Source organism: Schistocerca gregaria, chromosome 4 (assembly GCF_023897955.1).
Source record: "Schistocerca gregaria isolate iqSchGreg1 chromosome 4, iqSchGreg1.2, whole genome shotgun sequence".
NCBI classification, from domain to species: domain Eukaryota; kingdom Metazoa; phylum Arthropoda; class Insecta; order Orthoptera; family Acrididae; genus Schistocerca; species Schistocerca gregaria.
In genome coordinates, this window is record NC_064923.1 from 829136 (window position 1) to 901224 (window position 72089).

Below are 72089 nucleotides of genomic sequence, written 5' to 3' on the forward strand. Positions count from 1 at the left end.
AAGACCAGTAGTAGTTTCCGATACACATCTGGAGGCTTTCTGTACTCTGTGGACGATCAGAGTGTTGATGAAACACAGAAATTGCATCGGGATTGAATAGAACAGTCACCATGTGCACTTTCCTCCATGGGAGTAATGTCTCAAATACTCTACGTTTTGATCGTTCCCTGGAAGACCAGTAGTAGTTTCCGATGAACATCTGGAGGCATTTTGTAATTTGTGGACTATCAGAGTGTTGATGAAACACAGTAACTGCATCGGGATTGAATAATACAGTCACCATGCGCACTTTCCTCCATGGGAGTAATGTCTCAAACAGTCTACGCTTTGATCGTTCCGTGGAAGACTAGTAGTAGTTTCCGATGCACATCTGGAGGCTTTCTGTACTCTGTGGACTGTCAGAGTGTTGATGAAACACAGAAATTGCATCGGGATTGAATACAACAGTCTCCATGCGCAGTTTCCTCCATGGGAGTTATGTCTCAAATAGTCTACGCTTTGATCTTTCAATGGAAGACCAGTGGTAGATTCCGATGCACATCTGGAGGCATTCTGAAGTCTGTGGACTATCAGAGTCTTGATGAAACACAGAAATTGCATCGGGATTGAATACAACATTCACGATGCGCACATTCCTCCATGGGAGTAATGTCTCAAAAAGTTTACGTTTTGATCGTTCCCTGGAAGACCAGTAGTAGTTTCCGATGCACATCTGGAGGCATTAGGTAATCTGCGGACTATCAGAGTGTTGATGAAACACAGAAATTGAATCGGGATTGAATTCAACAATCACCATGTGCAGTTTCCTCCATGGGAGTAATGTCCCAAACTGTCTTCGCTTTGATCGTTCCCTGGTAGACCAGTAGTAGTTTCCGATGCACATCTGGAGGCTTTCTGTAATTTGTGGACTATCAGAGTGTTGATGAAACACAGAAATTGCATCGGGATTGAATAGAACAGTCACCATGTGCTCTTTCCTCCATGGGAGTAATGTCTCAAATACTCTACGTTTTGATCGTTCCCTGGAAGACCAGTAGTAGTTTCCGATGAACATCTGGAGGCATTCTGTAATTTGTGGACTATCAGAGTGTTGATGAAACACAGTAACTGCATCGGGATTGAATACAACAGTCACCATGCGCACTTTTCTCCATGGGAGTAATGTCTCAAACAGTCTACGTTTTGATCGTTCCCTGGAAGACCAGTAGTAGTTTCCGATGCACATCTCGAGGCATTCTGTAATCTGTGGACTATTAGAGTGTTGATGAAACACAGAAATTGCATTGGGATTGAATACAACAGTCACCATGCGCACATACCTCCATGGGAGTAATGTCTCAAACAGTCTACGCTTTGATCGTTCCCTGGAAGACCAGTAGTAGTTTCCGATGAACATCTGGAGGCATTCTGTAATTTGTGGACTATCAGAGTGTTGATGAAACACAAAAATTGCATCGGGACTGAATACAACAGTCACCATGCGCACTTTCATTAATGGGAGTAACGTCGCTAACAGTCTTTGCTTTCAATGTTCCCTGGAAGACCAGTAGTAGTTTCCGATGCACATCTGTAGGCTTTCTGTAATCTGATGACGATCAGTGTGTTGATGAAACACAGAAATTGCATCGGGATTGAATAGAACAGTCACCATGTGCACTTTCCTCCATGGGAGTAATGTCTCAAATACTCTACGTTTTGATCGTTCCCTGGAAGACCAGTAGTAGTTTCCGATGAACATCTGGAGGCATTCTGTAATTTGTGGACTATGAGAGTGTTGATGAAACACAGTAACTGCATCGGGATTGAATACAACAATCACCATGCGCACTTTCCTCCATGGGAGTAATGTCTCAAACAGTCTACGCTTTGATCGTTCCCTGGAAGACCAGTAGTAGTTTCCGATGCACATCTGGAGGCTTTCTGTACTCTGTGGACTGTCAGAGTGTTGCTGAAACACAGAAATTGCATCGGGATTGAATACAACAGTCTCCATGCGCAGTTTAATCCATGGGAGTTATGTCTCAAAGAGTCTACGATTTGATCTTTCCCTGGAAGACCAGTAGTAGCTTCCGATGCACATCTGGAGGCATTCTGTAGTCTGTGGACTATCAGAGTGTTGATGAAACACAGAAATTGCATCGCGATTGTATACAACATTCACGATGCGCACTTTCCTCCATGGGAGTAATGTCACAAAGAGTTTACGTTTTGATCGTTCCCTGGAAGACCAGTAGTAGTTTGCGATGCATATCTGGAGGCATTAGGTTATCTGCGGACTATCAGCGTGTTGATGAAACACAGAAATTGAATCGGGATTGAATACAACAATCACCATGTGCACTTTCCTCCATGGGAGTAATGTCCCAAACAGTCTACGCTTTGATTGTTCCCTTAATGACCAGTAGTAGTTTCCGATGCACATCTGGAGGCATTCTGTAATCTGAGGACTATCAGAGTGTTGATGAAACACAGAAATTGCACCGGGATTGAATACAACAGTCACCAACCGCACTTTCCACCATGGGAGTAATCTCTGAAAGAGTCTACGCTTTGATCGTTCCCTGGAAGACCAGTAGCAGTTTCCGTGCACATATGGAGGCATTCTGTAATCTGTGGAGTATCAGAGTGTTGATGAAACACAGAAATTGCATCGTAATTGAATACAACAGTCACCATGCGCACTTTCCTCCATGGGAGTAATTCTCAAACAGTCTACGCTTTGATCGTTCCCTGGAAGACCAGTAGTAGTTTCCGATGCACATCTGGTGGCATTCTGTAATCTGTGGACTATCAGAGTGTTGATGAAACACAGAAATTGCATCGGGATTGAATACGACAGTCGTCATCCGCACTTTCCTCCATGTGAGTAATGTCTGAAAGAGTCTACGCTTTGATCGTTCCCTGGAAGACCAGTAGTAGTTTCCGATGCACATCTCGTTGCATTCTGTAATCTGTGGACTATCAAGAGTGTTAAAGAAACACAGAAAATGCATGGATTGAATACAACAGTCACCATGCGCACTTTCCTCCATGGGAGTAATGTCTCAAGGAGTTTACGCATTGATCGTTCCCGGGAAGATCAGTAGTAGTTTCCGATGCACTTCTGGAGGCATTCTGTAATCTGTGGACTATCAGAGTGTTGATGAAACACAGAAATTGCACCGGGATTGAATACAACGGTCACCATGCGCACTTTCCTCCATGGGAGTAATATCTCAAACAGTCAACGCTTTGATCGTTTCCTCTAAGACCAGTAGTAGTTTCCGATGCACATCTGGAGGCATTCCGTAATCTGTGGAGTATCAGAGTGTTGATGAAACACAGAAATTGCATCGGGATTGAATACAACAGTCACCATTGCGCACTTTCCTTCATGGGAGTAATTCTCAAACCGGCTACGCTTTGATCGTTCCCTGGAAAACCAGTAGTAGATTCCGATGCACATCTGGAGGCATTCTGTAATTTGTGGACTATCAGAGTGTTGATGAAACACTGTAATTGCATCGGGATTGAATACAACAGCCACCATGCGCTCTTTCCTCCATGGGAGTAATGTCTCAAACAGTCTACGCTTTGATCGTTCCCTGGAAGACCAGTAGTAGTTTACGATGCACATCTGGAGGCATTCTGTAGTCTGTGGACTATCAGAGTGTTGATGAAACACAGAAATTGCATCGGGATTGAATACAACAGTCACCATCCGCACTTTCCTCCATGGGAGTAATGTCTGAAAGAGTCTACGCTTTGATCGCTCCTTGGAAGACCAGTAGTAGTTTCCGATGCACATCTGGAGGCTTTCTGTACGCTGTGGACTGTCAGAGTGTTGATGAAACACAGAAATTGCATCGGGATTGAATACAACAGTCTCCATGCGCAGTTTCCTCCATGGGAGTTATGTCTCAAAGAGTCTACGCTTTGATCTTTCTCTGGAAGACCAGTAGTAGTTTCCAATTCACATCTGGAGGCATTCTGTAGTCTGTGGACTATCAGAGTGTTGATGAAACACAGAAATTGCATCGGGATTGAATACTACAGTCACCATCCGCACTTTCCTCCATGGGAGTAATGTCTGAAAGAGTCTACGCTTTGATCGCTCCCTGGAAGACCAGTAGTAGTTTCCGATGCACATCTGGAGGCATTCTGTAATCTGTGGACTATCAGAGTGTTGATGAAACACAGAAATTGCATCGGGATTGAATACAACAGTCACCATGCGCACTTTCCTCCATGGGAGTAATTTCTCAAACAGTCTACGCTTTGATCGTTCCCTGGAAGACCAGTAGTAGTTTGCGATGCATATCTGGAGGCATTAGGTAATCTGTGGACTATCAGAGTGTTGATGAAACACAGAAATTGCATCGGGATTGAATACAACAATCACCATCCGCACTTTCCTCCATGGGAGTAATGTCCCAAACAGTCTACGCTTTGATCGTTCCCTGGAAGACCAGTAGTAGTTTCCAATGAACATCTGGAAGCATTCTGTAATCTGATGACTTTCAGAGTGTTGATGAAACACAGAAATTGCATCGGGATTGAATACATCAGTCACCAAGCGCACATTCCTCCATGGGAGTAATTCTCAAACAGTCTATGTTTTGATCGTTCCCTGTAAGACCAGTAGTAGTTTCCGATGCACATCTGGATGCTTTCTGTAATTTGTGGACTATCAGAGTGTTGATGAAACATAGAAATTGCATCGGGATTGAATAGAACAGTCACCATGTGCACTTTCCTCCATGGGAGTAATGTCTCAAATACTCTACGTTTTGATCGGTTCCTGGAAGACCAGTAGTAGTTTCCGATGCACATCTCGAGGCATTCTGTAATCTGTGGACTATTAGAGTGTTGATGAAACACAGAAATTGCATTGGGATTGAATACAACAGTCACCATGCGCACTTTCCTCCATGGGAGTACTGTCTTAAACAGTCTACGTTTTGATCATTCCCTGGAAGACCAGTAGTAGTTTCCGATGCACATCTCGAGGCATTATGTAATCTGTGGACTATTAGAGTGTTGATGAAACACAGAAATTGCATTGGGATTGAATACAACAGTCACCATGCGCACATTCCTCCATGGGAGTAATGTCTCAAACAGTCTACGTTTTGATCGTTCCCTGGAAGACCAGTAGTAGTTTCCTATGAACAACTGGAGGCATTCTGTAATTTGTGGACTATCAGAGTTTTGATAAAACACAGAAATTGCATCGGGATTAAATACAATGGTAACCATGCCCACTTTCCTCCATGTGAGTAATGTCGTTAACAGTCTACGCTTTCATCGTTCCCTGGAAGACCAGTAGTAGTTTCCGATGCACATCTGGAGGCTTTCTGTACTCTGTGGACGATCAGAGTGTTGATGAAACACAGAAATTGCATCGGGATTGAATTGAACAGTCACCATGTGCACTTTCCTCCATGGGAGTAATGTCTCAAATACTCTACGTTTTGATCGTTCCCTTGAAGACCAGTAGTAGTTTCCGATGAACATCTGGAGGCATTCTGTAATTTGTGGACTATCAGAGTGTTGATGAAACACAGTAACTGCATCGGGATTGAATACAGGAGTCACCATGCGCACTTTCCTCCATGGAAGTAATGTCTCAAACAGTCTACGCTTTGATCGTTCCCTGGAAGACCAGTAGTAGTTTTCGATGCACATCTGGAGGCTTTCTGTACTCTGTATACTGTCAGAGTGTTGATGAAACACAGAAATTGCATTGGGATTGAATACAACAGTCTCCATGCGCAGTTTCCTCCATGGGAGTTACGTATCAAAGAGTCTACGCTTTGATATTTCCCTGGAAGACCAGTAGTAGCTTCCGATGCACATCTGGAGGCATTTTGTAGCCTGTGGACTATCAGAGTGTTGATGAAACACAGAAATTGCATCGGCATTGAATACAACATTCACGATGCGCACTTTCCTCCATGGGAGTAATGTCTCAAAGAGTTTACGTTTTGATTGTTCCCTGGAAGACCAGTAGTAGTTTCCGATGCACATCTGGAGTCATTAGGTAATCTGCGGACTCTCAGAGTGTTGATGAAACACAGAAATTGAATCGGGATTGAATAAAACAATCACCATGTGCCCTTTCCTCCATAGGAGTAATGTCCCAAACAGCCTACGCTTTGATCGTTCCCTGGAAGACCAGTAGTAGTTTCCGATGCACGAGGCTCTCTGTACTCTGTGGACTGTCAGAGTGTTGATGAAACACAGAAATTGCATCGGGATTGAATACAACAGTCTCCATGCACAGTTTCCTCCATGGGAGTTATGTCTCAAAGAGTCTACGCTTTGATCTTTCCCTGGAAGACCAGTAGTAGGTTCCGATGCGCATCTGGAGGCATTTTGTAGTCTGTGGACTATCAGAGTGTTGATGAAACACAGAAATTGCATCGAGATTGAATACAACAGTCACCATGGGCACGTTCCTCCATGGGAGTAACGTCTGAAAGAGTCTACGCTTTGATCGTTCCCTAGAAAACCAGTAGTAGTTTCCGATGCACATCTGGAGGCATTCTGTAATCTGTGGAGTAACAGAGTGTTGATGAAACACAGAAATTGCATCGGGATTGAATACAACAGTCACCATGCGCACTTTCCTCCATGGGAGTAATTCTCAAACAGTCTACGCTTTGATCGTTCCCTGGAAGACCAGTAGTAGTTTCCGATGCACATCTGGTGGCATTCTGTAATCTGTGGACTATCAGAGTGTTGATGAAACACAGAAATTGCATCGGGATTGAATACGACAGTCACCATCCGCACTTTCCTCCATGGGAGTAATGTCTGAAAGAGTCTACGCTTTGATCGTTCCCTGGAAAACCAGTAGTAGTTTCCGATGCACATCTCGTGGCATTCTGTAATCTGTGGACTATCAGAGTGTTAATGAAACACAGAAAATGCATGGATTGAATACAACAGTCACCATGCGCACTTTCCTCCATGGGAGTAATGTCTCAAGGAGTTTACGCTTTGATCGTTCCCTGGAAGAACAGTAGTAGTTTCCGATGCACTTCTGGAGGCATTCTGTAATATGTGGACTATCAGAGTGTTGATGAAACACAGAAATTGCATCGGGATTGAATACAACAGTCACCATGGGCACTTTCCTCCATGAGAGTAATCTCTCTAACAGTCTACGCTTTGATCGATCCCTGGAAGACCAGTAGTAGTTTCCGATGCACATCTGGAGGCTTTCTGTAATCTGAGGACTATCAGAGAGTTGATTACACACAGAAATTGCATCGGGATTGAATAAAATTGTCACCATGCGCACTTTCCTCCAAGGGAGGTATGTCTCAAACAGTCTACGCTTTGATCGTTCCGTGGAAGACCAGTAGTAGTTTCCGATGCACATCTGGAGGCATTCTGTAATCTGATGACTATCAGAGTGTTGATGAAACACTGAAATTGCATCGGGATTGAATACAACAGTCACCAAGCGCACATTCCTCCATGGGAGTAATTCTCAAACAGACTATGCTTTGATCGTTCCCTGTAAGACCAGTAGTAGTTTTCGATGCACATCTGGAGGCTTTCTGTAATTTGTGGACTATCAGAGTGTTGATGAAACACAGTAACTGCATCGGGATTGAATACAACAGTCTCCATGCGCAGTTTGCTCCATGGGAGTTATGTCTCAAAGAGTCTATGCTTTGATCTTTCAATGGAAGACCAGTAGTAGATTCCGATGCACATCTGGAGGCATTCTGAAGTCTGTGGACTAGCAGAGTCTTGATGAAACACAGAAATTGCATCGGGATTGAATACAACAGTCACCATGCGCACATTCCTCCATGAGGGTAATGTCTCTAACAGTCTACGCTTTGATCGTTCCCTGGAAGACCAGTAGTAGTTTCCGATGCACATCTGGAGGCATTCTGTAATCTGATGACTATCACAGTGTTGATGAAACACACAAATTGCATCGGGATTGAATACAACAGTCACCAAGAGCACATTCCTCCGTGGGAGTAATTCTCAAACAGTCTATGCTTTGATCGTTCCCTGTAAGACCAGTAGTAGTTTCCGATGCAGATCTGGAGGCTTTCTGTTATTTGTGGACTATCAGAGAGTTGATGAAACACAGCAACTGCATCGGGATTGAATACAACAGTCTCCATGCGCAGTTTCCTCCATGGGAGTAATGTCTCAAACAGTCAGCGTTTGGATCGTTCCCTGGAAGACCAGTAGTAGTTTCCGATGCACATCTCGAGGCATTCTGTAATCTGTGGACTATTAGAGTGTTGATGAAACACAGAAATTGCATTGGGATTGAATACAACAGTCACCATGCGCACATTCCTCCATGGGAGTAATGTCTCAAACAGTCTACGCTTTGATCGTTCCCTGGAAGACCAGTAGTAGTTTCCGATGAACATCTGGAGGCATTCTGTAATTTGTGGACTATCAGAGTGTTGATGAAACACAAAAATTGCATCGGGATTGAATACAACAGTCACCATGCACACTTTCATCCATGGGAATAATGTCGCTAACAGTCTACGCTTTCGATGTTACCTGGAAGACCAGTAGTAGTTTCCGATGCACATCTGTAGGCTTTCTGTACTCTGTGGACGATCAGAGTGTTGGTGAAACACAGAAATTGCATCGGGATTGAAAAGAACAGTCACCATGTGCATTTTCCTCCATGGGAGTAATGTCTCAAATACTCTACGTTTTTATCGTTCCCTGGAAGACCAGTAGTAGTTTCCGATGAAGATCTGGAGGCATTCTGTACTTTGTGGACTATGAGAGTGTTGATGAAACACAGTAACTGCATCGGGATTGAATACAACATTGACCATGCGCACTTTCCTCCATGGGAGTAATGTCTCAAACAGTCTACGTTTTGATCGTTCCCTGGAAGACCAGTAGTAGTTTCCGTTGCACATCTGGAGGCTTTCTGTACTCTGTGGACTGTCAGAGTGTTGCTGAAACACAGAAATTGCATCGGGATTGAATACAACAGTCTCCATGCGCAGTTTCATCCATGGGGGTTATGTCTCAAAGAGTCTACGATTTGATCTTTCCCTGGAAGACCAGTAGTAGCTTCCGATGCACATCTGGAGGCATTCTGTAGTCTGTGGACTATCAGAGTGTTGATGAAACTCAGAAATTGCATCGGGATTGAATACAACATTCACGATGCGCACTTTCCTCCATGGGAGTAATGTCACAAAGAGTTTACGTTTTGATCGTTCCCTGGAAGACCAGTAGTAGTTTGCGATGCACATCTGGAGGCATTCTGTAATCTGAGGACTATCAGAGTGTTGATGAAACACAGAAATTGCATCGGGATTGAATACAACAGTCACCATTTGCACTTTCCTCCATGGGAGTAATTCTCAAACAGTCTACGCTTTGATCGTTCCCTGGAAGACCAGTAGTAGTTTCCGATGCACATCTGGGGGCATTCTGTAATCTGTGGACTATCAGAGTGTTGATGAAACACAGAAATTGCATCGGGATTGAATACGACAGTCACCATCCGCACTTTCCTCCATGGGAGTTATGTCTGAAAGAGTCTACGCTTTGATCGTTCCCTGGAAGACCAGTAGTAGTTTCCGATGCACATCTCGTTGCATTCTGTAATCTGTGGACTATCAAGAGTGTTAATGAAACACAGAAAATGCATGGATTGAAAACAACAGTCACCTTGCGCACTTTCCTCCATGGGAGTAATGTCTCAAGTAGTTTACGTTTTGATCGTTCCCTGGAAGAACAGTAGTAGTTTCCGATGTACTTCTGGAGGCATTCTGTAATCTGTGGAGTATCAGAGTGTTGATGAAACACAGAAATTGCATCGGGATTGAATACAACAGTCACCATTGCGCACTTTCCTTCATGGGAGTAATTCTCAAACCGGCTACGCTTTGATCGTTCCCAGGAAGACCAGTAGTAGTTTCCGATGCACATCTGGAGGCATTCTGTAATTTGTGGACTATCAGAGTGTTGATGAAACACAGTAATTGCATCGGGATTGAATACAACAGTCACCATGCGCACTTTCCTCCATGGGAGTAATGTCTCAAACAGTCTACGCTTTGATCGTTCCCTGGAAGACCAGTAGTAGTTTCCGATGCACATCTGGAGGCTTTCTGTAATCTGTGGACTGTCAGAGTGTTGATGAAACACAGAAATTGCATCGGGATTGTATACAACAGTATCCATGCGCAGTTTCCTCCATGGGAGTTATGTCTCAAAAAGTCTACGCTTTGATCTTTCCCTGGAAGACCAGTAGTAGCTTCCGATGCACATCTGGAGGCATTCTGTAGTCTGTGGACTATCAGAGTGTTGATGGAACACAGAAATTGCATCGGGATTGAATACAACAGTCACCAAGCGCACATTCCTCCATGGGAGTAATTCTCAAACAGACTATGCTTTGATCGTTCCCTGTAAGACCAGTAGTAGTTTTCGATGCACATCTGGAGGCTTTCTGTAATTTGTGGATTATCAGAGTGTTGATGAAACACAGTAACTGCATCGGGATTGAATACAACAGTCTCCATGCGCAGTTTCCTCCATGGGAGTTATGTCTCAAAGAGTCTATGCTTTGATCTTTCAATGGAAGACCACTAGTAGATTCCGATGCACATCTGGAGGCATTCTGAAGTCTGTGGACTAGCAGAGTCTTGATGAAACACAGAAATTGCATCGGGATTGAATACAACAGTCACCATGCGCACATTCCTCCATGAGAGTAATGTCTCTAACAGTCTACGCTTTGATCGTTCCCTGGAAGACCAGTAGTAGTTTCCGATGCACATCTGGAGGCATTCTGTAATCTGATGACTATCACAGTGTTGATGAAACACACAAATTGCATCGGGATTGAATACAACAGTCACCAAGAGCACATTCCTCCGTGGGAGTAATTCTCAAACAGTCTATGCTTTGATCGTTCCCTGTAAGACCAGTAGTAGTTTCCGATGCAGATCTGGAGGCTTTCTGTTATTTGTGGACTATCAGAGAGTTGATGAAACACAGCAACTGCATCGGGATTGAATACAACAGTCTCCATGCGCAGTTTCCTCCATGGGAGTAATGTCTCAAACAGTCTACGTTTGGATCGTTCCCTGGAAGACCAGTAGTAGTTTCCGATGCACATCTCGAGGCATTCTGTAATCTGTGGACTATTAGAGTGTTGATGAAACACAGAAATTGCATTGGGATTGAATACAACAGTCACCATGCGCACATTCCTCCATGGGAGTAATGTCTCAAACAGTCTACGCTTTGATCGTTCCCTGGAAGACCAGTAGTAGTTTCCGATGAACATCTGGAGGCATTCTGTAATTTGTGGACTATCAGAGTGTTGATGAAACACAAAAATTGCATCGGGATTGAATACAACAGTCACCATGCACACTTTCATCCATGGGAATAATGTCGCTAACAGTCTACGCTTTCAATGTTCCCTGGAAGACCAGTAGTAGTTTCCGATGCACATCTGTAGGCTTTCTGTACTCTGTGGACGATCAGAGTGTTGATGAAACACAGAATTTGCATCGGGATTGAAAAGAACAGTCACCATGTGCATTTTCCTTCATGGGAGTAATGTCTCAAATACTCTACGTTTTGATCGTTCCCTGGAAGACCAGTAGTAGTTTCCGATGAACATCTGGAGGCATTCTGTACTTTGTGGACTATGAGAGTGTTGATGAAACACAGTAACTGCATCGGGATTGAATACAACATTGACCAGGCGCACTTCCCTCCATGGGAGTAATGTCTCAAACAGTCTACGTTTTGATCGTTCCCTGGAAGACCAGTAGTAGTTTCCGATGCACATCTGGAGGCTTTCTGTACTCTGTGGACTGTCAGAGTGTTGCTGAAACACAGAAATTGCATCGGGATTGAATACAACAGTCTCCATGCGCAGTTTCATCCATGGGGGTTATGTCTCAAAGAGTCTACGATTTGATCTTTCCCTGGAAGACCAGTAGTAGCTTCCGATGCACATCTGGAGGCATTCTGTAGTCTGTGAACTATCAGAGTGTTGATGAAACTCAGAAATTGCATCGGGATTGAATACAACATTCACGATGCGCACTTTCCTCCATTTGAGTAATGTCACAAAGAGTTTACGTTTTGATCGTTCCCTGGAAGACCAGTAGTAGTTTGCGATGCACATCTGGAGGCATTCTGTAATCTGAGGACTATCAGAGTGTTGATGAAACACAGAAATTGCATCGGGATTGAATACAACAGTCACCATTTGCACTTTCCTCCATGGGAGTTATGTCTCAAAGAGTCTACGATTTGATCGTTCCCTGGAAGACCAGTAGTAGTTTCCGATGCACATCTGGAGGCATTCTGTAATCTGTGGAGTATCAGATTGTTGATGAAACACAGAAATTGCATCGGGATTGAATACAACAGTCACCATGCGCACTTTCCTCCATGGGAGTAATTCTCAAACAGTCTACGCTTTGATCGTTCCCTGGAAGACCAGTAGTAGTTTCCGATGCACATCTGGGGGCATTCTGTAATCTGTGGACTATCAGAGTGTTGATGAAACACAGAAATTGCATCAGGATTGAATACGACAGTCACCATCCGCACTTTCCTCCATGGGAGTAATGTCTGAAAGAGTCTACGCTTTGATCGTACCCTGGAAGACCAGTAGTAGTTTCCGATGCACATCTCGTTGCATTCTGTAATCTGTGGACTATCAAGAGTGTTAATGAAACACAGAAAATGCATGGATTGAATACAACAGTCACCATGCGCACTTTCCTCCATGGGAGTAATGTCTCAAGGAGTTTACGTTTTGATCGTTCCCTGGAAGAACAGAAGTAGTTTCCGATGTACTTCTGGAGGCATTCTGTAATCTGTGGACTATCAGAGTGTTGATGAAACACAGAAATTGCACCGGGATTGAATACAACAGTCACCATGCGCACTTTCCTCCATGGGAGTAATATCTCAAACAGTCTACGCTTTGAACGTTTCCTCTAAGACCAGTAGTAGTTTCCGATGCACATCTGGAGGAATTCTGTAATCTGTGGAGTATCAGAGTGTTGATGAAACACAGAAATTGCATCGGGATTGAATACAACAGTCACCATTGCGCACTTTCCTTCATGGGAGTAATTCTCAAACCGGCTACGCTTTGATCGTTCCCAGGAAGACCAGTAGTAGTTTCCGATGCACATCTGGAGGCATTCTGTAATTTGTGGACTATCAGAGTGTTGATGAAACACAGTAATTGCATCGGGATTGAATACAACAGTCACCATGCGCACTTCCTCCATGGGAGTAATGTCTCAAACAGTCTACGCTTTGATCGTTCCCTGGAAGACCAGTAGTAGTTTCCGATGCACATCTGGAGGCTTTCTGTAATCTGTGGACTGTCAGAGTGTTGATGAAACACAGAAATTGCATCGGGATTGTATACAACAGTATCCATGCGCAGTTTCCGCCATGGGAGTTATGTCTCAAAAAGTCTACGCTTTGATCTTTCCCTGGAAGACCAGTAGTAGCTTCCGATGCACATCTGGAGGCATTCTGTAGTCTGTGGACTATCAGAGTGTTGATGGAACACAGAAATTGCATCGGGATCGAATACAACAGTCACGATGCGCACTTTCCTCCATGGGAGTAATGTCTCAAAGAGTTTACGTTTTGATCGTTCCCTGGAAGACCAGTAGTAGTTTCCCATGCACATCTGGAGGCATTAGGTAATCTGTGGACTATCAGAGTGTTGATGAAACACAGAAATTGAATCGGGATTGAATACAACAATCACCATGTGCACTTTCCTCCATGGGACTAATGTCCCAAACAGTCTACGCTTTGATCGTTCCCTGGAAGACCAGTAGTAGTTTACAATGCACATCTGGAGGCATTCTGTAGTCTGTGGAGTATCAGAGTGTTGATGAAACACAGAAATTACATCGGGATTGAATACAACAGTCACCATCCGCACTTTCCTCCATGGGAGTAATGTCTGAAAGAGTCTACGCTTTGATCGTTCCCTGGAAGACCAGTAGTAGTTTCCGATGCACATCTGGAGGCATTCTGTAATCTGTGGACTATCAGAGTGTTGATGAAACACAGAAATTGCATCGGGATAGAATACAACAGTCACCATGCACACTTTCCTCCATGGGAGTAATTCTCAAACAGTCTACGCTTTGATCGTTCCCTGGAAGACCGGTAGTAGTTTCCGATGCACATCTGGAGGCTTTCTGTACGCTGTGGACTGTCAGAGTGTTGATGAAACACAGAAATTGCATCGGGATTGAATACAACAGTCTCCATGCGCAGTTTCCTCCATGGGAGTTATGTCTCAAAGAGTCTACGCTTTGATCTTTCTCTGGAAGACCAGTAGTAGTTTCCAATGCACATCTGGAGGCATTCTGTAGTCTGTGGACTATCAGAGTGTTGATGAAACACAGAAATTGCATCGGGATTGAATACAACAGTCACCATCCGCACTTTCCTCCATGGGAGAAATGTCTGAAAGAGTCTACGCTTTGATCGCTCCCTGGAAGACCAGTAGTAGTTTCCGATGCACATCTGGAGGCATTCTGTAATCTGTGGACTATCAGAGTGTTGATGAAACACAGAAATTGCATCGGGATTCAATACAACAGTCACCATGCGCACTTTCCTCCATGGGAGTAATTCTCAAACAGTCTACGCTTTGATCGTTCCCTGGAAGACCAGTAGTAGTTTCCGATGCACATCTGGTGACATTCTGTAATCTGTGGACTATCAGAGTGTTGATGAAACACAGAAATTGCATCGGGATTGAATACAACAGTCACCATGCGCACTTTCCTCCATCAGAGTAATGTCTCTAACAGTCTACGCTTTGATCGTTCCCTGGAAGACCAGTAGTAGTTCCGATGCACATCTAGAGGCTTTCTGTACTCTGTGGACTGTCAGAGTGTTGCTGAAACACAGAAACTGCATCGGGATTGAATACAACAGTCTCCATGCGCAGTTTCCTCCATGGGGGTTATGTCTCAAAGAGTCTACGATTTGATCTTTCCCTGGAAGACCAGTAGTAGCTTCCGATGCACATCAGGAGGCATTCTGTAGTCTGTGGACTATCAGAGTGTTGATGAAACTCAGAAATTGCATCGGGATTGAATACAACATTCACGATGCGCACTTTCCTCCATGGGAGTAATGTCAAAAAGAGTTTACGTTTTGATCGTTCCCTGGAAGACCAGTAGTAGTTTGCGATGCATATCTGGAGGCATTAGGTAATCTGCGGACTATCAGCGTGTTGATGAAACACAGAAATTGAATCGGGATTGATTACAACAATCACCATGTGCACTTTCCTCCATGGGAGTAATGTCCCAAACAGTCTACGCTTTGATTGTTCCCTGGATGACCAGTAGTAGTTTCCGATGCACATCTGGAGGCATTCCGTAATCTGAGGACTATCAGAGTGTTGATGAAACACAGAAATTGCATCGGGATTGAATACAACAGTCACCATGCGCACTTTCCTCCATCAGAGTAATGTCTCTAACAGTCTACGCTTTGATCGTTCCCTGGAAGACCAGTAGTAGTTTCCGATGCACATCTAGAGGCTTTCTGTACTCTGTGGACTGTCAGAGTGTTGATGAAACAGAGAAATTGCATCGGGATTGAATACAACAGTCTCCATGCGCAGTTTCCTCCATGGGAGTTTTGTCTCAAAGAGTCTACGCTTTGATCGTTCCCTGGAAGACCAGTAGTAGTTTCCGATGCACATCTGGAGGCATTCTTTAATCTGTGGAGTATCAGAGTGTTGATGAAACACAGAAATTGCATCGGGATTGAATACAACAGTCACCATGCGCACTTTCCTCCATGGGAGTAATTCTCAAACAGTCTACGCTTTGATCGTTCCCTGGAAGACCAGTAGTTGTTTCCGATGCACATCTGGTGGCATTCTGTAATCTGTGGACTATCAGAGTGTTGATGAAACACAGAAATTGCATCGGGATTGAATACGACAGTCAACATCCGCACTTTCCTCCATGGGAGTAATGTCTGAAAGAGTCTACGCTTTGATAGTTCCCTGGAAGACCAGTAGTAGTTTCGGATGCACATCTCGTTGCATTCTGTAATCTGTGGACTATCAAGAGTGTTAATGAAACACAGAAAATGCATGGATTGAATACAACAGTCACCATGCGCACTTTCCTCCATGGGAGTAATGTCTCAAGGAGTTTACGTTTTGATCGTTCCCTGGAAGAACAGTAGTAGTTTCCGATGCACTTCTGGAGGCATTCTGTAATCTGTGGACTATCAGAGTGTTGATGAAACACAGAAATTGCACCGGGATTGAATACAACAGTCACCATGCGCACATTCCTCCATGGGAGTAATATCTCAAACAGTCTACGCTTTGAACGTTTCCTCTAAGACCAGTAGTAGTTTCCGATGCACATCTGGAGGAATTCTGTAATCTGTGGAGAATCAGAGTGTTGATGAAACACAGAAATTGCATCGGGATTGAATACAACAGTCACCATTGCGCACTTTCCTTCATGGGAGTAATTCTCAAACCGGCTACGCTTTGATCGTTCCCTGGAAGACCAGTAGTAGTTTCCGATGTACATCTGGAGGCATTCTGTAATTTGTGGACTATCAGAGTATTGATGAAACACAGTAATTGCATCGGGATTGAATACAACAGTCACCATGCGCACTTTCCTCCATGGGAGTAATGTCTCAAACAGTCTACGCTTTGATCGTTCCCTGGAAGACCAGTAGTGGTTTCCGATGCACATCCGGAGGCTTTCTGTAATCTGTGGAATGTCAGAGTGTTGATGAAACACAGAAATTGCATCGGGATTGTATACAACAGTCTCCATGCGCAGTTTCCTCCATGGGAGTTATGTCTCAAAAAGTCTACGCTTTGATCTTTCCCTGGAAGACCAGTAGTAGCTTCCGATGCACATCTGGGGGCATTCTTTAGTCTGTGGACTATCAGAGTGTTGATGGAACACAGAAATTGCATCGGGATCGAATACAACAGTCACGATGAGCACTTTCCTCCATGGGAGTAATGTCTCAAAGAGTTTACGTTTTGATCGTTCCCTGGAAGACCAGTAGTAGTTTCCCATGCACATCTGGAGGCATTAGGTAATCTGTGGACTATCAGAGTGTTGATGAAACACAGAAATTGAATCGGGATTGAATACAACAATCACCATGTGCACTTTCCTCCATGGGACTAATGTCCCAAACAGTCTACTCTTTGATCGTTCCCTGGAAGACCAGTAGTAGTTTACGATGCACATCTGGAGGCATTCTGTAGTCTGTGGAGTATCAGAGTGTTGATGAAACACAGAAATTACATCGGGATTGAATACAACAGTCACCATCCGCACTTTCCTCCATGGGAGTAATGTCTGAAAGAGTCTACGCTTTGATCGTTCCCTGGAAGACCAGTAGTAGTTTCCGATGTACATCTGGAGGCATTCTGTAATTTGTGGACTATCAGAGTGTTGATGAAACACAGAAATTGCATCGGGATTGAATACAACAATCTCCATGCGCAGTTTCCTCCATGGGAGTTATGTCTCAAAGAGTCTACGCTTTGATCGTTCCCTGGAAGACCAGTAGTAGTTTCCGATGCACACCTGGAGGCATTCTGTAATCTGTGGACTATCAGAGTGTTGATGAAACACAGAAATTGCCTCGGGATTGAATACAACAGTAACCATGCGCACTTTCCTCCATGGAAGTAATTCTCAAACAGTCTATTCTTTGATCGTTCCCTGTAAGACCAGTAGCAGTTTCCGATGCACATCTGGAGGCTTTCTGTACTCTGTGGACTGTCAGAGTGTTGATGAAACACAGAAATTGCATCGGGATTGTATACAACAGTCTCCATGCGCAGTTTCCTCCATGGGAGTTATGTCTCAAAGAGTCTACGCTTTGATCTTTCCCTGGAAGACCATTAGTAGGTTCCGATGCACATATGGAGTCATTTTGTAGTCTGTGTACTATGCGAGTGTTGATGAAACACAGAAATTGCATCGGGATTGAATACAACAGTCACCAACCGCACTTTCCTCCATGGGACTAATGTCTGAAAGTGTCTACGCTTTGATAGTTCCCTGGAAGACCAGTAGTAGTTTCCGATGCACATCTGGTGGCATTCTGTAATCTGTGGACTATCAGAGTGTTGATGAAACACAGAAATTGCATCGGGATTGAATACGACAGTCACCATGCTCACTTTCCTCCATGGGAGGTATGTCTCAAACAGTCCACGCTTTGATCGTTCCCTGGAAGACCAGTAGTAGTTTCCGATGCACATCTCGTGGCATTCTGTAATCTGTGGACTATCAAGAGTGTTAATGAAACACAGAAAATGCATGGATTGAATACAACAGTCACCATGCGCACTTTCCTCCATGGGAGTAATGTCTCAAAGAGTTTACGTTTTGATCGTTCCCTGGAAGACCAGTAGTAGTTTCCCATGCACATCTGGAGGCATTAGGTAATCTGTGGACTATCAGAGTGTTGATGAAACACAGAAATTGAATCGGGATTGAATACAACAATCACCATGTGCACTTTCCTCCATGGGACTAATGTCCCAAACAGTCTACGCTTTGATCGTTCCCTGGAAGACCAGTAGTAGTTTACAATGCACATCTGGAGGCATTCTGTAGTCTGTGGAGTATCAGAGTGTTGATGAAACACAGAAATTACATCGGGATTGAATACAACAGTCACCATCCGCACTTTCCTCCATGGGAGTAATGTCTGAAAGAGTCTACGCTTTGATCGTTCCCTGGAAGACCAGTAGTAGTTTCCGATGCACATCTGGAGGCATTCTGTAATCTGTGGACTATCAGAGTGTTGATGAAACACAGAAATTGCATCGGGATAGAATACAACAGTCACCATGCACACTTTCCTCCATGGGAGTAATTCTCAAACAGTCTACGCTTTGATCGTTCCCTGGAAGACCGGTAGTAGTTTCCGATGCACATCTGGAGGCTTTCTGTACGCTGTGGACTGTCAGAGTGTTGATGAAACACAGAAATTGCATCGGGATTGAATACAACAGTCTCCATGCGCAGTTTCCTCCATGGGAGTTATGTCTCAAAGAGTCTACGCTTTGATCTTTCTCTGGAAGACCAGTAGTAGTTTCCAATGCACATCTGGAGGCATTCTGTAGTCTGTGGACTATCAGAGTGTTGATGAAACACAGAAATTGCATCGGGATTGAATACAACAGTCACCATCCGCACTTTCCTCCATGGGAGAAATGTCTGAAAGAGTCTACGCTTTGATCGCTCCCTGGAAGACCAGTAGTAGTTTCCGATGCACATCTGGAGGCATTCTGTAATCTGTGGACTATCAGAGTGTTGATGAAACACAGAAATTGCATCGGGATTCAATACAACAGTCACCATGCGCACTTTCCTCCATGGGAGTAATTCTCAAACAGTCTACGCTTTGATCGTTCCCTGGAAGACCAGTAGTAGTTTCCGATGCACATCTGGTGACATTCTGTAATCTGTGGACTATCAGAGTGTTGATGAAACACAGAAATTGCATCGGGATTGAATACAACAGTCACCATGCGCACTTTCCGCCATCAGAGTAATGTCTCTAACAGTCTACGCTTTGATCGTTCCCTGGAAGACCAGTAGTAGTTCCGATGCACATCTAGAGGCTTTCTGTACTCTGTGGACTGTCAGAGTGTTGCTGAAACACAGAAACTGCATCGGGATTGAATACAACAGTCTCCATGCGCAGTTTCCTCCATGGGGGTTATGTCTCAAAGAGTCTACGATTTGATCTTTCCCTGGAAGACCAGTAGTAGCTTCCGATGCACATCAGGAGGCATTCTGTAGTCTGTGGACTATCAGAGTGTTGATGAAACTCAGAAATTGCATCGGGATTGAATACAACATTCACGATGCGCACTTTCCTCCATGGGAGTAATGTCAAAAAGAGTTTACGTTTTGATCGTTCCCTGGAAGACCAGTAGTAGTTTGCGATGCATATCTGGAGGCATTAGGTAATCTGCGGACTATCAGCGTGTTGATGAAACACAGAAATTGAATCGGGATTGATTACAACAATCACCATGTGCACTTTCCTCCATGGGAGTAATGTCCCAAACAGTCTACGCTTTGATTGTTCCCTGGATGACCAGTAGTAGTTTCCGATGCACATCTGGAGGCATTCCGTAATCTGAGGACTATCAGAGTGTTGATGAAACACAGAAATTGCATCGGGATTGAATACAACAGTCACCATGCGCACTTTCCTCCATCAGAGTAATGTCTCTAACAGTCTACGCTTTGATCGTTCCCTGGAAGACCAGTAGTAGTTTCCGATGCACATCTAGAGGCTTTCTGTACTCTGTGGACTGTCAGAGTGTTGATGAAACAGAGAAATTGCATCGGGATTGAATACAACAGTCTCCATGCGCAGTTTCCTCCATGGGAGTTTTGTCTCAAAGAGTCTACGCTTTGATCGTTCCCTGGAAGACCAGTAGTAGTTTCCGATGCACATCTGGAGGCATTCTTTAATCTGTGGAGTATCAGAGTGTTGATGAAACACAGAAATTGCATCGGGATTGAATACAACAGTCACCATGCGCACTTTCCTCCATGGGAGTAATTCTCAAACAGTCTACGCTTTGATCGTTCCCTGGAAGACCAGTAGTAGTTTCCGATGCACATCTGGTGGCATTCTGTAATCTGTGGACTATCAGAGTGTTGATGAAACACAGAAATTGCATCGGGATTGAATACGACAGTCAACATCCGCACTTTCCTCCATGGGAGTAATGTCTGAAAGAGTCTACGCTTTGATAGTTCCCTGGAAGACCAGTAGTAGTTTCGGATGCACATCTCGTTGCATTCTGTAATCTGTGGACTATCAAGAGTGTTAATGAAACACAGAAAATGCATGGATTGAATACAACAGTCACCATGCGCACTTTCCTCCATGGGAGTAATGTCTCAAGGAGTTTACGTTTTGATCGTTCCCTGGAAGAACAGTAGTAGTTTCCGATGCACTTCTGGAGGCATTCTGTAATCTGTGGACTATCAGAGTGTTGATGAAACACAGAAATTGCACCGGGATTGAATACAACAGTCACCATGCGCACATTCCTCCATGGGAGTAATATCTCAAACAGTCTACGCTTTGAACGTTTCCTCTAAGACCAGTAGTAGTTTCCGATGCACATCTGGAGGAATTCTGTAATCTGTGGAGAATCAGAGTGTTGATGAAACACAGAAATTGCATCGGGATTGAATACAACAGTCACCATTGCGCACTTTCCTTCATGGGAGTAATTCTCAAACCGGCTACGCTTTGATCGTTCCCTGGAAGACCAGTAGTAGTTTCCGATGTACATCTGGAGGCATTCTGTAATTTGTGGACTATCAGAGTATTGATGAAACACAGTAATTGCATCGGGATTGAATACAACAGTCACCATGCGCACTTTCCTCCATGGGAGTAATGTCTCAAACAGTCTACGCTTTGATCGTTCCCTGGAAGACCAGTAGTGGTTTCCGATGCACATCCGGAGGCTTTCTGTAATCTGTGGAATGTCAGAGTGTTGATGAAACACAGAAATTGCATCGGGATTGTATACAACAGTCTCCATGCGCAGTTTCCTCCATGGGAGTTATGTCTCAAAAAGTCTACGCTTTGATCTTTCCCTGGAAGACCAGTAGTAGCTTCCGATGCACATCTGGGGGCATTCTTTAGTCTGTGGACTATCAGAGTGTTGATGGAACACAGAAATTGCATCGGGATCGAATACAACAGTCACGATGAGCACTTTCCTCCATGGGAGTAATGTCTCAAAGAGTTTACGTTTTGATCGTTCCCTGGAAGACCAGTAGTAGTTTCCCATGCACATCTGGAGGCATTAGGTAATCTGTGGACTATCAGAGTGTTGATGAAACACAGAAATTGAATCGGGATTGAATACAACAATCACCATGTGCACTTTCCTCCATGGGACTAATGTCCCAAACAGTCTACTCTTTGATCGTTCCCTGGAAGACCAGTAGTAGTTTACGATGCACATCTGGAGGCATTCTGTAGTCTGTGGAGTATCAGAGTGTTGATGAAACACAGAAATTACATCGGGATTGAATACAACAGTCACCATCCGCACTTTCCTCCATGGGAGTAATGTCTGAAAGAGTCTACGCTTTGATCGTTCCCTGGAAGACCAGTAGTAGTTTCCGATGTACATCTGGAGGCATTCTGTAATTTGTGGACTATCAGAGTGTTGATGAAACACAGAAATTGCATCGGGATTGAATACAACAATCTCCATGCGCAGTTTCCTCCATGGGAGTTATGTCTCAAAGAGTCTATGCTTTGATCTTTCTCTGGAAGACCAGTAGTAGTTTCCAATGCACATCTGGAGGCATTCTGTAGTCTGTGGACTATCAGAGTGTTGATGAAACACAGAAATTGCATCGGGATTGAATACAACAGTCACCATCCGCACTTTCCTCCATGGGAGTAATGTCTGAAAGAGTCTACGCTTTGATCTCTCCCTGGAAGACCAGTAGTAGTTTCTGATGCACATCTGGAGGCATTCTGTAATCTGTGGACTATCAGAGTCTTGATGAAACACAGAAATTGCATCGGGATTGAATACAACAGTCACCATGCGCACTTTCCTCCATGGGAGTAATTCTCAAACAGTCTACGCTTTGATCGTTCCCTGGAAGACCAGTAGTAGTTTCCGATGCACATCTGGTGGCATTCTGTAATCTGTGGACTATCCGAGTGATGATGAAACACAGAAATTGCATCGGGATTGAATACGCCAGGCACCATGCGCACTTTCCTCCATAGGAGTAATGTCTGAAAGAGTCTACGCTTTGATCGTTCCCTGGAAGACCAGTAGTAGTTTCCGATGAACATCTGGAGGCATTCTGTAATCTGTGGGGTATCAGAGTGTTCATGAAACACAGAAATTGCATCGGGATTGAATACAACAGTCACCATGCGCACTTTCGTCCATGGGAGTAATGTCTCAAACAGTCTACGCTTTGATCGTTCCCTGGAAGACCAGTAGTAGTTTCCGATGCACACCTGGAGGCATTCTGTAATCTGTGGACTATCAGAGTGTTGATGAAACACAGAAATTGCCTCGGGATTGAATACAACAGTAACCATGCGCACTTTCCTCCATGGAAGTAATTCTCAAACAGTCTATTCTTTGATCGTTCCCTGTAAGACCAGTAGCAGTTTCCGATGCACATCTGGAGGCTTTCTGTACTCTGTGGACTGTCAGAGTGTTGATGAAACACAGAAATTGCATCGGGATTGTATACAACAGTCTCCATGCGCAGTTTCCTCCATGGGAGTTATGTCTCAAAGAGTCTACGCTTTGATCTTTCCCTGGAAGACCATTAGTAGGTTCCGATGCACATATGGAGTCATTTTGTAGTCTGTGTACTATGCGAGTGTTGATGAAACACAGAAATTGCATCGGGATTGAATACAACAGTCACCAACCGCACTTTCCTCCATGGGACTAATGTCTGAAAGTGTCTACGCTTTGATAGTTCCCTGGAAGACCAGTAGTAGTTTCCGATGCACATCTGGTGGCATTCTGTAATCTGTGGACTATCAGAGTGTTGATGAAACACAGAAATTGCATCGGGATTGAATACGACAGTCACCATGCTCACTTTCCTCCATGGGAGGTATGTCTCAAACAGTCCACGCTTTGATCGTTCCCTGGAAGACCAGTAGTAGTTTCCGATGCACATCTCGTGGCATTCTGTAATCTGTGGACTATCAAGAGTGTTAATGAAACACAGAAAATGCATGGATTGAATACAACAGTCACCATGCGCACTTTCCTCCATGGGAGTAATGTCTCAAGGAGTTTACGTTTTGATCGTTCCCTGGAAGAACAGTAGTAGTTTCTGATGCACTTCTCGAGGCATTCTGTAATCTGTGGACTATCAGAGTGTTGATGAAACACAGAAATTGCACCGGGATTGAATACAACTGTCACCATGCGCACTTTCCTCCATGGGAGTAATATCTCAAACAGTCTACGCTTTGATCGTTCCCTCTAAGACCAGTAGTAGTTTCCGATGCACATCTGAAGGCATTCTGTAATTTGTGGACTATCAGAGTGTTGATGAAACACAGTAATTGCATCGGGATTGAATACAACAGTCACCATGCGCACTTTCCTCCATGGGAGTAATGTCTCAAACAGTCTACGCTTTGATCGTTCCCTGGAAGACCAGTAGTAGTTTCCGATGCACATCTGGAGGCTTTCTGTACTCTGTGGACTGTCAGAGTGTTGATGAAACACAGAAATTGCATCGGGATTGTATACAACAGTCTCCATGCGCAGTTTCCTCCATGGGAGTTATGTCTCAAAAAGTCTACGCTTTGATCTTTCCCTGGAAGACCAGTAGTAGCTTCCGATGCACATCTGGAGGCATTCTGTAGTCTGTGGACTATCAGAGTGTTGATGGAACACAGAAATTGCATCGGGATCGAATACAACATTCACGATGCGCACTTTCCTCCATGGGAGTAATGTCTCAAAGAGTTTATGTTTTGATCGTTCCCTGGAAGACCAGTAGTAGTTTCCCATGCACATCTGGAGGCATTAGGTAATCTGTGGACTATCAGAGTGTTGATGTAACACAGAAATTGAATCGGGATTGAATACAACAATCACCATGTGCACTTTCCTCCATGGGAGTAATGTCCCAAACAGTCTACGCTTTGATTGTTCCCTGGATGACCAGTAGTAGTTTCCGATGCACATCTGGAGGCATTCTGTAATCTGAGGACTATCAGAGTGTTGATGAAACACAGAAATTGCATCGGGATTGAATACAACAGTCACCATGCGCACTTTCCTCCATCAGGGTAATGTCTCTAACAGTCTACGCTTTGATCGTTCCCTGGAAGACCAGTAGTAGTTTCCGATGCACATGTAGAGGCTTTCTGTACTCTGTGGTCTGTCAGAGTGTCGATGAAACACAGAAATTGCATCGGGATTGAATACAACAGTCTCCATGCGCAGTTTCCTCCATGGGAGTTATGTCTCAAAGAGTCTACGCTTTGATCGTTCCCTGGAAGACCAGTAGTAGTTTCCGATGCACATCTGGAGGCATTCTGTAATCTGTGGAGTATCAGAGTGTTGATGAAACACAGAAATTGAATCGGGATTGAATACAACAGTCACCATGCGCACTTTCCTCCATGGGAGTAATTCTCAAACAGTCTCTGCTTTGATCGTTCCCTGGAAGACCAGTAGTAGTTTCCGATGCACATCTGGTGGCATTCTGTAATCTGTGGACTATCAGAGTGTTGATGAAACACAGAAATTGCATCGGGATTGAATACGACAGTCACCAGCCGCACTTTCCTCCATGGGAGTAATGTCTGAAAGAGTCTACGCTTTGATCGTTCCCTGGAAGACCAGTAGTAGTTTCCGATGCACATCTGGAGGCTTTCTGTAATCTGTGGACTGTCAGAGTGTTGATGAAACACAGAAATTGCATCGGGATTGTATACAACAGTCTCCATGCGCAGTTTCCTCCATGGGAGTTATGTCTCAAAAAGTCTACGCTTTGATCTTTCCTTGGAAGACCAGTAGTAGTTTCCGATGCACATCGGTGACATTCTGTAATCTGTGGACTATCAGAGTGTTGATGAAACACAGAAATTGCATCGGGATTGAATACAACAGTCACCATGCGCACTTTCCTCCATGGGAGTAATTCTCAAACAGTCTACGATTTGATCGTTCCCTGGAAGACCAGTAGTAGTTTCCGATGCACATCTGGAGGCTTTCTGTACGCTGTGGACTGTCAGAGTGTTGATGAAACACAGGAATTGCATCGGGATTGAATACAACAGTCTCCATGCGAACTTTCTTCCACGGGAGGTATGTCTCAAAAAATCTACGCTTTGATCGTTCCCTGGAAGACCAGTAGTGGTTTCCGATGCACACCTGGAGGCATTCTGTAATCTGTGGACTATCAGAGTGTTGATGAAACACAGAAATTGCCTCGGGATTGAATACAACAGTCACCATGCGCACTTTCCTCCATGGAAGTAATTCTCAAACAGTCTATTCTTTGATCGTTCCCTGTAAGACCAGTAGCAGTTTCCGATGCACATCTGGTGGCCTTCTGTAATCTGTGGACTATCAGAGTGTTAAAGAAACACAGAAATTTCATAAGGATTGAATACAACAGTCACCATCCGCACTTTTCTCCACGGGAGGTATGTCTCGAACAGTCTACGCTTTGATCGTTCCCTGGAAGACCAGTAGTAGTTTCCGATGCACATCTGGAGGCATTCTGTACACTGTGGACTGTCAGAGTGTTGATGAAACACAGAAATTGCATCGGGATTGTATACAACAGTCTCCATGCGCAGTTTCCTCCATGGGAGTTATGTCTCAAAGAGTCTACGCTTTGATCTTTCCCTGGAAGACCAGTAGTAGGTTCCGATGCACATATGGAGTCATTTTGTAGTCTGTGTACTATCAGATTGTTGATGAAACACAGTAATTTCATCGGGATTGAATACAACAGTCACCAACCGCACTTTCCTCCATGGGAGTAATGTCTGAAAGAGTCTACGCTTTGATAGTTCCCTGGAAGACCAGTAGTAGTTTCCGATGCACATCTGGTGGCATTCTGTAATCTGTGGACTATCAGAGTGTTGATGAAACACAGAAATTGCACCAGGATTGAATACGACAGTCACCATGCTCACTTTCCTCCATGGGAGGTATGTCTCAAACAGTCCACGCTTTTATCGTTCCCTGGAAGAACAGTAGTAGTTTCCGATGCACATCTCGTGGCATTCTGTAATCTGTTTGCTATCAAGAGTGTTAATGAAACACAGAAAATGCATGGATTGAATACAACAGTCACCATGCGCACTTTCCTCCATGGGAGTAATGTCTCAAACAGTCTACGCTTTGATCGTTCCCTGGAAGACCAGTAGTAGTTTCCGATGCACATCTGGAGGCTTTCTGTACTCTGTGGACTGTCAGAGTGTTGATGAAACACAGAAATTGCATCGGGATTGTATACAACAGTCTCCATGCGCAGTTTCCTCCATGGGAGTTATGTCTCAAAAAGTCTACGTTTGATCTTTCCCTGGAAGACCAGTAGTAGCTTCCGATGCACATCTGGAGGCATTCTGTAGTCTGTGGACTATCAGAGTGTTGATGGAACACAGAAATTGCACCGGTATCGAATACAACAGTCACGATGCGCACTTTCCTCCATGGGAGTAATGTCTCAAAGAGTTTACGTTTTGATCGTTCCCTGGAAGACCAGTAGTAGTTTCCCATGCACATCTGGAGGCATTAGGAAATCTGTGGACTATCAGAGTGTTGATGAAACACAGAAATTGAATCGGGATTGAATACAACAATCACCATGTGCACTTTCCTCCATGGGAGTAATGTCCCAAACAGTCTACGCTTTGATCGTTCCCTGGAAGACCAGTAGTAGTTTACGATGCACATCTGGAGGCATTCTGTAGTCTGTGGAGTATCAGAGTGTTGGTGAAACACAGAAATTTCACCGGGATTGAATACAACAGTCACCATCCGCACTTTTCTCCATGGGAGTAATGTCTGAAAGAGTCTACGCTTTGATCGTTCCCTGGAAGACCAGTAGTAGTTTCCGATGCACATCTGGAGGCATTCTGTAATCTGTGGACTATCAGAGTGTTGATGAAACACAGAAATTGCATCGGAATTGAATACAACAGTCACCATGCGCACTTTCCTCCATGGGAGTAATTCTCAAACAGTCTACGCTTTGATCGTTCCCTGGAAGACCAGTAGTAGTTTCCGATGCACATCTGGAGGCTTTCTGTACGCTGTGGACTGTCAGAGTGTTGATGAAAAACTGAAATTGCATCGGGATTGAATACAACAGTCTCCATGCGCAGTTTCCTCCATGGGAGTTATGTCTCAAAGAGTCTACGCTTTGATCTTTCTCTGGAAGACCAGTAGTAGTTTCCAATGCACATCTGGAGGCATTCTGTAGTCTGTGGACTATCAGAGTGTTGATGAAACACAGAAATTGCATCGGGATTGAATACAACAGTCACCATCCGCACTTTGCTCCATGGGAGTAATGTCTGAAAGAGTCTACGCTTTGATCGCTCCCTGGAAGACCAGTAGTAGTTTCCGATGCACATCTGGAGGCATTCTGTAATCTGTGGACTATCAGAGTGTTGATGAAACACAGAAATTGCATCGGAATTGAATACAACAGTCACCATGCGCACTTTCCTCCATGGGAGTAATTCTCAAACAGTCTACGCTTTGATCGTTCCCTGGAAGACCAGTAGTAGTTTCCGATGCACATCTGGAGGCTTTCTGTACGCTGTGGACTGTCAGAGTGTTGATGAAAAACTGAAATTGCATCGGGATTGAATACAACAGTCTCCATGCGCAGTTTCCTCCATGGGAGTTATGTCTCAAAGAGTCTACGCTTTGATCGTTCCCTGGAAGACCAGTAGTAGTTTCCGATGCACATCTGGTGACATTCTGTAATCTGTGGACTACCAGAGTGTTGATGAAACACAGAAATTGCATCGGGATTGAATACAACAGTCACCATGCGCACTTTCTTCCACGGGATGTATGTCTCAAACAATCTACGCTTTGATCGTTCCCTGGAAGACCAGTAGTAGTTTCCGATGCACATCTGGTGGCATTCTGTAATCTGTGGACTGTCAGAGTGTTGATGAAACACAGAAATTGCATCGGGATTGAATACGCCAGTCACCATGCGCACTTTCCTCCATGGGAGTAATGTCTGAAAGAGTCTACGCTTTGATCGTTCCCTGGAAGACCAGTAGTAGTTTCCGATGCACTTCTGGAGGCATTCTGTAATCTGTGGGGTATCAGAGTGTTGATAAAACACAGAAATTGCATCGGGATTGAATACAACAGTCACCATGCGCACTTTCCTCCATGGGAGTAATGTCTCAAACAGTCCACGCTTTGATCGTTCCCTGGAAGACCAGTAGTAGTTTCCGATGCACACCTGGAGGCATTCTGTAATCTGTGGACTATTAGAGTGTTGATGAAACACAGAAATTGCATTGGGATTGAATACAACAGTCACCATGCGCAAATTCCTCCATGGGAGTAATGTCTCAAACAGTCTACGCTATGATCGTTCCCTGGAAGACCAGTAGTAGTTTCCGATGAACATCTGGAGGCATTCTGTAATTTGTGGACTATCAGAGTGTTGATGAAACACAAAAATTGCATCGGGATTGAATACAACAGTCACCATGCGCACTTTCATCCATGGGAGTAATGTCGCTAACAGTCTACGCTTTCAATGTTCCCTGGAAGACCAGTAGTAGTTTCCGATGCACATCTGTAGGCTTTCTGTACTCTTTGGACGATCAGAGTGTTGATGAAACACAGAAATTGCATCGGGATTGAATAGAACAGTCACCATGTGCACTTTCCTCCATGGGAGTAATGTCTCAAATACTCTACGTTTTGATCGTTCCCTGGAAGACCAGTAGTAGTTTCCGATGAACATCTGGAGGCATTCTGTAATTTGTGGACTATGAGAGTGTTGATGAAACACAGTAACTGTATCGGGATTGTATACAACAATCACCATGCGCACTTTCCTCCATGGGAGTAATGTCTCAAACAGTCTACGCTTTGATCGTTTCCTGGAAGACCAGTAGTAGTTTCCGATGCACATCTGGTGGCATTCTGTAATCTGTGGACTATCAGAGTGTTGATGAAACACAGAAATTGCATCGGGATTGAATACAACTTTCACGATGCGCACTTTCCTCCATGGGAGTAATGTCACAAAGAGTTTACGTTTTGATCGTTCCCTGGAAGACCAGTAGTAGTTTGCGATGCATATCTGGAAGCATTAGGTAATCTGCGAACTATAAGCGTGTTGATGAAACACAGAAATTGAATCGGGATTGAATAGAACAATCACCATGTGCACTTTCCTCTATGGGAGTAATGTCCCAAACAGTCTACGCTTTGATTGTTCCCTAGATGACCAGTAGTAGTTTCCGATGCACATCTGGAGGCTTTCTGTAATCTGAGGACTATCAGAGTGTTGATGAAACACAGAAATTGCATCGGGATTGAATACAACAGTCACCATGCGCACTTTCCTCCATCAGAGTAATGTCTCTAACAGTCTACGCTTTGATCGTTCCCTGGAAGACAAGTAGTAGTTTCCGATGCACATCTAGAGGCTTTCTGTACTCTGTGGACCGTCAGAGTGTTGATGAAACACAGAAATTGCATCGGGATTGAATACAACAGTCTCCATGCGCAGTTTCCTCCATGGGAGTTATGTCTCAAAGAGTCTACGCTTTGATCGTTCCCTGGAAGACCAGTAGTAGTTTCCGATGCACATCTGGAGGCATTCTGTAATCTGTGGAGTATCAGAGTGTTGATGAAACACAGAAATTGCATCGGGATTGAATACAACAGTCAACATGCGCACTTTCCTCCATGGGAGTAATTCTCAAACAGTCTACGCTTTGATCGTTCCCTGGAAGACCAGTAGTAGTTTCCGATGCACATCTGGTGGCATTCTGTAATCTGTGGACTATCAGAGTGTTGATGAAACACAGAAATTGCATCGGGATTGAATACGACAGTCACCATCCGCACTTTCCTCCATGGGAGTAATGTCTGAAAGAGTCTACGCTTTGATCGTTCCCTGGAAGACCAGTAGTAGTTTCCGATGCACATCTCGTTGAATTCTGTAATCTGTGGACTATCAAGAGTGTTAATGAAACACAGAAAATGCATTAATTGAATACAACAGTCACCATGCGCACTTTCCTCCATGGGAGTAATATCTCAAACAGTCTACGCTTTGAACGTTTCCTCTAAGACCAGTAGTAGTTTCCGATGCACATCTGGAGGAATTCTGTAATCTGTGGAGTATCAGAGTGTTGATGAAACACAGAAATTGCATCGGTATTGAATACAACAGTCACCATTGCGCACTTCCCATCATGGGAGTAATTCTCAAATCGGCTACGCTTTGATCGTTCCCTGGAAGACCAGTAGTAGTTTCCGATGCACATCTGGAGGCATTCTGTATTTTGTGGACTATCAGAGTGTTGATGAAACACAGTAATTGCATCGGGATTGAATACAACAGTCACCATGCGCACTTTCCTCCATGGGAGAAATGTCTCAAACAATCTACGCTTTGATCGTTCCCTGGAAGACCAGTAGTAGTTTCCGATGCACATCTGGAGGCTTTCTGTAATCTGTGGACTGTCAGAGTGTTGATGAAACACAGAAAGTGCATCGGGATTGTATACAACAGTCTCCATGCGCAGTTTCCTCCATGGGAGTTATGTCTCAAAAAGTCTACGCTTTGATCTTTCCCTGGAAGACCAGTAGTAGCTTCCGATGCACATCTGGAGGCATTCTGTAGTCTGTGGACTATCAGAGTGTTGATGGAACACAGAAATTGCATCGGGATCGAATACAACAGTCACGATGCGCACTTTCCTCCATGGGAGTAATGTCTCAAAGAGTTTACGTTTTGATCATTCCCTGGAAGACCAGTAGTAGTTTCCCATGCACATCTGGAGGCATTAGGTAATCTGTGGACTATCAGAGTGTTGATGAAACACAGAAATTGAATCGGGATTGAATACAACAATCACCATGTGCACTTTCCTCCATGGGAGTAATGTCCCAAACAGTCTACGCTTTGATCGTTCCCTGGAAGACCAGTAGTAGTTTACGATGCACATCTGGAGGCATTCTGTAATCTGTGGAGTATCAGAGTGTTGATGAAACACAGAAATTACGTCGGGATTGAATACAACAGTCACCATCCGCACTTTCCTCCATGGGAGTAATGTCTGAAAGAGTCTACGCTTTGATCGTTCCCTGGAAGACCAGTAGTAGTTTCCGATGCACATCTGGAGGCATTCTGTAATCTGTGGACTATCAGAGTGTTGATGAAACACAGAAATTGCATCGGGATTGAATACAACAGTCACCATGCGCACTTTCCTCCATGGGAGTAATTCTCAAACAGTCTACGCTTTGATCGTTCCCTGGAAGACCAGTAGTAGTTTCCGATGCACATCTGGAGGCTTCCTGAACGCTGTGTACTGTCAGAGTGTTGATGAAACACAGAAATTGCATCGGGATTGATTACAACAGTCTCCATGCGCAGTTTCCTCCATGGGAGTTATGTCTCAAAGAGAATACGCTTTGATCTTTCTCTGGAAGACCAGTAGTAATTTCCAATGCACATCTGGAGGCATTCTGTAGTCTGTGGACTATCAGAGTGTTGATGAAACACAGAAATTGCATCGGGATTGAATACAACAGTCACCATCCGCACTTTCCTCCATGGGAGTAATGTCTGAAAGAGTCTACGCTTTTATCGCTAACTGGAAGACCAGTAGTAGTTTCCGATGCACATCTGGAGGCATTCTGTAATCTGTGGACTATCAGAGTGTTGATGAAACACAGAAATTGCATCGGGATTGAATACAACAGTCACCATGCGCACTTTCCTCCATGGGAGTAATTCTCAAACAGTCTACGCTTTGATCGTTCCCTGGAAGACCAGTAGTAGTTTCCGATGCACATCTGGTGACATTCTGTAATCTGTGGACTATCAGAGTGTTGATGAAACACAGAAATTGCATCGGGATTGAATACAACAGTCACCATGCGCACTTTCTTCCACGGGAGGTATGTCTCAAACAATCTACGCTTTGATCGTTCCCTGGAAGACCAGTAGTAGTTTCCGATGCACATCTGGTGGCATTCTGTAATCTGTGGACTATCAGAGTGTTGATGAAACACAGAAATTGCATCGGGATTGAATACGCCAGTCACCATGCCCACTTTCCTCCATGGGAGTAATGTCTGAAAGAGTCTACGCTTTGATCGTTCCCTGGAAGACCAGTAGTAGTTTCCGATGCACATCTGGAGGCATTCTGTAATCTGTGGAGTATCAGAGTGTTGATGAAACACAGAAATTGCATCGGGATTGAATACAACAGTCACCATGCGCACTTTCCTCCATGGGAGTAATTCTCAAACAGTCTACGCTTTGATCGTTCCCTGGAAGACCAGTAGTAGTTTCCGATGCACATCTGGTGGCATTCTGTAATCTGTGGACTATCAGAGTGTTGATGAAACACAGAAATTGCATCGGGATTGAATACGACAGTCACCATCCGCACTTTCCTCCATGGGAGTAATGTCTGAAAGAGTCTACGCTTTGATCGTTCCCTGGAAGACCAGTAGTAGTTTCCGATGCACATCTCGTTGCATTCTGTAATCTGTGGACTATCAAGAGTGTTAATGAAACACAGAAAATGCATGGATTGAATACAACAGTCACGATGCGCACTTTCCTCCATGGGAGTAATGTCTCTAGGAGTTTACGTTTTGATCGTTCCCTGGAAGAACAGTAGTAGTTTCCGAAGCACTTCTGGAGGCATTCTGTAATCTGTGGACTATCAGAGTGTTGATGAAACACAGAAATTGCACCGGGATTGAATACAACAGTCACCATGCGTACTTTCCTCCATGGGAGTAATATCTCAAACAGTCTACGCTTTGAACGTTTCCTCTAAGACCAGTAGTAGTTTCCGATGCACATCTGGAGGAATTCTGTAATCTGTGGAGTATCAGAGTGTTCATGAAACACAGAAATTGCATCGGTATTGAATACAACAGTCACCACTGCGCACTTCCCTTCATGGGAGTAATTCTCAAACCGGCTACGCTTTGATCGTTCCCTGGAAGACCAGTAGTAGTTTCCGATGCACATCTGGAGGCATTCTGTATTTTGTGGACTATCAGAGTGTTGATGAAACACAGTAATTGCATCGGGATTGAATACAACAGTCACCATGCGCACTTTCCTCCATGGGAGAAATGTCTCAAACAATCTACGCTTTGATCGTTCCCTGGAAGACCAGTAGTAGTTTCCGATGCACATCTGGAGGCTTTCTGTAATCTGTGGACTGTCAGAGTGTTGATGAAACACAGAAATTGCATCGGGATTGTATACAACAGTCTCCATGCGCAGTTTCCTCCATGGGAGTTATGTCTCAAAAAGTCTACGCTTTGATCTTTCCCTGGAAGACCAGTAGTAGCTTCCGATGCACATCTGGAGGCATTCTGTAGTCTGTGGACTATCAGAGTGTTGATGGAACACAGAAATTGCATCGGGATCGAATACAACAGTCACGATGCGCACTTTCCTCCATGGGAGTAATGTCTCAAAGAGTTTACCTTTTGATCATTCCCTGGAAGACCAGTAGTAGTTTCCCATCCACATCTGGAGGCATTAGGTAATCTGTGGACTATCAGAGTGTTGATGAAACACAGAAATTGAATCGGGATTGAATACAACAATCACCATGTGCACTTTCCTCCATGGGAGTAATGTCCCAAACAGTCTACGCTTTGATCGTTCCCTGGAAGACCAGTAGTAGTTTACGATGCACATCTGGAGGCATTCTGTAGTCTGTTTAGTATCAGAGTGTTGATGAAACACAGAAATTACGTCGGGATTGAATACAACAGTCACCATCCGCACTTTCCTCCATGGGAGTAATGTCTGAAAGAGTCTACGCTTTGATCGTTCCCTGGAAGACCAGTAGTAGTTTCCGATGCACATCTGGAGGCATTCTGTAATCTGTGGTCTATCAGAGTGTTGATGAAACACAGAAATTGCATCGGGATTGATTACAACAGTCTCCATGCGCAGTTTCCTCCATGGGAGTTATGTCTTAAAGAGAATACGCTTTGATCTTTCTCTGGAAGACCAGTAGTAGTTTCCAATGCACATCTGGAGGCATTCTGTAGTCTGTGGACTATCAGAGTGTTGATGAAACACAGAAATTGCATCGGGATTGAATACAACAGTCACCATCCGCACTTTCCTCCATGGGAGTAATGTCTGAAAGAGTCTACGCTTTGATCGCTAACTGGAAGACCAGTAGTAGTATCCGATGCACATCTGGAGGCATTCTGTAATCTGTGGACTATCAGAGTGTTGATGAAACACAGAAATTGCATCGGGATTGAATACAACAGTCACCATGCGCACTTTCCTCCATGGGAGTAATTCTCAAACAGTCTACGCTTTGATCGTTCCCTGGAAGACCAGTAGTAGTTTCCGATGCACATCTGGTGACATTCTGTAACCTGTGGACTATCAGAGTGTTGATGAAACACAGAAATTGCATCGGGATTGAATACAACAGTCACCATGCGCACTTTCTTCCACGGGAGGTATGTCTCAAACAATCTACGCTTTGATCGTTCCCTGGAAGACCAGTAGTAGTTTCCGATGCACATCTGGTGGCATTCTGTAATCTGTGGACTATCAGAGTGTTGATGAAACACAGAAATTGCATCGGGATTGAATACGCCAGTCACCATGCGCACTTTCCTTCATGGGAGTAATGTCTGAAAGAGTCTACGCTTTGATCGTTCCCTGGAAGACCAGTAGTAGTTTCCGATGCACATCTGGAGGCATTCAGTAATCTGTAGGGTATCAGAGTGTTGATGAAACACAGAAATTGCATCGGGATTGAATACAACAGTCACCATGCGCACTTTCCTCCATGGGAGCAACGTCTCAAACAGTCTACGCTTTGATCGTTCCCTGGAAGACCAGTAGTAGTTTCCCATGCACACCTGGAGGCATTCTGTAATCTGTGGACTATCAGAGTGTTGATGAAACACAGAAATTGCCTCGGGATTGAATACAACAGTCACCATGCGCACTTTCCTCCATGGAAGTAATTCTCAAACAGTCTATTCTTTGATCGTTCCCTGTAAGACCAGTAGCAGTTTCCGATGCACATCTGGTGGCCTTCTGTAATCTGTGGACTATTAGAGTGTTAAGGAAACACAGAAATTTCATAAGGATTGAATACAACAGTCACCATGCGCAATTTTCTCCACGGGAGGTATGTCTCGAACAGTCTACGCTTTGATCGTTCCCTGGAAGACCAGTAGTAGTTTCCGATGCACATCTGGAGGCTTTCTGTACTCTGTGGACTGTCAGAGTGTTGATGAAACACAGAAATTGCATCGGGATTGTATACAACAGTCTCCATGCGCAGTTTCCTCCATGGGAGTTATGTCTCAAAGAGTCTACGCTTTGATCTTTCCCTGGAAGACCAGTAGTATGTTCCGATGCACATATGGAGTCATTTCGTAGTCTGTGTACTATCAGAGTGTTGATGAAACACAGAAATTGCATCGGGATTGAATACAACAGTCACCAACCACACTTTCCTCCATGGGAGTAATGTCTGAAAGAGTCTACGCTTTGATAGTTCCCTGGAAGACCAGTAGTAGTTTCCGATGCACATCTGGAGGCTTTCTGTACTCTGTGGACTGTCAGAGTGTTGATGAAACACAGAAATTGCATCGGGATTGAATACAACAGTCACCATGCGCACTTTCCTCCATGGGAGCAACGTCTCAAACAGTCTACGCTTTGATCGTTCCCTGGAAGACCAGTAGTAGTTTCCCATGCACACCTGGAGGCATTCTGTAATCTGTGGACTATCAGAGTGTTGATGAAACACAGAAATTGCATCGGGATTGAATACGACAGTCACCATGCTCACTTTCCTCCATGGGAGGTATGTCTCAAACAGTCCACGCTTTGATCGTTCCCTGGAAGACCAGTAGTAGTTTCCGATGCACATCTCGTGGCATTCTGTAATCTGTGGACTATCAAGAGTGTTAATGAAACACAGAAAATGCATGGATTGAATACAACAGTCACCATGCGCACTTTCCTCCATGGGAGTAATGTCTCAAGGAGTTTACGTTTTGATCGTTCCCTGGAAGACCAGTAGTAGTTTCCGGTGCACATCTGGAGGCTTTCTGTACTCTGTGGACTGTCAGAGTGTTGATGAAACACAGAAATTGCATCGGGATTGTATACAACAGTCTCCATGCGCAGTTTCCTCCATGGGAGTTATGTCTCAAAAAGTCTACGCTTTGATCTTCCCCTGGAAGACCAGTAGCAGCTTCCGATGCACATCTGGAGGCATTCTGTAGTCTGTGGACTATCAGAGTGTTGATGGAACACAGAAATTGCATCGGGATCGAATACAACAGTCACGATGCGCACATTCCTCCATGGGAGTAATGTCTCAAAGAGTTTACGTTTTGATCATTCCCTGGAAGACCAGTAGTAGTTTCCCATGCACATCTGGAGGCATTAGGTAATCTGTGGACTATCAGAGTGTTGATGAAACACAGAAATTGAATCGGGATTGAATACAACAATCACCATGTGTACTTTCCTCCATGGGAGTAATGTCCCAAACAGTCTACGATTTGATCGTTCCCTGGAAGACCAGTAGTAGTTTCCGATGCACATCTGGTGACATTCTGTAATCTGTGGACTATCAGAGTGTTGATGAAACACAGAAATTGCATCGGGATTGTATACAACAGTCACCATCCGCACTTTCCTCCATGGGAGTAATGTCTGAAAGAGTCTACGCTTTGATCGCTAACTGGAAGGCCAGTAGTAGTTTCAAATGCACATCTGGAGGCATTCTGTAATCTGTGGACTATCAGAGTGTTGATGAAACACAGAAATTGCATCGGGATTGAATACAACAGTCACCATGCGCACTTTCCTCCATGGGAGTAATTCTCAAACAGTCTACGCTTTGATCGTTCCCTGGAAGACCAGTAGTAGTTTCCGATGCACATCTGGTGACATTCTGTAATCTGTGGACTATCAGAGTGTTGATGAAACACAGAAATTGCATCGGGATTGAATACAACAGTCACCATGCGCACTTTCTTCCACGGGAGGTATGTCTCAAACAATCTACGCTTTGATCGTTCCCTGGAAGACCAGTAGTAGTTTCCGATGCACATCTGGTGGCATTCTGTAATCTGTGGACTATCAGAGTGTTGATGAAACACAGAAATTGCATCGGGATTGAATACGCCAGTCACAATGCGCACTTTCCTCCATGGGAGTAATGTCTGAAAGAGTCTACGCTTTGATCGTTCCCTGGAAGACCAGTAGTAGTTTCCGATGCACATCTGGAGGCATTCAGTAATCTGTGGGGTATCAGAGTGTTGATGAAACACAGAAATTGCATCGGGATTGAATACAACAGTCACCATGCGCACTTTCCTCCATGGGAGCAACGTCTCAAACAGTCTACGCTTTGATCGTTCCCTGGAAGACCAGTAGTAGTTTCCCATGCACACCTGGAGGCATTCTGTAATCTGTGGACTATCAGAGTGTTGATGAAACACAGAAATTGCCTCGGGATTGAATACAACAGTCACCATGCGCACTTTCCTCCATGGAAGTAATTCTCAAACAGTCTATTCTTTGATCGTTCCCTGTAAGACCAGTAGCAGTTTCCGATGCACATCTGGTGGCCTTCTGTAATCTGTGGACTATTAGAGTGTTAAAGAAACACAGAAATTTCATAAGGATTGAATACAACAGTCACCATGCGCACTTTTCTCCACTGGAGGTATGTCTCGAACAGTCTACGCTTTGATCGTTCCCTGGAAGACCAGTAGTAGTTTCCGATGCACATCTGGAGGCTTTCTGTACTCTGTGGACTGTCAGAGTGTTGATGAAACACAGAAATTGCATCGGGATTGTATACAACAGTCTCCATGCGCAGTTTCCTCCATGGGAGTTATGTCTCAAAGAGTCTACGCTTTGATCTTTCCCTGGAAGACCAGTAGTATGTTCCGATGCACATATGGAGTCATTTCGTAGTCTGTGTACTATCAGAGTGTTGATGAAACACAGAAATTGCATCGGGATTGAATACAACAGTCACCAACCACACTTTCCTCCATGGGAGTAATGTCTGAAAGAGTCTACGCTTTGATAGTTCCCTGGAAGACCAGTAGTAGTTTCCGATGCACATCTGATGGCATTCTGTAATCTGTGGACTATCAGAGTGTTGATGAAACACAGAAATTGCATCGGGATTGAATACGACAGTCACCATGCTCACTTTCCTATATGGGAGGTATGTCTCAAACAGTCCACGCTTTGATCCTTCCCTGGAAGACCAGTAGTAGTTTCCGATGCACATCTCGTGGCATTCTGTAATCTGTGGACTATCAAGAGTGTTAATGAAACACAGAAAATGCATGTATTGAATACAACAGTCACCATGCGCACTTTCCTCCATGGGAGTAATGTCTCAAGGAGTTTACGTTTTGATCGTTCCCTGGAAGACCAGTAGTAGTTTCCGATGCACATCTGGAGGCTTTCTGTACTCTGTGGACTGTCAGAGTGTTGATGAAACACAGAAATTGCATCGGGATTGTATACAACAGTCTCCATGCGCAGTTTCCTCCATGGGAGTTATGTCTCAAAAAGTCTACGCTTTGATCTTTCCCTGGAAGACCAGTAGTAGCTTCCGATGCACATCTGGAGGCATTCTGTAGTCTGTGGACTATCAGAGTGTTGATGGAACACAGAAATTGCATCGGGATCGAATACAACAGTCACGATGCGCACATTCCTCCATGGGAGTAATGTCTCAAAGAGTTTACGTTTTGATCGTTCCCTGGAAGACCAGTAGTATTTTCCCATGCACATCTGGAGGCATTAGGTAATCTGTGGACTATCAGAGTGTTGATGAAACACAGAAATTGAATCGGGATTGAATACAACAATCACCATGTGCACTTTCCTCCATGGGAGTAATGTCCCAAACAGTCTACGATTTGATCGTTCCCTGGAAGACCAGTAGTAGTTTCCGATGCACATCTGGTGACATTCTGTAATCTGTGGACTATCAGAGTGTTGATGAAACACAGAAATTGCATCGGGATTGAATACAACAGTCACCATACGCACTTTCTTCCACGGGAGGTATGTCTCAAACAATCTACGCTTTGATCGTTCCCTGGAAGACCAGTAGTAGTTTCCGATGCACATCTGGTGGCATTCTGTAATCTGTGGACTATCAGAGTGTTGATGAAACACAGAAATTGCATCGGGATTGAATACGCCAGTCACCATGCGCACTTTCCTCCATGGGAGTAATGTCTGAAAGAGTCTACGCTTTGATCGTTCCCTGGAAGACCAGTAGTAGTTTCCGATGCACATCTCGTGGCATTCTGTAATCTGTGGACTATCAGAGTGTTGATGAAACACAGAAATTGCATCGGGATTGAATACAACAGTCACCATGCGCACTTTCCTCCATGGGAGTAATATCTCAAACGGTCTACGCTTTGATTGTTCCCTGGAAGACCAGTAGTAGTTTCCGATGCACATCTGGAGGCATTCTGTAATCTGTGGAGTATCAGAATGTTGATGAAACACAGAAATTGCATCGGGATTGAATACAACAGTCACGATGCGCACTTTCCTTCATGGGAGTAATTCTCAAACAGTCTACGCTTTGATCGTTCCCTGGAAGACCAGTAGTAGTTTCCGATGAACATCTGGATGCATTCTGTAATTTGTGGACTATCAGAGTGTTGATGAAACACAGAAATTGCATCGGGATTGAATACAACAATCACCATGCGCACTTTCCTCCACGGGAGGTATGTCTCAAACAGTCAACGATTTGATCGTTCCCTGGAAGACCAGTAGTAGTTTCCGATGCACATCTGGAGGCTTTCTGTACTCTGTGGACTATCAGAGTGTTGATGAAACACAGAAATTGCATCGGGATTGAATACAATAGTCACCACGCGCACTTTCCTCCATATGAGTATTGTCTCAAATACTCAACGCTTTGATCGTCCCTGGAAGACCATTAGTAGTTTCCGATGAACATCTGGAGGCATTCTGTATTTTTGTGGACTATCAGAGTGTTGATGAAACACAGTAATTGCATCGGGATTGAATACAGCAGTCACCATGCGCACTTTCCTCCATGATATTATGTCTCTAACAGTCTACGCTTTGATCGTTCCCTAGAAGACCAGTAGTAGTTTCCGATGCACATCTGGAGGCTTTCTGTACACTGTTGACTGTCAGAGTGTTGATGAAACACAGAAATTGCATCGGGATTGAATACATCAGTCTCCATACGCAGTTCCCTCCATGTGAGTTATGTCTCAAAGAATCTATTCTTTGATCTTTCTCTGGAAGACTAGTAGTAGTTTCCAATGCACATCTGGAGGCATTCTGTAGTCTGTGGACTATCAGAGTGTTGATGAAACACAGAAATTGCATCGGGGTTGAATACAACAGTCACCATCCGCACTTTCCTCCATGGGAGTAATGTCTGAGAGAGTCTACGCTTTGATCGTTCTCTGGAAGACCAGTAGTAGTTTCCGATGCACATCTGGAGGCATTCTGTAATCTGTGGTCTATTAGAGTGTTGATGAAACACAGAAATTGCATCGGGATTGAATACAACAGTCACCATGCGCACTTTCCTCCATGGGAGTAATTCTCAAACAGTCTACGCTTTGATCGTTCCCTGGAAGACCAGTAGTAGTTTCCGATGCACATCTGGTGACATTCTGTAATGTGTAGACTATCAGAATGTTGATGAAACACAGTAATTGCATCGGGATTGAATACAACAGCCACCATGCGCACTTCCATCCATGGGAGTAATGTCCTAACAGTCTACGCTTTGATCGTTCCCTAGAAGACCAGTAGTAGTTTCCGATGGACATCTGGAGGCATTCTGTAATCTAAATACTATCAGAGTGTTGATGAAACAGAAATTGCATCTGGATCGAATACAACAGTCACCATGCGCACTTTCCTCCATGAGTTTATGTCTCTAACAGTCTACGCTTTGATCGTTCCCTGGAAGACCAGTAGTAGTTTCCGATGCACATCTGGAGTCTTTCTGTACTCTGTGGACTGTCAGAGTGTTGATGAAACACAGAAATTGCATCGGGATTGAATACAACAGTCTCCATGCGCAGTTCCCTCCATGGGAGTTATGTCTCAAAGAATCTACGCTTTGATCTTTCTCTGGAAGACCAGTAGTAGTTTCCAATGCACATCTGGAGGCATTCTGTAGTCTGTGGACTATCAGAGTGTTGATGAAACACTGAAATTGCATCGGGATTGAATACAACAGTCACCATCCGCACTTTCCTCCATGGCAGTAATGTCTCATGGAGTTTACGCTTTGATCGTTCCCTGGAAGAACAGTAGTAGTTTCCGATGCACTTCTCGAGGCATTCTGTAATCTGTGGACTATCAGAGTGTTGATGAAACACAGAAATTGCATCGGGATTGAATACAAGAGTCACCATCCGCACTCTCCTCCATGGGAGTAATATCTCAAACAGTCTACGCTTTGATCGTTCCCTGGAAGACCAGTAGTAGTTTCCGATGCACATCTGGAGGCATTCTGTAATCTGTGGAGTATCAGAGTGTTGATGAAACACAGAAATTGCATCGGGATTGAATACAACAGTCACGTTGCGCACTTTCCTTCATGGGAGTAATTCTCAAACAGTCTACGCTTTGATCGTTCCCTGGAAGACCAGTAGTAGTTTCCGATGCACACCTGGAGGCATTCTGTAATCTGTGGACTGTCAGAGTGTTGATGAAACACAGAAATTGCCTCGGGATTGAATACAACAGTCACCATGCGCACTTTCCTCCATGGAAGTAATTCTCAAACAGTCTATTCTTTGATCGTTCCCTGTAAGACCAGTAGCAGTTTCCGATGCACATCTGGTGGCCTTCTGTAATCTGTGGACTATCAGAGTGTTAAAGAAACACAGAAATTTCATAAGGATTGAATACAACAGTCACCATGCGCACTTTTCTCCACGCGAGGTATGTCTCGAACAGTCTACGCTTTGATCGTTCCCTGGAAGACCAGTAGTAGTTTCCGATGCACATCTGGAGGCTTTCTGTACTCTGTGGACTGTCAGAGTGTTGATGAAACACAGAAATTGCATCGGGATTGTATACAACAGTCTCCATGCGCAGTTTCCTCCATGGGAGTTATGTCACAAAGAGTCTACGCTTTGATCTTTCCCTGGAAGACCAGTAGTAGGTTCCGATGCACATATGGAGTCATTTCGTAGTCTGTGTACTATCAGAGTGTTGATGAAACACAGAAATTGCATCGGGATTGAATACAACAGTCACCAACCACACTTTCCTCCCTTGGGAGTAATGTCTTAAAGAGTCTACGCTTTGATAGTTCCCTGGAAGACCAGTAGTAGTTTCCGATGCACATCTGGTGGCATTCTGATATCTGTGGACTATCAGAGTGTTAATGAAACACAGAAATTGCATCGGGATTGAATACGACAGTCACCATGCTCACTTTCCTCCATGGGAGGTATGTCTCAAACAGTCCACGCTTTGATCGTTCCCAGGAAGACCAGTAGTAGTTTCTGATGCACATCTCGTGGCATTCTGTAATGTGTGGACTATCAAGAGTGTTAATGAAAAACAGAAAATGCATGGATTGAATACAACAGTCTCCATGCGCACTTTCCTCCATGGGAGGAAAATCTCAAGTAGTTTACGTTTTGATCGTTCCCTGGAAGAACAGTAGTAGTTTCTGATGCACTACTGGAGGCATTCTTTAATCTGTGGACTATCAGAGTGTTGATGAAACACAGAAATTGCACCGGGATTGAATACAACAGTCACCATGCGCACTTTCCTCCATGGGAGTAATATCTCAAACAGTCTACGCTTTGATCGCTCCCTCTAAGACCAGTAGTAGTTTCCGATGCACATCTGGAGGCATTCTGTAATCTGTGGAGTATCAGAGTGTTGACGAAACACAGAAATTGCATCGGGATTGAATACAACAGTCACCATGCGCACTTTCCTTCATGGGAGTAATTCTTAAACCGGGTACGCTTTGATCGTTCCCTGGAAGACCAGTAGTAGTTTCCGATGCACATCTGGAGGCATTCTGTAATTTGTGTACTATCAGAGTGTTGATGAAACACAGTAATTGCATCGGGATTGAATACAACAGTCACCATGCGCACTTTCCTCCATGGGAGTAATGTCTCAAACAGTCTACGCTTTGATCGTTCCCTGGAAGACCAGTAGTAGTTTCCGATGCACATCTGGAGGCTTTCTATACCCTGTGGACTGTCAGAGTGTTGATGAAACACAGAAATTGCATCGGGATTGTATACAACAGTCTCCATGCGCAGTTTCCTCCATGGGAGTCTGTCTCAAAAAGTCTACGCTTTGATCTTTCCCTGGAAGACCAGTAGTACCTTCCGATGCACATCTGGAGGCATTCTGTAGTCTGTGGACTATCAGAGTGTTGATGGAACACAGAAATTGCATCGGGATCGAATACAACAGTCACGATGCGCACTTTCCTCCATGGGAGTAATGTCTCAAAGAGTTTACGTTTTGATCGTTCCCTGGAAGACCAGTAGTAGTTTCCCATGCACATCTGGAGGCAATAGCTAATCTGTGGACTATCAGAGTGTTGATGAAACACAGAAATTGAATCGGGATTGAATACAACAATCACCATGTGCACTTTCCTCCATGGGAGTAATGTCCCAAACAGTCTACGCTTTGATCGTTCCCTGGAAGACCAGTAGTAGTTTCCGATGCACATCTGGTGACAATCTGTAATCTGTGGACTATCAGAGTGTTGATGAAACACAGAAATTGCATCGGGATTGAATACAACAGTCACCATACGCACTTTCTTGCACGGGAGGTATGTCTCAAGCAATCTACGCTTTGATCGTTCCCTGGAAGACCAGTAGTAGTTTCCGATGCACATCTGGAGGCATTCTGTAATCTGTGGACTATCAGAGTGTTGATGAAACACAGAAATTGCATCGGGATTGAATACGCCAGTCACCATGCGAACTTTCCTCCATGGGAGTAATGTCTGAAAGAGTCTACGCTTTGTTCGTTCCCTGGAAGACCAGTAGTAGTTTCCGATGCACATCTCGTGGCATTCTGTAATCTGTGGACTATCAGAGTGTTGATGAAACACAGAAATTGAATCGGGATTGAATACAACAATCACCATGTGCACTTTCCTCCATGTGAGTAATGTCCCAAACAGTCTACGCTTTGATCGTTCCCTGGAAGACCAGTAGTAGTTTCCGATGCACATCTGGTGACATTCTGTAATCTGTGGACTATCAGAGTGTTGATGAAACACAGAAATTGCATCGGGATTGAATACAACAGTCACCATACGCACTTTCTTCCACGGTAGGTATGTCTCAAACAATCTACGCTTTGATCGTTCCCTGGAAGACCATTAGTAGTTTCCGATGAACATCTGGAGGCATTCTGTATTTTTGTGGACTATCAGAGTGTTGATGAAACACAGTAATTGCATCGGGATTGAATACAGCAGTCACCATGCGCACTTTCCTCCATGATTTTATGTCTCTAACAGTCTACGCTTTGATCGTTCCCTAGAAGACCAGTAGTAGTTTCCGATGCACATCTGGAGGCTTTCTGTACACTGTTGACTGTCAGAGTGTTGATGAAACACAGAAATTGCATCGGGATTGAATACATCAGTCTCCATACGCAGTTCCCTCCATGTGAGTTATGTCTCAAAGAATCTATTCTTTGATCTTTCTCTGGAAGACTAGTAGTAGTTTCCAATGCACATCTGGAGGCATTCTGTAGTCTGTGGACTATCAGAGTGTTGATGAAACACAGAAATTGCATCGGGGTTGAATACAACAGTCACCATCCGCACTTTCCTCCATGGGAGTAATGTCTGAGAGAGTCTACGCTTTGATCGTTCTCTGGAAGACCAGTAGTAGTTTCCGATGCACATCTGGAGGCATTCTGTAATCTGTGGTCTATTAGAGTGTTGATGAAACACAGAAATTGCATCGGGATTGAATACAACAGTCACCATGCGCACATTCCTCCATGGGAGTAATTCTCAAACAGTCTACGCTTTGATCGTTCCCTGGAAGACCAGTAGTAGTTTCCGATGCACATCTGGTGACATTCTGGAATGTGTAGACTATCAGAATGTTGATGAAACACAGTAATTGCATCGGGATTGAATACAACAGCCACCATGCGCACTTCCATCCATGGGAGTAATGTCCTAACAGTCTACGCTTTGATCGTTCCCTAGAAGACCAGTAGTAGTTTCCGATGGACGTCTGGAGGCATTCTGTAATCTAAATACTATCAGAGTGTTGATGAAACAGAAATTGCATCTGGATCGAATACAACAGTCACCATGCGCACTTTCCTCCATGAGATTATGTCTCTAACAGTCTACGCTTTGATCGTTCCCTGGAAGACCAGTAGTAGTTTCCGATGCACATCTGGAGTCTTTCTGTACTCTGTGGACTGTCAGAGTGTTGATGAAACACAGAAATTGCATCGGGATTGAATACAACAGTCTCCATGCGCAGTTCCCTCCATGGGAGTTATGTCTCAAAGAATCTACGCTTTGATCTTTCTCTGGAAGACCAGTAGTAGTTTCCAATGCACATCTGGAGGCATTCTGTAGTCTGTGGACTATCAGAGTGTTGATGAAACACTGAAATTGCATCGGGATTGAATACAACAGTCACCATCCGCACTTTCCTCCATGGCAGTAATGTCTCATGGAGTTTACGCTTTGATCGTTCCCTGGAAGAACAGTAGTAGTTTCCGATGCACTTCTGGAGGCATTCTGTAATCTGTGGACTATCAGAGTGTTGATGAAACACAGAAATTGCATCGGGATTGAATACAAGAGTCACCATCCGCACTCTCCTCCATGGGAGTAATATCTCAAACAGTCTACGCTTTGATCGTTCCCTGGAAGACCAGTAGTAGTTTCCGATGCACATCTGGAGGCATTCTGTAATCTGTGGAGTATCAGAGTGTTGATGAAACACAGAAATTGCATCGGGATTGAATACAACAGTCACGTTGCGCACTTTCCTTCATGGGAGTAATTCTCAAACAGTCTACGCTTTGATCGTTCCCTGGAAGACCAGTAGTAGTTTCCGATGCACACCTGGAGGCATTCTGTAATCTGTGGACTGTCAGAGTGTTGATGAAACACAGAAATTGCCTCGGGATTGAATACAACAGTCACCATGCGCACTTTCCTCCATGGAAGTAATTCTCAAACAGTCTATTCTTTGATCGTTCCCTGTAAGACCAGTAGCAGTTTCCGATGCACATCTGGTGGCCTTCTGTAATCTGTGGACTATCAGAGTGTTAAAGAAACACAGAAATTTCATAAGGATTGAATACAACAGTCACCATGCGCACTTTTCTCCACGGGAGGTATGTCTCGAACAGTCTACGCTTTGATCGTTCCCTGGAAGACCAGTAGTAGTTTCCGATGCACATCTGGAGGCTTTCTGTACTCTGTGGACTGTCAGAGTGTTGATGAAACACAGAAATTGCATCGGGATTGTATACAACAGTCTCCATGCGCAGTTTCCTCCATGGGAGTTATGTCACAAAGAGTCTACGCTTTGATCTTTCCCTGGAAGACCAGTAGTAGGTTCCGATGCACATATGGAGTCATTTCGTAGTCTGTGTACTATCAGAGTGTTAATGAAACACAGAAATTGCATCGGGATTGAATACAACAGTCACCAACCACACTTTCCTCCTTTGGGAGTAATGTTTTAAAGAGTCTACGCTTTGATAGTTCCCTGGAAGACCAGTAGTAGTTTCCGATGCACATCTGGTGGCATTCTGACATCTGTGGACTATCAGAGTGTTGATGAAACACAGAAATTGCATCGGGATTGAATACGACAGTCACCATGCTCACTTTCCTCCATGGGAGGTATGTCTCAAACAGTCCACGCTTTGATCGTTCCCAGGAAGACCAGTAGTAGTTTCCGATGCACATCTCGTGGCATTCTGTAATGTGTGGACTATCAAGAGTGTTAATGAAACACAGAAAATGCATGGATTGAATACAACAGTCTCCATGCGCACTTTCCTCCATGGGAGGAAAATCTCAAGGAGTTTACGTTTTGATCGTTCCCTGGAAGAACAGTAGTAGTTTCTGATGCACTTCTGGAGGCATTCTGTAATCTGTGGACTATCAGAGTGTTGATGAAACACAGAAATTGCACCGGGATTGAATACAACAGTCACCATGCGCACTTTCCTCCATGGGAGTAATATCTCAAACAGTCTACGCTTTGATCGCTCCCTCTAAGACCAGTAGTAGTTTCCGATGCACATCTGAAGGCATTCTGTAATCTGTGGACTATCAGAGTGTTGACGAAACACAGAAATTGCATCGGGATTGAATACAACAGTCACCATGCGCACTTTCCTTCATGGGAGTAATTCTTAAACCGGGTACGCTTTGATCGTTCCCTGGAAGACCAGTAGTAGTTTCCGATGCACATCTGGAGGCATTCTGTAATTTGTGTACTATCAGAGTGTTGATGAAACACAGTAATTGCATCGGGATTGAATACAACAGTCACCATGCGCACTTTCCTCCATGGGAGTAATGTCTCAAACAGTCTACGCTTTGATCGTTCCCTGGAAGACCAGTAGTAGTTTCCGATGCACATCTGGAGGCTTTCTATACCCTGTGGACTGTCAGAGTGTTGATGAAACACAGAAATTGCATCGGGATTGTATACAACAGTCTCCATGCGCAGTTTCCTCCATGGGAGTCTGTCTCAAAAAGTCTACGCTTTGATCTTTCCCTGGAAGACCAGTAGTAGCTTCCGATGCACATCTGGAGGCATTCTGTAGTCTGTGGACTATCAGAGTGTTGATGGAACACAGAAATTGCATCGGGATCGAATACAACAGTCACGATGCGCATTTTCCTCCATGGGAGTAATGTCTCAAAGAGTTTACGTTTTGATCGTTCCCTGGAAGACCAGTAGTAGTTTCCCATGCACATCTGGAGGCAATAGGTAATCTGTGGACTATCAGAGTGTTGATGAAACACAGAAATTGAATCGGGATTGAATACAACAATCACCATGTGCACTTTCCTCCATGGGAGTAATGTCCCAAACAGTCTACGCTTTGATCGTTCCCTGGAAGACCAGTAGTAGTTTCCGATGCACATCTGGTGACAATCTGTAATCTGTGGACTATCAGAGTGTTGATGAAACACAGAAATTGCATCGGGATTGAATACAACAGTCACCATACGCACTTTCTTCCACGGGAGGTATGTCTCAAGCAATCTACGCTTTGATCGTTCCCTGGAAGACCAGTAGTAGTTTCCGATGCACATCTGGTGGCATTCTGTAATCTGTGGACTATCAGAGTGTTGATGAAACACAGAAATTGCATCGGGATTGAATACGCCAGTCACCATGCGAACTTTCCTCCATGGGAGTAATGTCTGAAAGAGTCTACGCTTTGTTCGTTCCCTGGAAGACCAGTAGTAGTTTCCGATGCACATCTCGTGGCATTCTGTAATCTGTGGACTATCAGAGTGTTGATGAAACACAGAAATTGAATCGGGATTGAATACAACAATCACCATGTGCACTTTCCTCCATTTGAGTAATGTCCCAAACAGTCTACGCTTTGATCGTTCCCTGGAAGACCAGTAGTAGTTTCCGATGCACATCTTGTGACATTCTGTAATCTGTGGACTATCAGAGTGTTGATGAAACACAGAAATTGCATCGGGATTGAATACAACAGTCACCATACGCACTTTCTTCCACGGTAGGTATGTCTCAAACAATCTACGCTTTGATCGTTCCCTGGAAGACCAGTAGTAGTTTCCGATGCACATCTGGTGGCATTCTGTAATCTGTGGACTATCAGAGTGTTGATGAAACACAGAAATTGAATCGGGATTGAATACGCCAGTCACCATGCGCACTTTTCTCCATGGGAGTAATGTCTGAAAGAGTCTACGCTTTGATCGTTCCCTGGAAGACCAGTAGTAGTTTCCGATGCACATCTCGTGTCATTCTGTAATCTGTGGACTATCAGAGTGTTGATGAAACACAGAAATTGCATCGGGATTGAATACAACAGTCACGATGCGCACTTTCCTTCATGGGAGTAATTCTCAAACAGTCTACGCTTTGATCGTTCCCTGGAAGACCAGTAGTAGTTTCCGATGAACATCTGTATGCATTCTGTAATTTGTGGACTATCAGAGTGTTGATGAAACACAGAAATTGCATCGGGATTGAATACAACAATCACCATGCGCACTTTCCTCAACGGGAGGTATGTCTCAAACAGTCTGCGATTTGATCGTTCCCTGGAAGACCAGTAGTAGTTTCCGATGCACATCTGGAGGCTTTCTGTACTCTGTGGACTATCAGAGTGTTGATGAAACACAGGAATTGCATCGGGATTGAATACAATAGTCACCATGCGCAGTTTCCTCCATATGAGTATTGTCTCAAATACTCAACGCTTTGATCGTTCCCTGGAAGACCAGTAGTAGTTTCCGATGCACATCTGGAGGCTTTCTGTACACTGTGGACTGTCAGAGTGTTGATGAAACACAGAAATTGCATCGGGATTGAATACAACAGTCTCCATGCGCAGATCCCTCCATGTGAGTTATGTCTCAAAGAATCTACGCTTTGATCTTTCTCTGGAAGACTAGTAGTAGTTTCCAATGCACATCTGGAAGCATTCTGTAGTCTGTGGACTATCAGAGTGTTGATGAAACACAGAAATTGCATCGGGATTGAATACAACAGTCACCATCCGCACTTTCCTCCATGGGAGTAATGTCTGAAAGAGTCTACGCTTTGATCGTTCTCTGGAAGACCAGTAGTAGTTTCCGATGCACATCTGGAGGCATTCTGTAATCAGTGGACTATTAGAGTGTTGATGAAACACAGAAATTGCATCGGGATTGAATACAACAGTCACCATGCGCACTTTCCTCCATGGGAGTAATTCTCAAACAGTCTACGCTTTGATCGTTCCCTGGAAGACCAGTAGTAGTTTCCGATGCACATCTGGTGACATTCTGTAATGTGTAGACTATCAGAGTGTTGATGAAACACAGTAATTGCATCGGGATTGAATACAACAGTCACCATGCGCACTTTCCTCCATAAAAGTAATGTCTCAAACAGTCTACGCTTTGATCGTTCCCTGGAAGACCAGTAGTAGTTTCCGATCCACATCTTTTGGCATTCTGTAATCTGTGGACTATCAGAGTGTTGATGAAACACAGAAAATGCATCGGGATTGAATACAACAGTCACCATGCACACTTCCCTCCATGGGAGTAATGTCTCAAGGAGTTTACCCTTTGATCGTCCCCTGGAAGACCAGTAGTAGTTTCTGATGCACATCTGGATGCTTTCTGTACTCTGTGGACTGTCAGAGTGTTGATGAAACACAGAAAATGCATCGGGATTGAATACAACAGTCACCATGCACACTTCCCTCCATGGGAGTAATGTCTCAAGGAGTTTACCCTTTGATCGTCCCCTGGAAGACCAGTAGTAGTTTCTGATGCACATCTGGATGCTTTCTGTACTCTGTGGACTGTCAGAGTGTTGATGAAACACAGAAATTGCATCGGGATTGAATACAACAGTCTCCATGCGCAATTTCCTCCATGGGAGTTATGTCTCAAAGAGTCTACGCTTTGATCTTTCCGTGGAAGACCAGTAGTAGTTTCCGATGCACATCTGGAGGCATTCTGTAATCTGTGGACTATCAGAGTGTTGAAAAAACACAGAAATTGCATCGGGATTGAATACAACAGTCACTATGCGCACTTTCCTCTTCCGGAGGTATGTCTCAAACACTCTACGATTTGATCGTTCCCTGGAAGACCAGTAGTAGTTTCCGATGCACATCTGGAGGCTTTCTGTACTCTGTGGACTATCAGAGTGTTGATGAAACACAGAAATTGCATCGGGATTGAATAGAATAGTCACCATGCGCACTCTCCTCAAAGGGAGTATTGTCTCAAATACTCAACCCTTTGATCGTTCCCTGGAAGACCAGTAGTAGTTTCCGATGAACATCTGGAGGCATTCTGTAATTTGTGGACTATCAGAGTGTTGATGAAACACAGAAATTGCATCGGGATTGAATACAAAAGTCACGATGTGCACTTGCCTTCATGGGAGTAATTCTCAAACAGTCTACGCTTTGATCGTTCCTGGAAGACCAGTAGTAGTTTCCGATGCACATCTGGTGGCATTCTGTACTCTGTGGACCATCAGAGTGTTGATGAAACACAGAAAATGCATGGATTGAATACAACAGTCACCATGCACACTTTCCTCCATGGGAGTAATTCTCAAACAGTCTACGCTTTGATCGTTCCCTGGAAGACCGGTAGTAGTTTCCGATGCACATCTGGAGGCTTTCTGTACGCTGTGGACTATCAGAGTGTTGATGAAACACAGAAATTGCATTGGGATTGTATACAACAGTCTCCATGGGCAGTTTCCTCCATGGGAGTTACATCTCAAAGAGTCTACGCTTTGATCTTTCTCTGGAAGACCAGTAGTAGTTTCCAATGCACATCTGGAGGCATTCTGTAGTCTGTGGACTATCAGAGTGTTGATGAAACACAGAAATTGCATCGGGATTGAAGACAACAGTCACCATCCGCACTTTCCTCCATGGGAGTAATGTCTGAAAGAGTCTACGCTTTGATCGTTCCCTGGAAGACCAGTAGTAGTTTCCGATGCACATCTGGTGGCATTCTGTAATCTGTGGACTATCAGAGTGTTGAAGAAACACAGAAATTGCATCGGGATTGAATACAACAGACACCATGCGCACTTTCTTCCACGGGAGGTATGTCTCTAACAATCTACGCTTTGATCGTTCCCTGGAAGACCAGTAGTAGTTTCCGATGCACATCTGGTGGCATTCTGTAATCTGTGGACTATCAGAGTGTTGATGAAACACAGAAAATGCATCGGGATTGAATACGCCAGTCACCATGCGCACTTTCCTCCATGGGAGTAATATCTCAAACAGTCTACGCTTTGATCGTTCCCTGGAAGACCAGTAGTAGTATCCGATGCACATCTGGAGGCATTCTGTAATCTGTGGAGTATCAGAGTGTTGATGAAACACAGAAATTGCATCGGGATTGAATACAACAGTCACGTTGCGCACTTTCTTTCATGGGAGTAATTCTCAAACAGTCTACGCTTTGATCGTTCCCTGGAAGACCAGTAGTAGTTTCCGATGCACATCTGGAAGCATTCTGTAATCTGAGGACTATCAGAGTGTTTGCGAAACACAGAAATTGCATCGGGATTGAATACAACAGTCACCATGCGCACATTTCTCCATAAAAGTAATGTCTCAAACAGTCTACGCGTTGATCGTTCCCTGGAAGACCAGTAGTAGTTTCCGATGCACATCTGGAGGCATTCTGTAATTTGTGGACTATCAGAGTGTTGATAAAACACAGAAATTGCATCGGGATTGAATACAACAGTCACCATGCGCACATTCCTCCATAAAAGTAATGTCTCAAACAGTCTACGCGTTGATCGTCCCCTGGAAGACCAGTAGTAGTTTCCGATGCACATCTGGAGGCATTCTGTAATTTGTGGACTATCAGAGTGTTGATAAAACACAGAAATTGCATCGGGATTGAATACAACAGTCACCATGCGCACTTTCCTCCACGGGAGGTATGTCTCAAACAGTCTACGATTTGATCGTTCCCTGGAAGACCAGTAGTAGTTTCCGATGCACATCTGGAGGCTTTCTGTACTCTGTGGACTATCAGAGTGTTGATGAAACACAGAAATTGCATCGGGATTGTATACAATAGTCACCATGCGCACTTTCCTCCATGGGAGTATTGTCTCATATACTCAACGCTTTGATCGTTCCCTGGAAGACCAGTAGTAGCTTCCGATGAACATCTGGAGGCATTCTGTAATTTGTGGACTATCAGAGTGTTGATGAAACACAGAAATTGCATCGGGATTGAATACAACAGTCACCATGCGCACATTCCTCCATGGGAGTAATGTCTCAAACAGTCTACGCTTTGATCGTTCCCTGGAAGACCAGTAGTAGTTTCCGATGCACATCTGGAGGCTTTCTGTACTCTGTGGACTGTCAGAGTGTTGATGAAACACAGATATTGCATCGGGATTGAATACAACAGTCTTTGTCCGCAATTTCCTCCATGGGAGTTATGTCTCAAAGAGTCTACGCTTTGATCTTTCCGTGGAAGACTAGTAGTAGTTTCCGATGCACATCTGGAGGCATTCTGTAATCTGTGGACTATCAGAGTGTTGAAAAAACACAGAAATTGCATCGGGATTGAATACAACAGACACCATGCGCACTTTCTTCCACGGGAGGTATGTCTCAAACAATCTACGCTTTGATCGTTCCCTGGAAGACCAGTAGTAGTTTTCAATGCACATCTGGTGGCATTCTGTAATCTGTGGACTATCAGAGTGTTGATGAAACACAGAAAATGCATCGGGATTGAATACGCCAGTCACCATGCGCACTTTCCTCCATGGGAGTAATATCTCAAACAGTCTACGCTTTGATCGTTCCCTGGAAGACCAGTCGTAGTATCCGATGCACATCTGGAGGCATTCTGTAATCTGTGGAGTATCAGAGTGTTGATGAAACACAGAAATTGCATCGGGATTGAATAAAACAGTCACGTTGCGCACTTTCTTTCATGGGAGTAATTCTCAAACAGTCTACGTTTTGATCGTTCCCTGGAAGACCAGTAGTAGTTTCCGATGCACATCTGGAAGCATTCTGTAATCTGAGGACTATCAGAGTGTTTGCGAAACACAGAAATTGCATCGGGATTGAATACAACAGTCACCATGCGCACATTCCTGTATAAAAGTAATGTCTCAAACAGTCTACGCGTTGATCGTTCCCTGGAAGTCCAGTAGTAGTTTCCGATGCACATCTGGAGGCATTCTGTAATTTGTGGACTATCAGAGTGTTGATAAAACACAGAAATTGCATCGGGATTGAATACAACAGTCACCATGCGCACATTCCTCCATAAAAGTAATGTCTCAAACAGTCTACGCGTTGATCGTTCCCTGGAAGACCAGTAGTAGTTTCCGATGCACATCTGGAGGCATTCTGTAATTTGTGGACTATCAGAGTGTTGATAAAACACAGAAATTGCATCGGGATTGAATACAACAGTCACCATGCGCACTTTCCTCCACGGGAGGTATGTCTCAAACTGTCTCCGATTTGATAGTTCCCTGGAAGACCAGTAGTAGTTTCCGATGCACATCTGGAGGCTTTCTGTACTCTGTGGACTATCCGAGTGTTGATGAAACACAGAAATTGCATCGGGATTGAATACAATAGTCACCATGCGCATTTTCCTCCATGGGAGTATTGTCTCAAATACTCAACGCTTTGATCGTTCCCTGGAAGACCAGTAGTAGTTTCCGATGAACATCTGGAGGCATTCTGTAATTTGTGGACTATCAGAGTGTTGATGAAACACAGAAATTGCATCGGGATTGAATACAACAGTCACCATGCGCACATTCCTCCATGGGAGTAATGTCTCAAACAGTCTACGCTTTGATCGTTCCCTGGAAGACCAGTAGTAGTTTCCGATGCACATCTGGAGGCTTTCTGTACTCTGTGGACTGTCAGAGTGTTGATGAAACACAGAAATTGCATCGGGATTGAATACAACAGTCTTTATGCGCAATTTCCTCCATGGGAGTTATGTCTCAAAGAGTCTACGCTTTGATCTTTCCGTGGAAGACCAGTAGTAGTTTCCGATGCACATCTGGAGGCATTCTGTAATCTGTGGACTATCAGAGTGTTGATGAAACACAGAAATTGCATCGGGATTGAATACAACAGTCACCATGCGCACTTTCCTCCATGGGAGTAATAAGCGCACTTTCTTCCACAGGAGGTATGTCTCAAAAGAGTCTACGCTTTGATCGCTCCCTGGAAGACCAGTAGTAGTTTCCGATGCACATCCGGTATCATTCTGTAATCTGTGGACTATCAGAGTGTTGATGAAACACAGAAATTGCATCGGGATTGAATACGACAGTCACCATCCGCACTTTCCTCCATGGGAGTAATGTCTGAAAGAGTCTACGCTTTGATCGTTCCTTGGAAGGCCAGTAGTAGTTTCCGATGCACATCTCGTGGCATTCTGTAATCTGTGGACTATCAGAGTGTTGATGAAACACAGAAAATGCGTGGATTGATTACAACAGTCACCATGCGCACTTTCCTCCATGGGAGTAATGTCTCAAGGAGTTTACGCTTTGATCGTTCCCTGGATGAACAGTAGTAGTTTCCGATGCACTTCTGGAGGCATTCTGTAATCTGTGGAGTATCAGAGTGTTGATGAAACACAGAAATTGCATCGGGATTGAATACAACAGTCACCATGCGCACTTCTTCCACGGGAGGTATGTCTCAAACAGTCTACGCTTTGATCGATCCCTGGAAGACCAGTAGTAGTTTCCGATGCACATCTGGAGGCATTCTGTAATCTGAGGACTATCAGAGTGTTGATGAAACACAGAAATTGCATCGGGATTGAATACAACAGTAACCATGCGCACATTCCTCAATAAAAGTAATGTCTCAAACAGTCTACGCTTTGTTCGTTCCCTGGAAGACCAGTAGTAGTTTCCGATGAACATCTGTAGGCCTTCTGTAAATTGTAGACTATCAGAGTGTTGATGAAACACAGAAATTGCATTGGGATTGAATACAACAGTCACCATGCGCACATTCCTCCATAAAAGTAATGTTTCAAATAGTCTACGCTTTGAACGTTCCCTGGAAGACCAGTAGTAGTTTCCGATGAACATCTGGAGGCATTCTGTAATCTGAGGACTATCAGAGTGTTGATGAAACACAGAAATTGCATTGAGATTGAATACAACAGTCACCATGCGCACATACCTCCATAAAAGTAATATCTCAAACAGTCTACGCTTTGATCGCTCCCTGGAAGACCAGTAGCAGTTTCCGATGCACATCTGGAGGAATTCTGTAATCTGTGGAGTATCAGAGTGTTGATGAAACACAGAAATTGCATCGGGATTGAGTACAACAGTTACGTTGCGCACTTTCCTTCATGGGAGTAATTCTCAAACAGTCTACGCTTTGATCGTTCCCTGGAAGACCAGTAGTAGTTTCCGATGCACATCTGGAAGCATTCTGTAATCTGAAGACTATCAGAGTATTTGCGAAACACAGAAATTGCATCGGGATTGAATACAACAGTCACCATGCGCACATTCCTCCATAAAAGTAATGTCTCAAACAGTCTACGCGTTGATCGTTCCCTGGAAGACCAGTAGTAGTTTCCGATGCACATCTTGAGGCATTCTGTAATTTGTGGACTATCAGAGTGTTGATGAAACACAGAAATTGCATCGGGATTGAATACAACAGTCACCATGCGCACATTCCTCCATGGGAGTAATGTCTCAAACAGTCTACGCTTTGATCGTTCCCTGGAAGACCAGTAGTAGTTTCCGATGCACCTCTGGAGGCTTTCTGTACTCTGTGGACTGTCAGAGTGTTGATGAAACACAGAAATTGCATCAGGATTGAATACAACAGTCTTTATGCGCAATTTCCTCCATGGGAGTTATGTCTCAAAGAGTCTACGCTTTGATCTTTCAATGGAAGACCAGTAATAGTTTCCGATGCACATCTGGAAGATTCTGTAATCTGTGGACTATCAGAGTGTTGATGAAACACAGAAATTGCATCGGGATTGAATACACCAGTCACCATGCGCACTTTCCTCCATGGGAGTAATAAGCGCACTTTCTTCCACGGGAGGTATGTCTCAAACAGTCTACGCTTTGATCGCTCCCTGGAAGACCAGTAGTAGTTTCCGATGCACATCCGGTATCATTCTGTAATCTGTGGACTATCAGAGTGTTGATGAAACACAGAAATTGCATCGGGATTGAATACGACAGTCACAATCCGCACTCTCCTCCATGGGAGAAATCTCTGAAAGAGTCTACGCTTTGATCGTTCCTTGGAAGGCCAGTAGTAGTTTCCGATGCACATCTCGTGGCATTCTGTAATCTGTAAACTATCAGAGTGTTGATGAAACACAGAAAATGCATGGATTGAATACAACAGTCACCATGCGCACTTTCCTCCATGGGAGGAATGTCTCAAGGAGTTTACGCTTTGATCGTTCCCTGGAAGAACAGTAGTAGTTTCCGATGCACTTCTGGAGGCATTCTGTAATCTGTGGACTATCAGAGTGTTGATGAAACACAGAAATTGCATCGGGATTGATTACAACAGTCACCATGCGCACTTCCTCCACGGGAGGTATGTCTCAAACAGTCTACGCTTTGATCGATCCCTGGAAGACCAGTAGTAGTTTCCGATGCACATCTGGAGGCATTCTGTAATCTGAGGACTATCAGAGTGTTGATGAAACACAGAAATTACATCGGGATTGAATACAACAGTAACCATGCGCACATTCCTCCATAAAATTAATGTCTCAAACAGTCTACGCTTTGATCGTTCCCTGGAAGACCAGTAGTAGTTTCCGATGAACATCTAGAGGCCTTCTGTAAATTGTAGACTATCAGAGTGTTGATGAAACACAGAAATTACATTGGGATTGAATACAACAGTCACCATGCGCACATCCCTCCATAAAAGTAATGTTTCAAATAGTCTACGCTTTGAGCGTTCCCTGGAAGGCAAGTAGTAGTTTCCGATGAACATCTGGAGGCATTCTGTAATCTGAGGACTATCAGAGTGTTGATGAAACACAGAAATTGCATTGGGATTGAATACAACAATCACCATGCGCACTTTCCTCCATGGGAGTAATGTCTCAAGGAGTTTACGCTTTGATCGTTCCCTGGAAGAACAGTAGTGGTTTCCGATGCACTTCTGGAGGCATTCTGTAATCTGTGGACTATAAGAGTGTTGATGAAACACAGCAATTGCATCGGGATTGAATACAACAGTCACCATGCGCACTTTCCTCCATGGGAGTAATGTCTCAAGGAGTTTACGCTTTGATCGTTCCCTGGAAGAACAGTAGTAGTTTCCGATGCACTTCTGGAGGCATTCTGTAATCTGTGGACTATCAGAGAGTTGATGAAACACAGATATTGCATTGGGATTGAATACAACAGTCACCATGCGCACATTCCTCCATAAAAGTAATATCTCAAACAGTCTACGCTTTGATCGTTCCCTGGAAGACCAGTTGTAGTTTCCGATGAACATCTGGAGGCATTCTGTAATCTGAGGACTATCAGAGTCTTTGCGAAACACAGAAATTGCATCGGGATTGAATACAATAGTCACCATGCGCACTTTCCTCCATGGGAGTATTGTCTCAAATACTCAACGCTTTGATCGTTCCCTGGAAGACCAGTAGTAGTTTCCGATGAACATCTGGAGGCATTCTGTAATTTGTGGACTATCAGAGTGTTGATGAAACACAGAAATTGCATCGGGATTGAATACAACAGTCACCATGCGCACATTCCTCCATGGGAGTAATGTCTCAAACAGTCTACGCTTTGATCGTTCCCTGGAAGACCAGTAGTAGTTTCCGATGCACCTCTGGAGGCTTTCTGTACTCTGTGGACTGTCAGAGTGTTGATGAAACACAGAAATTGCATCGGGATTGAATACAACAGTCTTTATGCACAATTTCCTCCATGGGAGTTATGTCTCTAAGAGTCTACGCTTTGATCTTTCCCTGGAAGACCAGAAGTAGTTTCCGATGAACATCTGGCGGCATTCTGTAATCATTGGACTACCACAGTGTTGATGAAACACAGAAATTGCACCGGGATTGAATACAACGGTCACCATGCGCACTTTCCTCCATGGGAGGTATGTCTCAAACTGTCTACGCTTTGATCGTTCCCTGGAAGACGAGTAGTAGTTTCCGATGCACAACTGGTGGCATTGTGTAACCTGTGGACTATCGGAGTGTGGATGAAACACAGAAATTGCATCGGGATTGAATACAACAGTCACCATGCGCACTTTCCTCCACGGGAGGTATGTCTCAAACAGTCAACGCTTTGATCGTTCCCTGGAAGACCAGTAGTAGTTTCCGATGCACATCTGGAGGCATTCTGTAATCTGAGGACTATCAGAGTGTTGATGTAACACAGAAATTGCATCGGGATTGAATACATCATTTACCATGCGCACATACCTCCATAAAAGTAATGTCTCAAATAGTCTACACTTTGAACGTTCCCTGGAAGACCAGTAGTAGTTTCCGATGAACATCTGGAGACATTCTGTAATCTATGGACTATCAGAGTGTTGATGAAACACAGAAATTGCATCGGGACTGAATACAACAGTCACCATGCGCACTTTCCTCCACGGTAGTAATGTCTCAAACAGTCTACGATTTGATCGTTCCCTGGAAGACCAGTAGTAGTTTCCGATGAACATCTGGTGGCATTCTGTAATCTGTGTCCTATCAGAGTGTTGACGAAACACAGAAATTGCATCGGGATTGAATACAACAGTCACCAACCGCACTTTCCTCCATGGGAGTAATGTCTGAAAGAGTCTACGCTTTGATCGTTCCCTGGAAGACCAGTAGTAGTTTCCGATGCACATCTGGAGGCATTCTGTAATCTGTGGAGTATCAGAGTGTTGATGAAACACAGAAATTGCATCGGCATTGAATACAACAATCACCATGCGCACTTTCCTTCATGGGAGTAATTCTCAAACCGGCTACGCTTTGATCGTTCCCTGGAAGACCAGTAGTAGTTTCCGATGCACATCTGGAGGCTTTCTGTACTCTGTGGACTGTCAGAGTGTTGATGAAACACAGAAATTGCATCGGGATTGAATACAACAGTCTCCATCCGCAGTTTCCTCCATGGGAGTTATGTCTCAAGGAGTCTACGCTTTGATCTTTCTCTGGAAGACCAGTAGTAGCTTCCAATGCACATCTGGAGGCATTCTGTAGTCTGTGGACTATCAGAGTGTTGATGAAACACAGAAATAGCATCGGGATTGAATACAACAGTCACCATCCGCGCTTTCCTCCATTGGAGTAATGTCTGAAAGAGTCTACGCTATGATCGTTATCTTGAAAACCAGTAGTAGTTTCCGATGCACATCTGGAGGCATTCTGTAATCTGTGGACTATCAGAGTGTTGATGAAACACAGAAATTGCATCGGGATTAAATACAAGAGTCACAATGCGCACTTTCCTCTATGGGAGTAATTCTCAAACAGTCTACGCTTTGATCGTTCCCTGGAAGACCTGTAGTAGTTTCCGATGCACATCTGGAGGCTTTCTGTACTCTGTGGACTGTCAGAGTGTTGATGCAAAACAGAAATTGCATCGGGATTGTATACAACAGTCTCCATGCGCAGTTTCCTCCGTGGGAGTTATGTCTCAAAAAGTCTACGCTTTGATCTTTCCCTGGAAGACCAGTAGTAGCTTCCGATGCACATCTGGAGGCATTCAGTAGTCTGTGGACTATCAGAGTGTAGATGGAACACAGAAATTGCAATGGGATTGAATACAACAGTCACCATGCGCACTTTCCTCCACGGGAGGTATGTCTCAAACAGTCAACGCTTTGATCGTTCCCTGGAAGACCAGTAGTAGTTTCCGATGCACATCTGGAGGCATTCTGTAATCTGAGGACTATCAGAGTGTTGATGTAACACAGAAATTGCATCGGGATTGAATACATCATTCACCATGCGCACATACCTCCATAAAAGTAATGTCTCAAATAGTCTACACTTTGAACGTTCCCTGGAAGACCAGTAGTAGTTTCCGATTAACATCTGGAGACATTCTGTAATCTATGGACTATCAGAGTGTTGATGAAACACAGAAATTGCATCGGGACTGAATACAACAGTCACCATGCGCACTTTCCCCCACGGTTGTAATGTCTCAAACAGTCTACGATTTCATCGTTCCCTGGAAGACCAGTAGTAGTTTCCGATGAACATCTGGTGGCATTCTGTAATCTGTGTCCTATCAGAGTGTTGACGAAACACAGAAATTGCATCGGGATTGAACACAACAGTCACCAACCGCACTTTCCTCCATGGGAGTAATGTCTGAAAGAGTCTACTCTTTGATCGTTCCCTGGAAGACCAGTAGTAGTTTCCGATGCACATCTGGAGGCATTCTGTAATCTGTGGAGTATCAGAGTGTTGATGAAACACAGAAATTGCATCGGGATTGAATACAACAGTAACCTTGCGCACATTCCTCCATAAAAGTAATGTCTCAAACAGTCTACGCTTTGATCGTTCCCTGGAAGACCAGTAGTAGTTTCCGATGAACATCTGGAGGCCTTCTGTAAATTGTAGACTATCAGATTGTTGATGAAACACAGAAATTGCATTGGGATTGAATACAACAGTCACCATGCGCACATTCCTCCATAAACGTAATGTTTCAAATAGTCTACGCTTTGAACGTTCCCTGGAAGACCAGTAGTAGTTTCCGATGAACATCTGGAGGCATTCTGTAATCTGAGGACTATCAGAGTGTTGATGAAACACAGAAATTGCATTGGGATTGAATACAAGAGTCACCATGCGCATATTCCTCCATAAAAGTAATGTCTCAAATAGTCTACGCTTTGATCGTTCCTTGGAAGACCAGTAGTAGTTTCCGATGCACATCTCGTGGCATTCTGTAATCTGTGGACTATCAGTGTGTTGATGAAACACAGAAAATGCGTGGATTGAATACAACAGTCACCATGCGCACTTTCCTTCATGGGAGTAATGTCTCAAAGTGTTTACGCTTTGATCGTTCCCTGGAAGAACAGTAGTGGTTTCCGATGCACTTCTGGAGGCATTCTGTAATCTGTGGACTATAAGAGTGTTGATGAAACACAGAAATTGCATCGGGATTGAATACAACAGTCACCATGCGCACTTTCCTCCATGGGAGTAATGTCTCAAGGAGTTTACGCTTTGATCGTTCCCTGGAAGAACAGTAGTAGTTTCCGATGCACATCTGTAGGCATTCTGTAATCTGTGGAGTATTAGAGTGTTGATTAAACACAGAAATTGCATCGGGATTGAATACAACAGTCACCATGCGCACTTTCCTCCATGGGAGTTATATCTCAAAGAGTCTACGCTTTGATCTTTCTCTGGAAGACCAGTAGTAGTTTCCAATGCACATCTGGAGGCATTCTGTAGTCTGTGGACTATCAGAGTGTTGATGAAACACAGAAATTGCATCGGGATTGAATACAACAGTCACCATCCGCACTTTCCTCCATGGGAGTAATGTCTGAAAGAGTCTACGCTTTGATCGTTCCCTGGAAGACCAGTAGTAGTTTCCGATGCACATCTGGTGGCATTCTGTAATCTGTGGACTATCAGAGTGTTGAAGAAACACAGAAATTGCATCGGGATTGAATACAACAGACACCATGCGCACTTTCTTCCACGGGAGGTATGTCTCAAACAATCTACGATTTGATCGTTCCCTGGAAGACCAGTACTAGTTTCCGATGCACATCTGGTGGCATTCTGTAATCTGTGGACTATCAGAGTGTTGATGAAACACAGAAAATGCATCGGGATTGAATACGCCAGTCACCATGCGCACTTTCCTCCATGGGAGTAATATCTCAAACAGTCTACGCTTTGATCGTTCCCTGGAAGACCAGTAGTAGTATCCGATGCACATCTGGAGGCATTCTGTAATCTGTGGAGTATCAGATTGTTGATGAAACACAGAAATTGCATCGGGATTGAATACAACAGTCACGTTGCGCACTTTCTTTCATGGGAGTAATTCTCAAACAGTCTACGCTTTGATCGTTCCCTGGAAGACCAGTAGTAGTTTCCGATGCACATCTGAAAGCATTCTGTAATCTGAGGACTATCAGAGTGTTTGCGAAAAACAGAAATTGCATCGGGATTGAATACAACAGTCACCATGCGCACATTCCTCCATAAAAGTAATGTCTCAAACAGTCTACGCGTTGATCGTTCCCTGGAAGACCAGTAGTAGTTTCCGATGCACATCTGGAGGCATTATGTAATTTGTGGACTATCAGAGTGTTGATAAAACACAGAAATTGCATCGGGATTGAATACAACAGTCACCATGCGCACATTCCTCCATAAAAGTAATGTCTCAAACAGTCTACGCGTTGATCGTTCCCTGGGAGACCAGTAGTAGTTTCCGATGCACATCTGGAGGCATTCTGTAATTTGTGGACTATCAGAGTGTTGATGAAACACAGAAATTGCATCGGGATTGAATACAACAGTCACCATGCGCACGTTCCTCCATGGGAGTAATGTCTCAAACAGTCTACGCTTTGATCGTTCCCTGGAAGACCAGTAGTAGTTTCCGATGCACATCTGGAGGCTTTCTGTACTCTGTGGACTGTCACAGTGTTGATGAAACACAGATATTGCATCGGGATTGAATACAACAGTCTTTGTGCGCAATTTCCTCCATGGGAGTTATGTCTCAAAGAGTCTACGCTTTGATCTTTCCGTGGAAGACCAGTAGTAGTTTCCGATGCACATCTGGAGGCATTCTGTAATCTGTGGACTATCAGAGTGTTGAAGAAACACAGAAATTGCATCGGGATTGAATACAACAGACACCATGCGCTCTTTCTTCCACGGGAGGTATGTCTCAAACAATCTACGATTTGATCGTTCCCTGGAAGACCAGTAGTAGTTTCCGATGCACATCTGGTGGCATTCTGTAATCTGTGGACTATCAGAGTGTTGATGAAACACAGAAAATGCATCGGGATTGAATACGCCAGTCACCATGCGCACTTTCCTCCATGGGAGTAATATTTCAAACAGTCTACGCTTTGATCGTTCCCTGGAAGACCAGTCGTAGTATCAGATGCACATCTGGAGGCATTCTGTAATCTGTGGAGTATCAGAGTGTTGATGAAACACAGAAATTGCATCGGGATTGAATACAACAGTCACGTTGCGCACTTTCTTTCATGGGAGTAATTCTCAAACAGTCTACGTTTTGATCGTTCCCTGGAAGACCAGTAGTAGTTTCCGATGCACATCTGGAAGCACTCTGTAATCTGAGGACTATGAGAGTGTTTGCGAAACACAGAAATTGCATCGGGATTTAATATAACAGTCACCATGCGCACATTCCTCCATAAAAGTAATGTCTGAAACAGTCTACGCTTTGATCGTTCCCTGGAAGACCAGTAGTAGTTTCCGATGCACATCTGGAGGCATTCTGTAATTTGTGGACTATCAGAGTGTTGATAAAACACAGAAATTGCATCGGGATTGAATACAACAGTCACCATGCGCACATTCCTCCATAAAAGTAATGTCTCAAACAGTCTACGCGTTGATCGTTCCCTGGAAGACCAGTAGTAGTTTCCGATGCACATCTGGAGGCTTTCTGTACTCTGTGGACTGTCAGAGTGTTGATGAAACACAGAAATTGCATCGGGATTGAATACAACAGTCTTTATGCGCAATTTCCTCCATGGGAGTTATGTCTCAAAGGGTCTACGCTTTGATCTTTCCGTGGAAGACCAGTAGTAGTTTCCGATGCACATCTGGAGGCATTCTGTAATCTGTGGACTATCAGAGTGTTGATGAAACACAGAAATTGCATCGGGATTGAATACAACAGTCACCATGCGCACTTTCCTCCATGGGAGTAATAAGCGCACTTTCTTCCACGGGAGGTATGTCTCCAACAGTCTACGCTTTGATCGCTCCCTGGAAGACCAGTAGTAGTTTCCGATGCACATCCGGTATCATTCTGTAATCTGTGCACTATCAGAGTGTTGATGAAACACAGAAATTGCATCGGGATTGAATACGACAGTCACCATCCGCACTTTCCTCCATGGGAGTAATGTCTGAAAGAGTCTACGCTTTGATCGTTCCTTGGAGGGCCAGTAGTAGTTTCCGATGCACATCTCGTGGCATTCTGTAATCTGTGGACTATCAGAGTGTTGATGAAACACAGAAAATGCGTGGATTGATTACAACAGTCACCATGCGCACTTTCCTCCATGGGAGTAATGTCTCAAGGAGTTTACGCTTTGATCGTTCCCTGGAAGAACAGTAGTAGTTTCCGATGCACTTCTGGAGGCATTCTGTAATCTGTGGAGTATCAGAGTGTTGATGAAACACAGAAATTGCATCGGGATTGAATACAACAGTCACCATGCGCACTTCTTCCACGGGAGGTATGTCTCAAACAGTCTACGCTTTGATCGATCCCTGGAAGACCAGTAGTAGTTTCCGATGCACATCTGGAGGCATTCTGTAATCTGAGGACTATCAGAGTGTTGATGAAACACAGAAATTGCATCGGGATTGAATACAACAGTAACCATGCGCACATTCCTCCATAAAAGTAATATCTCAAACAGTCTACGCTTTGGTCGTTCCCTGGAAGACCAGTAGTAGTTTCCGATGCACATCTGGAGGCATTCTGTAATCTGTGGAGTATCAGAGTGTTGATGAAACACAGAAATTGCATCGGGATTGAATACAACGGTTACGTTGCGCACTTTCCTTCATGGGAGTAATTCTCAAACAGTCTACGCTTTGATCGTTCCCTGGAAGACCAGTAGTAGTTTCCGATGCACATCTGGAAGCATTCTGTAATCTGAAGACTATCAGAGTATTTGCGAAACACAGAAATTGCATCGGGATTGAATACAACAGTCACCATGCGCAAATTCCTCCATAAAAGTAATGTCTCAAACAGTCTACGCGTTGATCGTACCCTGGAAGACCAGTAGTAGTTTCCGATGCACATCTGGAGGCATTCTGTAATTTGTGGACTATCAGAGTGTTGATGAAACACAGAAATTGCATCGGGATTGAATACAACAGTCACCATGCGCACATTCCTCAATGGGAGTAATGTCTCAAACAGTCTACGCTTTGATCGTTCCCTGGAAGACCAGTAGTAGTTTCCGATGCACCTCTGGAGGCTTTCTGTGCTCTGTGGACTGTCAGAGTGTTGATGAAACACAGAAATTGCATCGGGATTGAATACAACAGTCTTTATGCGCAATTTCCTCCATGGGAGTTATGTCTCAAAGAGTCTACGCTTTGATCTTTCAATGGAAGACCAGTAATAGTTTCCGATGCACATCTGGAGGATTCTGTAATCTGTGGACTATCAGAGTGTTGATGAAACACAGAAATTGCATCGGGATTGAATACACCAGTCACCCAACGCACTTTCCTCCATGGGAGTAATAAGCGCACTTTCTTCCACGGGAGGTATGTCTCAAACAGTCTACGCTTTGATCGCTCCCTGGAAGACCAGTAGTAGTTTCCGATGCACATCCGGTATCATTCTGTAATCTGTGGACTATCAGAGTGTTGATGAAACACAGAAATTGCATCGGGATTGAATACGACAGTCACCATCCGCACTTTCCTCCATGGGAGTAATCTCTGAAAGAGTCTACGCTTTGATCGTTCCTTGGAAGGCCAGTAGTAGTTTCCGATGCACATCTCGTGGCATTCTGTAATCTGTGGACTATCAGAGTGTTGATGAAACACAGAAAATGCATGGATTGAATACAACAGTCACCATGCGCACTTTCCTCCATAAAAGTAATGTCTCAAACGGTCTACGCGTTGATCGTTCCCTGGAAGACCAGTAGTAGTTTCCGATGCACATCTGGAGGCATTCTGTAATTTGTGGACTATCAGAGTGTTGATAAAACACAGAAATTGCATCGGGATTGAATACAACAGTCACCATGCGCACATTCCTCCATAAAAGTAATGTCTCAAACAGTCTACGCGTTGATCGTTCCCTGGAAGACCAGTAGTAGTTTCCGATGCACATCTGGAGGCATTCTGTAATTTGTGGACTATCAGAGTGTGGATAAAACACAGAAATTGCATCGGGATTGAATACAACAGTCACCATGCGCACTTTCCTCCACGGGAGGTATGTCTCAAACTGTCTCCGATTTGATCGTTCCCTGGAAGACCAGTAGTAGTTTCCGATGCACATTTGGAGGCTTTCTGTACTCTGTGGACTATCCGAGTGTTGATGAAACACAGAAATTGCATCGGGATTGAATACAATAGTCACCATGCGCATTTTCCTCCATGGGAGTATCGTCTCAAATACTCAACGCTTTGATCGTTCCCTGGAAGACCAGTAGTAGTCTCCGATGAACATCTGGAGACATTCTGTAATTTGTGGACTATCAGAGTGTTGATGAAACACAGAAATTGCATCGGGATTGAATACAACAGTCACCATGCGCACATTCCTCCATGGGAGTAATGTCTCAAACAGTCTACGCTTTGATCGTTCCCTGGAAGACCAGTAGTAGTTTCCGATGCACATCTGGAGGCTTTCTGTACTCTGTGGACTGTCAGAGTGTTGATGAAACACAGAAATTGCATCGGGATTGAATACAACAGTCTTTATGCGCAATTTCCTCCATGGGAGTTATGTCTCAAAGAGTCTACGCTTTGATCTTTCCGTGGAAGACCAGTAGTCGTTTCCGATGCACATCCGGTATCATTCTGTAATCTGTGGACTATCAGAGTGTTGATGAAACACAGAAATTGCATCGGGATTGAATACGACAGTCACCATCCGCACTTTCCTCCATGGGAGTAATGTCTGAAAGAGTCTCTGCTTTGATCGTTCCCTGGAAGACCAGTAGTAGTTTCCGATGCACATCTCGTGGCATTCTGTAATCTGTGGACTATCAGAGTGTTGATGAAACACAGAAAATGCATGGATTGTATTCAACAGTCACCATGCGCACTTTCCTCCATGGGAGTAATGTCTCAAGGAGTTTACGCTATGATCGTTCCCTGGAAGACCAGTAGTAGTTTCCGATGAACATCTGGCGGCATTCTGTAATCATTGGACTACCACAGTGTTGATGAAACACAGAAATTGCATCGGGATTGAATACTACAGTCAATATGCGCACTTTCCTCCACGGGAGGTATGTCTCAAACAGTCTACGCTTTGATCGTTCCCTGGAAGACCAGTAGTAGTTTCCGATGCACATCTGGAGGCATTTTGTAATCTGAGGACTATCAGAGTGTTGATGAAACACAGAAATTACATCGGGATTGAATACAACAGTCACCATGCGCACATTTCTCCATAAAATAATGTCTCAATTAGTCTACGCTTTGATAGTTCCCTGGATGACCAGTAGTAGTTTCCGATGAACATCTGGAGGCATTCTGTAATCTATGGACTATCAGAGTGTTGATGAAACACAGAAATTGCATCGGGACTGAATACAACAGTCACCATGCGCACTTGCCTCCACGGTAGTAATGTCTCAAACAGTCTACGCTTTGATCGTTCCCTGGAAGACCAGTAGTAGTTTCCGATGAACATCTGGTGGCATTCTGTAATCTGTGGCCTATCAGAGTGTTGAAGAAACACAGAAATTGTATCGGGATTGAATACAACAGTCACCATGCGCACATTCCTCCATAAAAGTAAGTTCTCAAACAGTCTACGCTTCGATCGTCACCTGGAAGACCAGTAGTAGTTTCCGATGAACATCTGGAGGCATTCTGTAATATGTGGACTATCAGAGTGTTGACGAAAAACACAGAAATTGCATCGCGGTCGAATACAATAGTCACTATGCGCACATTCCGTCATGGGAGTAATGTCCCAGACAGTCTACGCTTTCATCTTTCCCTGGAAGACCAGTAGTAGTTTCCGATGCACATCTGGAGGCATTCTGTAATTTGTGGACTATCAGAGTGTTGATGAAACACAGAAATTTCAACGGGATTGAATACAACAGTCACCAGGCGCACTTTCCTCCATGGGAGTAATGTCTCAAACAGTCTACGCTTTGATTGTTCCCTGGAGGACCACTAGTAGTTTCTGATGCACGTCTGTTGGCATTCTGTAATGTGTAGGCTATCAGAGTGTTGATGAAACACAGAAATTGCATCGGGATTGAATACAATAGTCACCATGCGCACCTTCCGCCATGGGTGTAATGTCTCAAACAGTCTACGCTTTGATCGTTCCCTGGAAGACCAGTAGTAGTTTCCGATGCACATCTGGAGGCATTCTGTAATCTGTGGACTATCAGAGTGTTGATGAAACACAGAAATTGCATCGGGATTGAATACCACAGTCACCATGCGCACTATCCTCCTTGGGAGTAATATCTAAAACAGCCTACGCTTTGATCGTTCCCTGGAAGACCAGTAGTAGTTATTGATGCACATCTGAAGAAATTCTGTAATCTGTGGACTATCAGAGTGTTGATGAAACACAGTAATTGCATCGGGATTGAATACAACAGTCACCATGCGCACATCCCTCCATAAAAGTAAGTTCTCAAACAGTCTACGCTTCGATCGTCACCTGGAAGACCAGTAGTAGTTTCCGATGAACATCTGGAGGCATTCTGTAATATGTGGACTATCAGAGTGTTGACGAAAAACACAGAAATTGCATCGCGGTCGAATACAATAGTCACTATGCGCACTTTCCGTCATGGGAGTAATGACCCAGACAGTCTACGCTTTGATCTTTCCCTGGAAGACCAGTAGTAGTTTCCGATGCACATCTGGAGGCATTCTGTAATTTGTGGACTATCAGAGTGTTGATGAAACACAGAAATTTCATCGGGATTGAATACAACAGTCACCAGGCGCACTTTCCTCCATGGGAGTAATGTCTCAAACAGTCTACGCTTTGATTGTTCCCTGGAGGACCACTAGTAGTTTCTGATGCACATCTGGTGGCATTCTGTAATGTGTAGACTATCAGAGTGTTGATGAAACACAGAAATTGCATCGGGATTGAATACAATAGTCACCATGCGCACCTTCCGCCATGGGTGTAATGTCTCAAACAGTCTACGCTTTGATCGTTCCCTGGAAGACCAGTAGTAGTTTCCGATGCACATCTGGAGGCATTCTGTAATCTGTGGACTATCAGAGTGTTGATGAAACACAGAAATTGCATCGGGATTGAATACCACAGTCACCATGCGCACTATCCTCCATGGGAGTAATATCTAAAACAGCCTACGCTTTGATCGTTCCCTGGAAGACCAGTAGTAGTTATTGATGCACATCTGAAGAAATTCTGTAATCTGTGGACTATCAGAGTGTTGATGAAACACAGTAATTGCATCGGGATTGAATACAACAGTCACCATGCGCACTTTCCTCCATGGGAGTAATGTGTCTAACAGTCTACGCTTTGATCGTTACCTGGAAGACCAGTAGTAGTTTCCGATGCACATCTGGAGGCCTTCTGTACTCTGTGGACTATCAGAGTGTTGATGAAACACAGAAATTGCATCGGGATTTAATACAACAGTCTCCATGCGCAGTTTCCTCCATGGGAGTAATGTCTCAAACAGTCTACGCTTTGATCGTTCCCTGGTAGACCAGTAGTAGTTTCAATTGCACAACTGGAGGCACTCTGTAATCTGTGGACTACCAGAGTGTTGATGTAACACAGAAATTGCCTCGGGATTGAATACAACAGTCACCAAGCGCACTTTCCTCCATGGGAGTAATGTTTCAAAGAGTTTACGCTTTGATCGTTCCCTGGAAGACCAGTAGCAGATTCCGATGCACATGTGGAGGCATTCTGTAATCTGTGGAGTATCAGAGTGTTGATGAAACACAGAAATTGCATCGGGTTTGAATACAACAGTCACCAGGCGCACATTCCTCCATGGGAGTAATTCTCAAACAGTCTATGCTTTTATCGTTCCCTGTAAGACCAGTAGTAGTTACCCGATGCACATCTTGAGGCATTCTGTAATCTGTGGATTATTATAGTGTTGATGACACACAGATATTGCATCGGGATTGAATACAACAGTCACCATGCGCACATTCCTCCATAAAAGTAAGTTCTCAAACAGTCTACGCCTTGATCGTTCCCTGGAAGACCAGTAGTAGTTTCCGATGAACATCTGGAGGCATTCTGTAATTTGTGGACTATCAGAGTGTTGACGAAACACAGAAATTGCATCGGGATTAAAATTAACAGTCACCATGCGCACTTTCCTCCACGGAAGTAATGTCTCAAACAATCTACGCTTTGTTCGTTCCCTGGAAGACCAGTAGTAGTTTCCGATGCACATCTGGTGGCATTCTGTAATGTGTAGACCATCAGAGTGTTGATGAAACACAGTAATTGCATCGGGATT